This window comes from Mercurialis annua, linkage group LG2 (assembly GCF_937616625.2).
Source record: "Mercurialis annua linkage group LG2, ddMerAnnu1.2, whole genome shotgun sequence".
In the NCBI taxonomy this organism is placed as follows: Eukaryota; Viridiplantae; Streptophyta; class Magnoliopsida; order Malpighiales; family Euphorbiaceae; genus Mercurialis; species Mercurialis annua.
The window spans coordinates 12239108-12311196 of NC_065571.1; the positions used below are offsets into that span (position 1 = coordinate 12239108).

A 72089-nucleotide genomic window follows, 5' to 3' on the forward strand; every position below is an offset into this window, starting at 1 on the left:
AAGTCTATTTAGTTATTCACGAGGAACTAACCAAATTCGAATCTTGAATTTATAAATAAGTATTTTAAGATTTGATGCTTTAATCGGGTTGTAATCAAAGTACGACCACATGGTGTAATTGATATAACCTCTACAACTACGATTATGAAGATCAATATGGAAACCATAAAAATTCAAGCGAGAAAGATATCAAGAACTACTTCTTAATTAAGTTCAATCTGAAAATTGAGATAAAAAAACCCGAACTTGTTGTTTGTTGATAAAAATGTGTGTAACTTCAATACAATAAAGAGAGAATTAGCTAATTACCTATATTAGAAAAATATTAGCATTTGATAACCTTAAAATTCTAACTTGATTTACATACCCCAAGCATGCCAGCTACTTATGTTTTTACTCCGCGCTTTATTTTTTATACTCCACTTATACCTAATATGTTTTATCCATGGTTTCTTCTTCTTCTTCTTCTTCTTCTTCTTCTTCTTCTTCTTCTTCTTCTTCTTCTTCTTCTTCTTCTTCTTCTTCTTCTTCTTCTTCTTCTCATCTTCATCTCATTTAAAGTGAAAAAAACAATAACAAACCAACAATTAAATTCAAAATCTTCAATTCATAACAATTCAACAAATTGATTTTTCTAATTCTATCATTACTTTTTAAAAATTTATTGTGACTTTCAAATTTAATTTCGATCCGCTCGAATTTTTAATTCGTAATCAAATAGTTTCAAATTTCACTTCAAATTCAAATCTAACGATCATAACTTTCTCCAAAAACAAAGAAAACTGTAAATTATTAATTTATTTGTTCTCATTAAAAATCTATTAAAAACGGTTTCAAACAGTTTCAAATACAGTTTCAATTGCAGTTTCAAACCGTTTACAAAAATTTCAAACAGTTTAATACAGTTTCTAAAAAACGCTTTTAAATAGTTTAAAAAATAACAGTTTCAAAAAACAGTTTCAAACCGTTTACAAAGGTTTCGAACAGTATAAAACAGTTTCAAACCATTTACATAGGTCTCAAACAGTCTAAAAAGTTTCTAAAAAACACTTTCAAACAGTTTAAAAAATAGGAGTGTTTTGTACAAATTCCTCTACAATAAATGGCTCAGCTACTTATAGTCATAAGAGTCATAACTAAGCTAACAGTCCATAAGATGTTAACATTTTTATTTTGAAATAAACATAAAAAAGTCCTAATCTAATTTAGCTATCAGCAAGTCTTCATACTCGGATATGGCCTTCTAAAATATTCCCCTTGGGCTTGTGGCTGTTTCTTCTTGGACTAACATGTCTCCTTGAAATTCTCCTAGACAGGACCTGTTTTTAGGCCAGTGCAAACAAGAGTATATGCTAAATATAAAAAAAGATATTAGAATTTTCTTCAAACGGAAAAGAGGACAATATTAGTACTCATAGGTACACTTAAAAGTCAAAATTTCTAATTCGGATAAAATTAACGATTTTAAAAGGTTAGGATATAATTAATAGTAAACGCAGAGGTGATACATATTTTAAACATTTGACTATTATTTAATAGTTTAATATCCATAAGAGAATACCAAATTTATTATGACTTATGCAATGTATAAGCGATGAGCATCAATCTGCTAAGTCGTGGGTTTAATTCCTCCTTTAAGCCCTTCTCCCTCCTCAATTACGAAAAAAGTATTTATGTTATTATTGTAATTTATACTTCAGATTTTATTTTTTAATGGGTATAAAGTCTTTAAGTTATTTTATTAACTGTTTCAACTACAGTAAAAAATATATTAATACTTCTCAGTTTTATTATTTCTTTAGTGTTTTGTGAAAGATTGTGATCCCTTGATATTTGCTAGAAATTTTTGTAACAAAAGATATAGTTCAGTGACCATTTTGTAACAAAAGTTTGCTTAGTGCCCTTTCTGTAGTTTGAAAAAAGCCTGGTGACCTGTAGAGTTTAATATCCATCGTTTCTAACATAATTGTCTTTGATAATCCGCAAGTATACGAGGTAAAATCACGAATTCAGATTCAATACTATATAAAATGGTTTATATTTGATTAATTTACGTTTATCCTGCTAAACCGTCAAATTCTTCAATGTTTTAAACATTTTAAAAGCGGATTTGAATGGGTTATTATTGATTTGGCGAGTGATCGCATAGCCTATGCTATGCAGTCGTAGAACGGTCATTTGAAGCGGGTTTAGGCATTTCGCCTTAAATTCGAACGGTTTGTCTAAAATTGATTTAAACGGACTTTAAACCATACACGAGAACGTTTAAATGATTAAAAGAGCAATGCAATGAAAAATAATCGGTTTAGTAAAATATTTCGACGTTTTAATCAAATTATGGATTGTTTAAAACGATTAAAAAAAGGGCTAATCTCTTTTTAATACTAAAGTTTTGTGGGTTTTGTCAGTTAGCCAAACTTTTTAAAATCGTCAGGATTAGCCATTTTGGGATATTTAGAACCTTTTCTAGCCATTTCTTTTTTGAATTTAACCCTACGTTACATGTAAAATTAGTCTATTTCACTTGTCTGACTACCGTATACTTGTGATAAATCTCCTAACACTAATCTATATGTGTATACCTAGATATAGATGACCTTTTAGTATTGATTATTTCTCATAATTCCTAGGCTGGCTATTTTTTTGGAATAATTGAGACTTTGGTCGCCTACGAATTTGCTTGGATTCGGTCTGATCACGTGACAATTAATATGTATTTCTAGTGGCTATCTCTATCTAATCTTTGTTTTATGAGATGTTATAAACTTCCCTGACTCTCCCTCTAGTAAGGTTTGATCTTCCTTCTGATTTTTCTGACATTCCTCTTCCCCAGGCTTTTCCAAATAAGCTTTTAGTTTAGTGGCGTAGGCATAGGCTGAAGCCAAATCTTCCGACCATTGAAGATGTTAATCTAACTTCTAGTGTCTACTATAGAGAGTGGGTTTACCTACAAGACAATGATCTTTCCATTTTCGAAAAGTGTAATCAATGTGATATTTTAGACCGACTTAGTTTTATCAAAAATGGACCGTTCTGATTAAACCTATAGGTCAATCCATCCCTACGTATATCATGAGTTGCTTTGCTTTGCCTATTTTCTTTTGCACTGAAATGTAAAGTGTTTTTACTAAATTGGTGGAGTGGATCGGAAGATAGATGGAAAATCTCGTGGTTTAGCTTGTGGCCAATATATGGCTAAAAAAGATGTGTGTCTTGGATTCAGTGACTTTAGACCTTTTATCTTGGCGATGCTTGCGAGACAAGCTTGAAAATTGGTTCATAACTTGAAATCCCTTTGTGCGAAGGTTCTCCAGGAAAATTATTTTCCAAATTCTGATTTCCTACATGCTAGGTTTCAATAAGGGTCTAGTTTTAATTTGTAGAGTATTTTGAAGGGAAAAAGAGTGTTAGAGGGGGGGGGGGGGGTCTTGCTTGGAGAATTGTAAACGACCATTCACTTGACGTCAGAAGAGATAATTGGTTTATTACGGCTGATTATATGAAACCGGTGGGGCAGACTCAAAATTCCAGAGGACTGTATGGTTGCTTTTTTGTGATAAGAATTCGGCTAGTGTGGAAAAGCTTAATTAGGTTTTTCTCTGATGAGAGTTTATTACACTATAAAAAATCCTATTAGTAATAGGCTACCTCTGGATAAATTGTTATGGCGTCCGAAGAAAAAAGGTTTCTAGTGAGTCAAATCCGGGTATTATCAAGCTCGTAAATTGGTGGATAGAGGTAGAGCAACCCGTTTCGGTGATTCGACAACATAGAACTTATGGAGTTAGTTTGGTGGTGTTCGGTGTAACCAAATGTCAAACATGTTCTATGTCGTATTAGTCAGGAGTCTTTGGCCTCTAATTCCAATCTTTCGAAGAGAATGCAAACGTTGCCAAAAACGTGTCAGAGATGTAGTCTTAGCAACGAGACCGATGCTCATGCCCTTAAAGAGTGCGAGGAGGTTCACAGATTTTTGTTATTGTGTCCGTTGAGTCTGTGTGTTGATTTTTTACCGAGTACTAATCTAGTTGATTGCATGGCATCTATGTTTAGGTCTTTAAAGTCAAAAGACATCCAACTATTTGGTTAAGTTTTTGGACCATCTAGAACAATTAAAATAATATCGTACTAATTAAGAATTTATTGATTTCAAATTTTAGATGCATGTGTTCTAATTAAGAATTAATTGATTTTGAATTTTTTGTTCCAGGAAATTCTAGATTTGTAGCTAATCTAACCCTAAATCGTTGCTATATCAGGTATTCAATTTTCTTTGTTGCTTTGTATACATTTTTAGGGTTTATCATTGAATTATTGTTTAAAACAGTTTTGAAACATAAACCAATTTTGTATTAATATTTAAAAAGATTTGAATCTTAATTTATTTAACTGTTTCTCGCACTTTTCAATTTCATCCATATGTTTTGTTATCTCATTTTCTGCTTTGTCTCAGCAAATCCTTATGTATTGCACCTGCAGCTTCATTTTTGTATTAATGATCAAATTTCTTGTGTTAATTGAACTCTAATAATACATCATCATGATGCATATGGGATTGCGGTTGCTTCTTTGCCCACTTAGTTCTAACATTGTGATTCGATCTGCATGGTGAGGGCTTTTGTTTGATCCATAAATGTGTTCTTATGTTTTTGTTTCATTAAAGTAGTTTCTTGCTGATGTACCTATAATTGATTTTTCAATTCCTGGAACTTATTGTAAGCAGTATCAAGTAGTTACCTCTAGCCTTGAGTTTAATCTCTTAGTCATATGCAATTAGCAATCTTTTTTTAAATCATTTAATTCTTAATTAGAACATATTTTTATTTAGTGCAAGATATCAGTGCATATGCGTTAGAAGATAGTCCAAGGTCCATATCAATCATTCCGTGATGGATTTTTTATGGGAGGCATGTCTCAGGTATGTTCATTAACTTCATGCACAAAAAGTTGATTCTATAGATTCTTTTGCTGGTACTTATTTTCTTGCGTCGTCGGGCATTGAACCAGGATTTCCTGGGTGATGATTTTAAAAGACTTTCAAGCAAGCATGACTCTACAATTACACACACTCTCAGTTGTTATATATTAGTAGCATTATGTTGTTAGGGACATTGATCGAGTGTATTATCCTGTTCTTTTTTGGGGGGTCCTGCAATTGGATCTAATTTTCTCCAAATCAATTTTCTTTTGCCACTGTTTTTCTTGTTGCTTAATTTCTGTTTATCATGATTGTGAATTCAATTATATCGCAGCTCATAACGTTGTAACCGGAAAAGCACCCGTAACTGACGATGAAGAGCAGCAGAAATTCGACACGTATAACCACATGACTAGAAAGACGGGCTAGAAATGCCAGTCAGCAGAAGGTCCATCACGGCCTCATATAATTCAGGAGCAGAGCGGCCGATTTCACACCATGACATAGACAAAAGAAGGTCTAGTTTAAAGACTCAATGATTTTAATTCTCTTTTTTATTTTGTTTTGATATGCTCTGTTTATGATGCTTGTACAGAAAAGAAGTGAGCTCTTCACAATCTTATGAAATATCGACTGTTGATTAATAACTGTTGAAAGTATTTACTATTATATTTTTTTGGTTTCTGGTTGCAGGGTGCTGCTCGTAGCTCGGTTTTGAACTTGGTAAACTATGGAAGTAAGCAGCTTTAATTTTTTTGACTTCATTGAAGCTTGTTTACTTATGTTTTCCTTTGTATATATTAAGGTGATTGATTTTGTTATTTACTAGAATGTTTTGTGCTTCCTCTGATAGTCATAATTGGATCTGTAGTTCACAAACATAGAACGCAGAAGATGACGGAAAATAACACAGAGATTATTTTATCCAATGAACGATCCTTGAAGCCTAGAAGATAGTTTGCTTCTTTTTCAGTTAATTACTGTATTATGAGTTTCAATTGATTGATTATAGGAATGTTTTAAGTAAAATTAATCAATTTAATTATTCAGCAGTAAATGTGTGGTTCTTTGGCTTAATGCAGGTCCGGGATGTTTTACCTATATTTTTTTTTGAATTTTTTTGACAGTAGGGGCGGTTTGGACCGCCCCTCCGTTTTTCAAAAGTTCCGGACAGTAGGGGCAGTTTGAACTGCCCCTTCATTTTTAAGAATTTGTTATTGTAGGGGCGGTTTGAACCGCCCCTACATTTCCGCCCCAAAAAAAACCATATGCTAAAACCGCCCGCACAGTGTAGTGGCGCCGGGATAAACGGCGGTTTAGGGGCGGGCTATAAAATGCTGTTACTGCTTGTAGGGGCGGTTATAACCGCCCCTACTGAACAAAAAAACCGCCCCTATATGTAAATTTTGTTGTAGTGCGTTTTTGAAAAAGGTCGCCTTCTTCTTTGTTGTTTTGTCATATTTCAGCTACGATTTGTGTTGATGATTCCTCGATCCAGGCGCAAACGACGGCTGTTGGAGTTGATGATCGGTCTTGGAAGCCTCCTCCCTCAAAGTGGTGAAAGTGAACACTTATGTGGTTCTCTATGGAAAAAAAGTACTCGGTCGCTGGGGCTGTTTGCAAAGACCATACAAGTGTTATGATTAAAAGCGGAGTGGCTGGCCTGAAATGTATGATTAACGTTGCGATTGCTGAAGCTATGGCAGTATTAGTTGGGTTGAAGCTAGCTGATGTATTAAATTGTGTTGAAATGATTATTGTATCGATCTGACTCAGAAAGGTGATTCATAGACTTTTAAACACAGACAATGCTATCGACCATGTTCAGCTTGTGATTGATGATTTTTTCACTATCTTAATTGATTGTTCAATTTGTTTTCATTATGTTAGAAGAACTTGTAATCATGTTGCTCATGTCATTGCTAATTGTGGCATGTTTATTGGGAGAGATTGCTCAAACGGGGAATTTTTTTTCGGTCTATAAACTTGTTAATTTGATTTCTTGATTAATAATAGGCAATTAAAAAAGGAAAAATTATTGCACTCAATTGTTGCGCCATGTCATTCGTGTAACAAACTAATGGTGCCCTAGTCATGTGGAAAAACTAATAATAAAAAAATTAAATAATCTATACTACATATAAAAGCACGGATGGGGGGGGGGGGGACAGGCAAATTTACTGAATAATCCTTTTCAGTTTACTACTAAATAAAGGTTTTATAGTCATTAACTAATTAGTTATTTAATTAATCACTATTGTAATTAAAGTCCTAATTAAAATAGGTAGCTAAATTATCTCCAATTTAGTTTTTATTTTTAGTTTTAGTATGTAAAAAACAACTAAATTGTCTCCAAATTAGTAGGAATACTTATCTTTTTGTTTGATTGAACTACAAAATTAAAATACTATATTTGATCAATATATTATTATTTAAATTTATATCTTATTATTTTAAAGATATTATTAATAAAATTAAGTTAATTATTTAATATGTTCATTGACGAGTTATGTTACGGGCCACGTGCATAACACGTAAGCACGGATGGAGGTAGGCATATTTACATTAATGTCTTTTTTACTTTATAAAATATAATTATTAATTAAAAAAATATTGAGATAATTATTAGAGTCAATTAGAGTTAGAATAAAATACTTATAATCTATGTCAAAATAATTTTTTGGAGTAATAGGATTTTTATCCACTGCAAACTACAAGACTTTAACAACGAATTCCAATTTGATTTGAGTAAGAACATTCAAAACTCTAACAAAATTGCCTTTTTAATCACCTATAAACACACTTCATATTCGTATATGACATTGACAGTACCAGTTTTTCTTTTTATAATGACACTGTTAATGTTAGATTATATGAAATGATAGCAAATGTGGTTTTTATGTATGAATCATGAATGTATGGCTAACTTCCTTATATATTCAATTAGTTCAGTATGCTAATAGTTTTTTAATGAAAAATAAACTACACGCAGAATATAAATTTAAGAAAAAAATAATATATATAATTGAGTAAAATGGAATAATATTTTTATAAATATAAAAACGTGCTTATGCAATAAATATTAAAATCAACAGAATATACATTTATTATTATTACTTTATTTATTAGTAATGGTTACTCAATATAATTAATAGTCTTAATCCAATTTATAAAAATATATTCTAATACAATTTCCAACTAATTTAATATTGATTATAAATAAAAAGATATTAATATAATTATAATAAAATTAATTAATACATAAATTAACAAGTCACATTACGCGCCACGTGCGTAGCACGTAATGTAAAACTAGTAATATAAAAAATTTCTATCGCAAATGTTTATTAGCTTGTTGTAATTATAACATAAAACAACCAATGCATGGGATAAACACTCTTAAAAAAATAAACAGCCCCGCATTGAGTATAATATGGTTTATAGTCTATACGGATAAGATTTGGAATTAAATTTTACAGTCGTCAATCCGTTAAATCACTTTAAAATTTAATTTTACAAAGTGAAAATCTACTAAGATACTTCAAAATCCATTATTATACAATTTACATTGCGATGATATAGTAAATCAATTAGAAGCATTGTAATGATTATAATTTTTAAAGTCTAATATTAAATTTGACAAAAAAATTTAAATTAATAAACTTATGAAAAGTTAAAACCGGATGGATGCAATTAATCCCTACATAAACTTTAGGCTACATTTATTTAATTTGCTTATGGCATTCCTGTTTTTGAACTGAATATGCAAATTAAAGAAAAGGTCAACATTTTAGATTGACCTTAAAAAGGAATAAAGTCAACTTCTTAAATTCTCATTACCAAAACAGAGCTTCAAGGTTTCCCGATGGATTTAACAGATCGAACGTTGCAAGAATTTCCTGCTAATTTTCCAGCAAATAAAAAAATATTGTTGAAAATAAAAATATACTTATATTTTTTTAACTACATAATAATTACAAAACAGCCTTCTACAGCTGCATTAATATATCTAAAAAGAAATTAAAAGAGCACTACAATTTAAGCCATCGACATGTTCGAAAGTCGACTAGGCGTTGGCCGGAAATTCCACCACCGGAGGCTCATTTTCCGATGAGGCGGTGTCAATGCCCTTCTTAAAATTTCTTTACTAGCTTGATGCTTCCTCATTTTATCATTAGGAACAACATAACCGTGTTTGCTACACCTTACAGAACCCGGCTTATTCGAGCATGTACAAATTGATCGTGCTCTAGCCGAAGAAGAAGAAGAAGAAGAAAGAGGAGCTAAATTATAATAATGAATTCTACGAACCCGATTACCCATATTGTTGGATTTTCCGATTCCGGTATCGCTGATCGGAAACGGTAGCCTTTCTCTAGTTTGCTTCTGAGGTAAGGTTTGCATATTTTGTGTGTTTGGTGATAGATTGTTGAGAAGAGATGTGAGTGAGTTTGAGGCTTTTATTGTGTTGATTGGAAAAAACTATTGAGGCATATATTTATTGACTAAATAAATATGTTAGGTTTCGGAAGACTTTTTCTCTAATAAATAGAATTTTCGAAAAACGAGTGTTTGGCTACTTTACTTATAATTTGACCATTTCAATGCTTGGTATTGGCTGGCAGGAAGTGCATAAGAAAATGGTTAGAATGTGGTTTTGGTGAGAAATTAAGAATAGCCTTTGTTTTTTAAAATTTGTTTGATTTGGTTTTGGTGAGAATATAATAGATTTCACACTGTAATTTCAGATTATTTTGTTTAAAACAGAAAAATTATTTTACACATATTTAATCACGTGAAGATGCATATTTTGACCAAGAAACGACTTGGAATGTTAATAATATTAGTTTTTCTCATTTTAGTTTACTCTTTTTATTTAATAACTTAAATTAAAAAAGAAATCTATTTTTCTCATTGTAGTTAATTAAGTTACCATTTGTATCAACTCAGTTTATAATTTGAAAACTAAAACTCATAACTTTTTTTTTATCCTTACCAAACTGTAGTTAATTTGTATAAATGTATAATTTATATATTATTACTTTTTGTTTCTTATTTATTTTTTATTTCTATCAAGCAAACATTAAATATATATGCAGCGAAAATTATGTAATGCTTATTCGAGACAGATATAATAATAAAAAGATACTTCCTAATTATAAAATTATATGCTTGTGATTTCAGTTAACAGTTGTACTAATTGACTTATTTATTTTTATATTATGTGTTACATATTTTTTTTGTTTTGTTATATGTTAATCATGTATATCCCCTGAAAATTCTACTGGGAAATCAAAAACTAAAAACAGATATATAAATTTTCTTGTTACAATAATGATCATAGAAAACAACTTATATCCTACTTTTTTACATAGTGAGATTAACACATATCATATGGATTAGTTGTAACTTGTAGCAATTGGTATTGGAATTATTGTTAATCTCATAATTAGTTAAATTGTACTGTAAATTCATTTGTCATAAATAAAATTAATTCTAAAAATAATTAAAAATAAATCCTGAAATTAATAAATTTTACATACACTAAATATAATATTTTCATTCATAGACTAATTCTACATAATTTATTTGAACCAAACCCACTTTAAAATAGAGAGATATTAATTCTCAAATTGGAATGTAAACAAGTTAATTATAATTAGTTACGAATAATAAAAGGCTTAATCCTATAAAAATATCTCATTATTTCAATACTTTTTGTTTATATTTCAAATTTTCAAAATGATCAATTTTATTCTATTTTTTAATTTGTAGTTTCAATTCTACTCATCATTTCAAATTAGTGATTTTCTGTTTAAAAAATATTAAAATATATACTTCGTATTTGATGTATAATCCCAAATTTTAGTATTTTTTTTAAAAACATTAAAATTTATTTAGACTACATGTCAAATATTAATGACATATTTAAATTTTTCAGAGTAAAAAAAATCCAATTTTAAAAAATAAATATAATTAAAATTGGACATTAATAATATGTCAAAATTGACACTTTGAAAAGTTTGAAATGTAGCAGAAAGATATTATATTTTGAGATAACTAGGCCATAATAAAATAAAAATAACATAAATAAGAAGTTTGTTTATTAATTGCATGACTAATCTTCAGTTTTTCCTTCAAAAATAGGATTATATAATATTTGCATAATAGAAGCAGAAAATAAGCCTAGTTGGATATGACCTATGCATTGTAAAATACTATGTAAATTCCATGATTGATTATTGAAGCTTATTTATAAAGCTATAAGCAAGATAAATTGTTAATAAAAGAAAATTAAAATGTTATAGCTGGACAGGCCCACATGAACTAGCCCAACTACTTTCCAACTCTTTTCTTCTGTAACCCAAAAATCCTAAATTAATTTGATTCTAAAGCATGATCAATGATCAACTTAATAATATACTTTGCCTTAATTTGAAAAAAGAAAATTAATTATTAGTGGGTCATGGCCTAAATCTTCGACTATAAACTTAGTGATTGCCAACCCTATGTCTATCAAATGCCACAACTAGGATTTATAAGGCAACTTTTTAATTTTGAAGAAGAAAAAAAAAGTTGTACCAACTGTCAATTTTGTGTGTAGGAGCCAGAAATTAATTAGATGCTAATTATCCTATCCTAAATTGATTTCCAATAGTTCAATTATGGGATTAAGGATTGTTTAGAAAATTAGTTGGTAGATATGTGTCAACCAATTTAATCACAATCATTTTGGTTCATTGTAGCTTACCTTAACCGGATTTCTTGTTTATTGATCTGAAAATTTTGGAAGATATCACAATTGGGTCCATAGCTCAGTGGTAGAGCATTTGACTGCAGATCAAGAGGTCACCGGTTCGAACCCGGTTGGGCCCTTTTTTTGATTTCCTTTTTTCAGCAAATTGGAAAAGTATATACAATTTTATTTTTTTTGCTTTAGTGTTTGTAAAATCAGAATAGTTTTGAACTTCAAATAAAGTTTAAGCCATCTGCAATATGAAAATTTAGGCCTTCACAGTCTAATTTATCCATTTATGTTTTTGTAATTTAAATTACGGATTTATAATGATTAATTAAAAATTAAAAATTATATTTTAAATATTAGAAATTATAAAAAACTTAATTATGCAAATGAGAGCTAAATTGATATTATTATGCTTCCCTCTAACTTATTTTATGAAATATACCGTTTGAATAAATGATCAATTCACCTCATCAGTTTGGCACGAAACTTCAAATAAAAAAAAGTTAGACAAAAAAAATTCTATAGCTTTGTTTGTCAGTTCAGTTTAATTTCACGTTTATGCTCCTGTTTGCTAAGGACGTGCGAATACAACTCAAATATTCATTAGTAAACAGTACAGACAAAGATCTAATGAAGAAAAGGGTTGAGTACCCCCATCAAAATAAACTAATTGACAAAGTATAACTCCAACAATTCTCTCAAAAAAATGTAGATTGATTCTAAAAAAAATTAAAAATTAAAAAATTTATAAACAAATTAAGAAAGTTTAGATTAACTCTCAAATGCAAAAAGAGTTAAGATCGACTCTTGGATAAATAAAAAGAAAGACGAAATGCCGAATAAACAAAATCATAAAAAGAAGGCTTATAATCAACCACCGTCTTTAATCAGAAAACCCCCTAAATTTCGATTTCACAATCACAAATGTCCTTTTCAAAAATGACTAAAATACCCCTAAAATAATCTAATCAAATCAAACTCAATAAAATCAAATCTAAAATTACCTAATCAAATCTAAAACTATGTAATCAAATCTAAAACCATCTAACCAAACCTAAAATCAAAACCAACCCGTCCGCTGCCATTTTTTTTCGATCAATGTTATTCTGGCGGAGTTGGAGTAGCTCCTCCTCTTCCTCGGAGCAGATCTGCTCCTTGCCTTGTCTACGTCTAAGAAGACGAAGTTTCCTCGTCTGAAAAGACAAAGGTCGTATTCTTAGACGATCAAGTTCTCCGTCTTCTCAGACAAGAAAATGACCCCAACAATTCCCTTGAAATAATCCAGATTGATTCTAAAAATAAATTTAAGGTTTAAAATAACCTTAGCAGAAAATCAAGAGAGTTTAGATTAATTCTCAACGCAAAAACGAGTTTAGATTAACTCTTTGATAAACAAAAAGGAAGGCGAAATGCCCAATAAACAAAATTATAAAAGGAAGGCGAAACGCCAAAAACGAATAAAGGAAGGCAAAACGCCAATAAAATCATAAAAAGAAGGTAAACCGTCCAAAAACAAACAAAAAAAAGCGGGAATGCCTAAAAAGCAAACAAGTCATAACAGGGAGAAATCATACAAGGCGAAAATGCTCAAAAACTAATAAATCATAAAAGGAAGTTTTTACGCCAAAAAACAAACGAATCATAACGGAAGAAATTATAAAAGGCAACTCGCCCAAGAGGAACATATCTTAATAAAGAAAAAGGCGACTGGCCGAAGAGGAACAAATGTTAATAAAGAAAAAGACAACTCACCTAAAAGGAACAAATCTTAATTAAGGAAAAGGCGAATCGTCCAAAAGGAACAAATCTAACAAAGGAAGGCCATCCACCCAAAAATAATCAAAATTCAGGGAAATTCAAACTGAATGATAATTCATAAATAATTCTTCCTTAAACTCAATGCAGACTTATGCATCAGAAAGCTAATCGGATGATCACCGTCCAATTAGCCATCTATATTGTTTTGCAGGTTTAACTACCGTCGAGATGTCCATATCCATAAAAAATGAATATTAAAGTGAATTTCTAAATATATCCAAATGGGGTTATTTTAATTACAAGATGAACGATGTTCAAGCGAAAAATATCTTTATTTCTATAGTTAATCTTGAGTGATAATCAAGTTTGATATATCTTATTGCCTTAAGTAGCTTAAGTGAAGTTGCATTATGAATTTTCTTTTGATAGATAGTTTGAGTGAAGTCCAAATTTACATTTTTGTGTGTTGACCAAGAAAATACTCTTGATTGTGATCCAAGGATATATCGATATGGAAGATCCATGAGTGTTCATAAAAACTTATGAAACCTTCAAAAACAGTCAAATCTCTTTAGTTCGTGTCTACACCGATTTAGAAACGAATTTGAGCATCTGCACTGGTCCATCACTAGTGTAGAAAGCCTTTAAAATTCCTTCTTCTACCTAGGACTACTTTGACTCAGCCTGAAGTCGAGGGCCGGCTCAGCATCTGTCTTGCGTATTTCGATTGATTTGGATTGGGTGTACTTTCCAAGCTGACCTGTTTGATTAGGAACTCCTTTAGCTGTCTTTAGGCATGAAGCAAATCACTTTAATTTGGATATCTTTGCAATTAAGCTCTATTTTATTCATTAACATTCTAAAAATTTTAAGTATTTATATTTTATATTAAAAAAAACAAAAAGAGTAAAGCCCTCCATTTTATGCAACAAGACACTAAAATATACTATATAAATGGTATAAATTAACGTCAAATATATGTTTCTTCTTCAGTTAGCGAGGATCTGAAGCATACAAAGGTTTTATCATTGATGAAAATAGGTAGAAGAAAATAGTATGATGTTGTTATTAATGAGTTGTTCAATTAATGTGAATGATGTGGCTCTAATAAGAAATAGGCCCAATGATAAAAAAATGTCAAACTTTTAATGAAAATTTCATAAAAGTCCAAGCCTTTTAATTTTATCTAATTTGTCCTGAAACGCAATTTTAGTTCAATTATGTCCAACTACACAATTTTACTTATGTGGCGCTGATGTGTGACATGCCACAACGACGCCATATGAGAAAAATCACGTAGTTGAACATTATTGAAATAAAATCATGTGTTTCAGGACAAATTAGATAAAATTGAAAGGTTTGGACTTTTATGAACTTTTTTTCAAAGGTTTGGCCTTTTTTGGTCAGTTGGCCTAAGAAATATTAAGCTTTCTAATGGTAGATAAGAAAATGTTTGATTTAGGGATTTATCAAAAGACGAGGTGTATTAATTAAGAGCTCTTATAAAACTATATTAAATGACTCAGAGTTTAAAGTGTGGAATTAGAACAATGGTCTTTAGAAGGGAATTTGGACGTGACACACTACCCCAAAAGTCAATGATGTGGTTTGGAGGGCTTATAGAAAGGTTTTTCCAACAAGAACTCAGTTGCGTAGTAGGCAAGTTAATATTAAGGTATTGTGATAACTTTGTGAATTAGAAGAAAGACTACAAGGCACATTATTATTAACTACAGAACTATTTAACAATGTTTACTTTCTTCTCTAGTAGGTGTGACGGTTCAAGTTGATGGAACGTTTGCCAATTGGTTGATAAGAATTGGAGTATGAATGCCAGCTAAGCATTTCAAGCATGATTAAATGATAGTTTGAAGTATCTGGAAGCATCAAAATAAGTTGGCGTAGGATGATAAATATGAGTCTTTTTAATCTATCGTTAACGACAATACTAGGGGTTGCTATCTGTCAATATTATGATCAATCAGAATGATGGTGCAGTAGTATGGAGGAATACTAAGCAAGGTTGGCTTAAGATCAATGTAAATGGAGATTATTTGAGAGTGATATATCTGGTGGTTATGGTTGGCTAGTTAGGGACGATGTCGGTTTCTTTCGTGTTTGTATAACCGGTGTTATTACTGTAATAACCCATAAATTTTTAAAGTATTAGATCGTGCCACACGTCCTAAATTGCAAAAATTTAGGTCAAGTAGGTCGGAATTGGAAATTGAGTTGAGAATAGTCGAAATAAGTTTGTTAAGTCGATCGCGAAATAATAATCTTATATGGTAATTATTATTCGTTAAAGCGGGTATTAGCGGGACTAAGGAAAGATTAAGAAAAATAAAATAAAATAAAGTGTAGGTCCCGAGCTAATAATTTTTTATGCTGTCGTCCGTAAAATATTTTTAAGAATTTATTGGTAAAGTTTCGTATAATTCCGATACTATTTTAAAATTGGACATGGACGTTAATTAAGGAATTGAATTAAAGTACGAGATTGAGCTGTTTGAGCCTAAATGTACTTTATCCATTATATATTACTTCATCATCAACTTCATTTTGAAGTTTCAGAAGCTAAATATCATCAGTTCATCGTTAAACTTCGGTGATTCATCGTTTTCCCGTTTCTCGACCAAATTCAACAGTTCTTGTGGCAAAATGATCCTAGAACGAAAGGCTATCAAGGTAAGCTAGTCGGTTTGCTGTTTGTTTGGTTGTATTTGATGGGTTTTTTTTTTATAAAAAAAGATTAGGGTTCGGCGAGATCGTGTCGAGATTACATTTTTGATTCGTTTTTAAGCGTTTTTCTTAAGCTTTTGAAGCATTTAAGTATTGTTTTATTATCAAATATGCTCGGGAGAATGTTAAGCATGTCGGGAATGGATCGTGACGTGTTTTAGTGCAGCTAAGGGCTGCTGCCCCGACCTCACGTCGTGCCAGCCTTGGGCGCGACGCGAGGGTGTGCGTTGCGACGCGAAGGCTTCTTTCGCGGCGCGACACACCTTGACACGATTTTTCAAGGCTTGGCATGACGTACCAAGGCCATACCCGGACTCCCTAGGTCGTTTTTGACCCCTTCCGATGCACAGAACTTGGGCGTAGTGTTTCGCGAATAAATAGGAACATTTGGACTTCGTTTTAGCAAAGAAATGGACGTATGTCGTATCGTTTGACGGCGAGGTTTGAATGTATAGTTCAATGTCAAAGAATTAGGTTTAGTTATAAACCAAAAGTCTATATCGAGGTGGTATGGTCATATCAATAAGCAAAGATTGAATGAAATGAAATTAGACATGGTTAGAACTATATGAGTTACGTATAAGTTTTTCTCATGTTTAGAACGTCTTTAGAATTAGATTTTTACTCGATTTATGTTTGCTTGTTTCCTAAATCCGGCAAGGAAACCAGCTACCGGATCAAGACATGAGGACCCTTGAAAGATCGACTTATTTGGCGCTTACGTATAGGAATATAGAAATAGCGGTCGCTGTGAGTTACACTTTACTTTTGTGTATTATTACGCAATAACTACTTTTGGTATTATAAGTATGATATTAAACTACATCGCATCCTATAGTATTTTATCGATATAAATGAATCAGTGTATTGTATTATCGATTATATAGACTGTGAAAACTACTATATGATCCGGGAAAAACGAGCTACCTATTGGGCGTCAATAGGCTGTGTGATCACTAGTGTTTGAGTAAGTCATAGATAAAAGTTGTATTGATCGTTTATCAGAGTACTCTTATTGATTGTGAATGCGATGCGAGGTCAGTTTGGTTGAACTATCTCGCGGCCTGTATCCAGTGAGTCGCCATGGTTGAATTATCCCGGGACTCCGCTATATTGTTGGACATAAGATGGTATGAGGCATAGTGGTTGAACTATTCTGATGCCCGACCAGATGGTGGTTGACATGGTTGAACTATCCCGTAACCTGCATCCAGATTAAAAGTTTGTATTCATTACAAATACTAGGAATTGTCAAGTTAAGATTGTTTACGAGATCAGGGTTTCGATCAGATCAAGTACTCGAACTATAATATATGTTTTATTATAAATGTAATGTTAATTTATATAATACCTAGTAATGTGTTAACTCACTCAGTATATTCCCGTATACTGACCCCTGACAGTTTTTCCTCTCAGGTGAATAATCTTTCGACGTGACAGACTTCTACCCTTGCTTCAGAAGTCTGTTTAGAAGTATATACAAGGGAGGTTTCTATCGATAGCGCTGCAGTAGTCTAGTCCTAGATGTTTATGTGATTTTGTCAAACGCTTTTATGTATCATTATACTCCGATATGTTGTAAACTAGAATAGTTTAAATGCGTTTTAAACCGTTTGCTTTGATGTGCGAATTAGGGCAACGCTTGATGTGGCATTGTATTGTAAGACCCTAGTTTCTATGTATAGTTTCCAGAATGAGAATAGATGTTTGACATCATATTGTTTAAAAGCTTTTCTGAAAACGCTGGCATGATTGCTATTTGATTTGTGTTGCGAAAATTTTATAGTGGTTTTAGGCTTACTACGGGTTTCAGAGCTATCACTTATATTTTTTAACGCTGGTCGCAGCTCGATATTTTGGGTCCTGACAATTACGCACTGGATAGATGAGCCAGTTTTGGCCTAGTTCTAGGTCAAGTTTGACCGGGCCGGTTTCAGTCCATTTCTTCCTACTCCATCACCTTTGGTCACACTTCATGAAAAATTTGAAATTTTATTGTTTTCTGGTTCAATGCTTTTTGAGTTGTCATCTCCAAAAGCCACCACAATAAAGATATACTTAGATGAAGGCCAAGGATGAATGGTAGGATGACAGTGATGAGTCAATTAATGAAGGACGTGACAGGTATTTGGTAATAGTTAAAATATTTAATAACATTATGTTTTAGAAAAATGAGATTTATTTCTCTTTAGAGAAAGATTTTTAGAATTTTTGTAAAGAGATAAAGAAGGCTCTCGCTTAAACCTCGAGGCACAAGTGAGTTAGTAAGATAATTTTCTAATTTAAGTTAGCTTGCGTATTCGAACCCTATTCATATATGCTACCGTTTGAAACTTTGGATCAGAGTTTTCCTTTCCGTAAGGAACCTATCCGGATTGAGTGTGAATTAGTCTAAATGTGAAAAGTTTAAAGGTATCGTCTCATAGTTAAGACCCGTTCATGAAACCTCATGGAATTACCAAAAAAAAAGGTTTTCGCTTGGACTGAAAAAAAAAAACAAATCGGTCAAACCAAATCAATTCAACTGAATCAAACTAAAAATTGTGGTTTGAATAGTTATTGGTTTGATTATGGTTTGAAAAATCAAAAATGAAAATTTTGATTTCGTTCACCGTTTCAAAAATTACAAACACACACACATATATATATATATATATAACTCACTTGTTATTATTAGGTCAAACTATCTTTTATTCTAAACTTTTACATAATTACAATCAAATTAATTAATTTTTATAATTATATTACATTAAAAAGGTTTTTTCAATTATGCCTAAATTTTGAATCTTATTTTTAAAATCCAAATTTTTGCGTCTTTTTCAATTGCGTCAAAATTTTATAGTAATTTTTTTTAGAAGTTAGAAAACTTTTAAAATTTGATCGTAATCGATAAAAGATATATAAATTCAAATTTATCAAAAAAAATTAAAATTTTAGATACAATTAAAAATAGCTTTTCAAATTGGACATATTTGTAAAAATTAAAAAAGTTGATTGTAATGGATAAAAAACGCAAAAAATTAAATTTAAAAAATAATTATGCCTTACTATTATTGTGTTGGAAATTTCAAAATGCATCATCTACTTTCTTAATAACTCTACTTTATATTAGACTGTAAATAGAGTAATAAGTTTTATGATCTTCTTTTAATTCATACTTCTTTCTTTACAATTTTTCTTTTTACTTCTTTTATCTAAAATTCTTACTTTTTTTCTAGGTTTAATTACATAAAAATCCCACCTTTTAATTTCTTTTTTCATTTATGTCTTGATTTAAAAAAAAATTCAATTATACCCTATTTTCTCTACTCGAAACACTAAATTGACCTCTTTTCATTTAAAAAAAAAGATTAAAATAGTCTTTTATTTTTAGCATATATTCTAATTAGACATTAATATTATTGATTGTATAAAAATATCTTCTTCATTTAAAAAAATTCAACTAATAATAATTGTATAATTTTTATTAATTAGTTATCAATAAATTTTTTTAAATCAAAAACCGAAAAAAATTACATAAATTTTTTTATTCATATTTTTTTTTTCAATTCTCTCCTTAAAGAAAGAGCACGAGCTGGTCCTTCTTTCATAGAAGGAAGAAGCAGCAGATCTACTCCTTCCTTCCATGGAAGAAGGAGCTTGAGCAACTCCTCCTTCTTCCATGAAAGGAAGGAGCAGCTCAAGTAGCTCCTCTTTTCATCGAAAGAGAGTTTCCATTGAAAGAGAAGCTCGAGAACGGAAAAATATTATAAAAAAATTCAGTAGCGGATTCGTAAATCGAACGAGTACGGTGGTAGATTGGAAATATTAATTTAAATAATTTAATTTTTAGTAAAATTTCTAAAAACAATTAACCATTGGAACTTATTTGAACAATTTTAAAGTTGAAGAATTTATTAGTATTTTTTAAATAAGAAAAAATATCGTATACCATTTCTATTTAGTTGCTATTAACATTTACATCTTTAAATTATTTAAATCAATTGTACTCTTGGTCGTGGTAGAGGTGAAACATGAAAATCCAAAATAGGATACAATTGAACTTTTTTAGGTCAGGACATAAATACAAAAACGTTACTAATTTTAGTGTTATTTGAAAATAATTAACTTTGACTATTATTCTTCATATTTATACTTGTTATTAATTATTAATTATTCGAATGATAGTTTAAATTGATTTAAAAAAAATTAATGATCAAACCAAATCAAACTATATTTGTTGGTTTGCTATCTATTTGTCTATTTGGTTTGGTTTTAATTTGGCAAAATAGCATATCAATATAATTATTTTGGATTAATATTAATACTAAAGAAGTCAACCAAAATATATTATTTTGAATTAAAATATATGGTATAAAATTATATTTGTCTATAATTTGTAATTGTTAGAGTGAAAGATTTATTTTATTTTTGCGCACTACTAAGCAATATGGGAGTGGATAAAATGATCCGAAAAAATGTGTGATTTTTTTATCCATTTTCGGTAAAGATGACTCTTTTGATATTTTATGATAAGTTGAGGAAGTGAACTGATATTTTGTTCTATGTAATTTACTACAGAACACATGTATGTATACATGACCTCCTTTTGGGAAAAGAAAAATTAAAAAAGATAAAGGGATTATATATAGTTGACACTTAATATTATTTATTGGCTTAATGAAAGCAGCCTCCATAAAATGAGTGGGATGGGGATAATATCACATTTTATCAAATTTCGATTTTGCATTCCAAAATTAAGCACTAATGATAATAAATTTTTTGGCAAAGTTGTTTTGTACGTTTTCCTTAAAAAGGAATGAAAATTAAAGGTGAATTTAATTTGTGTGGTTTTAAGATAATGATTCCTTTTGATAATAGCTATATATATAATGATTTTATTTTTTTCATAGAATAAAATAAAAATATGGAGTGATATGTAGTTTATCATAATTTTTAAAGGTAAATTAAATAAATTATTTAAATTAAAATAAATTTTATTTGAAAATATTATAGTATAATATTATATTAAAAATTAATTTTAAAAAATAATTAATAACTATTTACTTATATACTCTGTATTTGTCCATGTATATTAATATTATGGTCCTATATAGTCAGCAAAGAGAGAAAATCCATTAGTGAGGTAGCCTCTTGTTGTCAATTTGTGTATGTGACCCTTGCTAGGTCATAGTCATTTTAGAATATACTTACTATGTCTTTTCAATCAAAATATGTGTAAGAAAATGACACCCATGCACCCCTCAAATATCTCTTCGGTATATTTTTGGAGTTAATATCTAAGATATGTAATTTATAGATTAAATCAAGGTTATGTTTTGATAATATTTAATGTATTTAAAGAGGTTGGAGAGAATAACATAAATATGATCTATTTTTTTTCATATTACAAGGACATGGAGAGCATATAAATATACAATTTATGAATTTGAATATAATTGAATTTGATTCAAAAATCTTATTAGATGTTGTTAATGAAATTATTTATCCTCTCTAGTTAAACGATGTTTACTTGTTTTCTATCTAAAAGAAGTGTTCTTTATTTTAGCCAGGAACATGAATGATATTTTTATTTAACTTGCAAGTACTAAGGCTTATATTTTATATTTTTTATAACCACAGTTTTTCTTCACCACAAGTGAGGATTTTTGTACAACCGGTAACCAGGACAAAGAAACCAGTTTTACTAAAGCTGTTATCAACGAGGTGAGAAACTAGTTATCAAGAAAAAAAAAAGTAACTAGGTACCGTCTATGTTTATAAAAAGTTATAATTGAATATTCGGTGGTAGTGTTCATTTTAATTCTTTTTAACTATAAAAATAAAAAGATGATAAATTGAATGTCATATTATAAAGAATTAAAATGTTAATTTGTATATGAATTGTAAGAAAATCAACTTCTAAATAAATCCTTTTTAGGGGTGTATATGCTTTCTCTAGAAGCACATTGTGCACTTAAAAAATAGATATGAAAATTCTAGTGTTCAAATACAACAAAAAAATGATGCAATTCCCCTTATAGATACTATTCACGAGTATCTTTCAATAAAGATATATATGTATTTTTCCAATTAAAACCAAATGTCTCATCACGAATTCTTTATTGTTTTCAAAAATTTTAATTTATTTATTTTGATACATCTTTCTCTTAAAATTGAAAACAAACATTAATAATAATCCAGCAATGTTTTGTTTGATGTTTTCTACTAAACACGTATTTGTTTTTTAATAGTTGAAAAAAGAGAGAGTTTTTGAAAAAAATCGAACTTACCATCTAGCTGATTGATGCCTAGCGCTTATACAATTTAAAGTATAACGTATTAAATTGAATTAAGTATTCAAAAGATGAAAGAAACTGCAATTGTTATTGTTTTTTTTTTATTTATTTAACTATAGTTTAATAAAAAAAATTAAACATAATGGCGCCATTTGTAATGAGGGATTTTGGAGAAGCAAAATTCATGAATTTTGCATAATTTATGTTTTTACTAAAAATCATCATTTAGTGCAAAAAAATATCACAAAATTCATGGATTGTAATATTCTCTTGTTTTTCAAATCCATCATTTAATTCTCGACCTTCTAAATAAAAAAGTTAAAATCCATAATTTATAATGGATGATAGATAATATTACAATTTAAGTATTCTAAATCTCTTCCTATAAATTCATGTATTTTGTATTATATTCAAACGGTAAGACATCATCAATCTATTGATTCTAATTTCTACGGAATTAAGGTGATCCATTTAGTAAAATTTATAGATTTTAAAAATCCTCAATTCAGGCAGTACCATTTATTATTTAATAACATATTATATTATGAATTATTATAAATTATTTAAATATAAGAGAAGTAAATTATTTATCTTTTTTAAAATTATATTTACAAAATACCGTAATTTTTTTTGAAAAGTTCATTTCCTACTTGATCACTTAGATATTTTTAAATTATTTTTAATTTTTATTTACAAAAATATTAAATTTAATCACATACAAACCAAAACAATAAAAATACACCACCATTGTCCAGTGACCAGCCGATCGCTACTGTCAACAACAATAATAAACATGTGATACATTCATTATTGACTAATGGACTGTTACATATTAATATTTTTTTATGGACTGTTATATATTAATATTTTTTTAAAGTGTAACTTAGGTGTATCTTAAGTGATTTTTAGTGTTCTCTCACTACAAAAAATACTTGAATTAGCAGCAATTTTTTTTTCTGTTAATAGTCCTAAAATTGTTACTATTAACATATAGCAACCAAAAATAATTGTGGCATGTTGCTGCTAATAAAACGCTGCTTAAATAATTGGTAATAAAATTTGCCGTAAAATACTGCCATAACTTAACTAATGGCAGCAATTTTCAAAAATAATGCTGCAAAATATTTTTTAGCAGCAAAAAAAAAATTAGCTGTAAAAGTATTTGTAGCCAAAAACAGAATTTCTTGTAGTGTCTAGTATTTATTTTGGTAATTTTTCATAGTATTTCTGTAAATGTATTTTAAGTATGTTAAGTATTTCAAGAAATTACTTTTAATTTCAATATTTTTATACCTTTTCAGGTAGTTATGTAAATATACCTTTAATAATTAACAAATTTCGGAATTTTACTGTTTATTTAGTATATCAAATAAGAAGAATTTATTATTTATAATTATGGTAAAATTGATAAATATATTATGTATAGATAATTGTGTAGTTTGTTCCAATAATTTTATAATTGTGGCCGTTTAATATGATTATTATTCATAAAAAAACGAAACATTTAATTGATAAAATAATACAATTTAATATATTTAGTTATTTTTGATGGTAACCCCATATTTAGAGAAAAATTTTCATAAATATTTCGATAATAACAGATATCTATCATAAATTCTAATATTTAAATTTACTTTACATATCAAATATAAAAAGAAAAATGTATAACCCGCATCATCAAATTTATTTAAGTTGGATTTTGGAATTGTTAGGTCTATTTAATAGTAATGGGAAAACAGAATTGAGGTTAGTAAACTTCATTTTCTGATCAAAAAACTTATTCCCTATATTCCGCCTTATGATATCATCTTCATAATTTTATTTTCTCTATTTAATTCCAAAATATATTGTCAATTTTGTCCTATAGCTAGATTATACATAATTTCTAGTTCATACAACAATTTAATTTCATTTGTATTATATATCATTTTTAGACTTTAGTTCTCATACGTATAAATTCAGCTACTGTGGATCATAGACAAATAGTTGTTGATTAAATCATAAACTAAGTAGATAAAACATGTATTACAGTGATTGAGAAAGAATTGCTACTTTAGTTTATTAAATATGTAAAAAATAAATTTAGTACATTAATATATTATTAAATTTTACAACATCTCTTTACTTAATATACACACGTGCATTAATAATAAACACACGTGTACTAACTATATGCTACAAAAGTTTTTTATTCCTTTTGATAATTGAGCAGGATGATTCCAACATAAAAATGTTATTAAATAATTGGTAATAAGGTCCCATCTCAAATAATATATAGTATGACGGAATTTGTTTTTTCATTATTATTTATTATATACTAGCTAATGGTTCTATATCGATAAATATCATTCGATCAGTTTGCTTATAATAATGGTATTTTTTGCATTGATATCTATTATGCTTATTTATGATAGGATTAATCATTCATAAAATATCGATATATTTAAGCATCTGAATATATCGCATCTTTTTTTCATTTCTATCTATATCTAATAAATTTAAGATCGTCAATATTTTTTAAATTTTTAATTTTTAATTTCAAATGCGCTATTTTTTTTAAATTGGAGTGTTTTAACCGAAAAAAAGTTTTAAATATGTCCTTTATATATAACACACAGTCTTAGTTTGTAGTAATTTTTTAAAGGGTTAATGTCAAAAAAATCATGAACTTTACACGTTTTCTCATTTTAATCACGCAGTTTAAACATTTTCATGCACGAACTCCCACTTTTTCTCAAATTGATGCATGGTGATTAGATGACACTCATTTATTGGTGTATAATGACCTTCACCTTATTGAATTGCACCAATAAAACCATGACACCTCAGCATCATGCATGAATTTGAGAAAAAGTGATAGTTCCCGTATGCAAATGAGAAAATTTAAACTACATGATTAAAATGAGAAAACGTGTAAAGTTGATGAATTTTTATGACATTAATCCTTTTTAAATACAAAAGGTCTATTTAGATAAGTGTGTCGAATTTAAAGGACACATTCAAACTTTTTTAGAGTAAAAAAATTCTAATTTGAAAAAATGAGTAACTTAGAACTAAAAATTAGAAAATACTGTATGGTTTAATTGACAGATTTAAGAGTTTGAGATATAAAAAAAATGTTGAAAATATGGTATTTTTGAATGGTTAGATCATTTTAATATAATAAACTTATAGAACAATATTCATCTTTCTAGGGTTTATGCAGTCAGCATGGAGAAAAAGAAACAAACTTAAAATTGCCAGAAAATGCAAATCAAGAAACTACAATACAACTAGCTAGAAAAGTTTATAGATTAATTTAATTAAATTGATCCATGTACAATAATTAATCAATATTAGTATCTTGAATTAAGAAATTAATATACACAGAATATACAATGTCAAAATAACTTCAAAAATCAAATACATATCATTTATAATAAACTTTTATTTTTCTACATGATCAGAAGGTGATCTAAATTCTTGTATATGCATCTCTAATTATAACAATATTTCTATAATAATGTTATAAAACTATAAATATATCAACTCTATATCTAAGAGAGTTTTAATGGCCTCACCTGAAATTTGCAGCTACATGTAATTAATCAACCATCGGAGACGAAGCCACTGAAGATAACTCTTTAATGCCTATAATCTCTATGTATATGAACAAGTATTTATATATTTATATAAATATTAGCTGATGACGATCCATTCTAAGTCTGGTCGTAATTGTTTACACCGGTCCAAAAGATTCGAGTGACTGATTAATATAAATATCCACCAATATATAGTTGTTGTATATGCATGTATATATTTTATCATCTCCTCCTCCGGAAAATGAATCAAGAATACCAATTCAAGCCGGAAAGTTGGTACGGTGGCCTGAAAATTCCATCTCCGATTGACCCTAACATTTGTTGCTGCTGCTGCTGTTGTTGTTGGTGCAATGAATGAGAAGTTTGTGGAAGTTGGCTGAGCAGAGAGACCATTGAACCGTTATTTCCGTGATCGTGATCGCTTCTTCCGGCACCGTTATCGTATCTCTTATTGCTGGATGACGGACCGGCGCCGGTGTCCACGTCGTCGTTCCAGTACAGAGACGGGAGTGTTCTTTTTAGGGGTAACATGGAGATGGAGCTATTATTGCTCATACCGTCCGAACTGTTTAGTAATCCTTCGAACAGATTGGTGTCGTTTTCAACCATTAATGATCCGTAATTTGCAGTTTTTAGAAACTGTAGTCTTGCATTCTGTTGGCTGCCGATTGTTAAAGAGGGCGGTATCGACCCGAGTAGATCGTCGATTCCGTCGTCTTTTTCGTGATCGATTGGCCGATGGGTGTTGTTTTTCTTGTATATTCTACATAGCACCCAGTCATCAAGCTGCAAAAATTTGAACAAATTTCATAAAAGTAATGAGTGATCAAGAAGAAGAATTGAAAAAAGTATCATTTCATCCTTTAATTTCCGTCGAAATTTCTGAAAAAATATTTTTAACTTTTTAAACAGTTGAATCCACAACTTGTTCAATTTGGGTCCCTTGAGCTGTAGAATAGATTCGATTGTGCGTATCTCTCAAACCAACAACTTAGGAGTGAAATTATCAAAATTGAACAAATAGTGGACTTAATTGTCAAATAATACTAAAATGAATTTTATTGAAATTTTAACCCATGTTGAAGGAGTAAATTGATCATTTGGCCGAAGAAAAATATATAAGAACAAAGAGGAAAGAAAGAAGTACTAATTAGCAAATGAAAAAGAATCAATAAAGTATCATTTCATCCTTTAACTTATATCAAAATATCAAAAAAATCATTTTCAACTTTTTAAAGAAATTTAAAGCTATAACTTGTTCAATTTGGGTCTCTTGAACAGTAGCATTGATTAAATGGCGCATATCTCTCAAACCAGCTACTTAGGACTGAAATGATCCAAATTGGACAAATAGAGGGCTTAATTGTCGAACAAAAACTAAAAACAAATTTTGTTGAGATTTTGATCAAAACCGAGGTGTTGAATTGATCATTTGTCACAAAAAGAATATATAAGAACAAAGAAGAATGAAAGAAGTAATTGGCAAATAAAAAAGAATCAATAAAGTATAATTTCACCCTTTAACTTAGATCAAAATCTCAAAAAATCATTTCAACTTTTTCTTTTATATAATCAAATCCACAACTTATCCAATTTGAGTCATTTCAACCCATGAACTTCACACTGATTCAACCGTGCGCATCTCAAACCAACAACTCAGGATTGAAATGACCCAAATTAAACAAACTTGGGTTTAATTGTTAGAAAATACTAAAATCAATTTTTATTAAGATTTTGATCCAAAATAAGGGATAAATTGAAGCTTTGTCAGAAAAAGAAGAAGTAATTAGTAAATAATTACCCTTAAGGAGTTTTTCTTGTTACCCAAGTCACATCCAGGAGGCTTGTTACTAACTTTATTATCTGCTAAACGATACTCATGCATGATCCAATTTGTTTTGATTCCTTTAGGCGGTTTACCTCCATAAAAAACAAGTGCTTTTTTCACACCAACTTTTTGAGTACCACCCGAGGTTAACACAGGCTTATCAGTCCCGGTTGCCTTCCAATACCCTGAAGTTGCCGCTCTGTTCGGCCTCACTCCGTTCGGGTATTTCCGATCCCTCGGGCTGAAAAAATACCATTCTTGCTCGCCGAAAGTCGCCTTCGCTGAAAAAAAAACCCAAAAATAACCAACAAAGAATTAATTTTTAATCAATAAAATAAATTTAAATCTGAAAAAAAAAACAATAATATTTTATCTTGATTCCGAATATGATAATCTCTAATTCGCGCACACGCAGACACACATACATACGTACATACGTACACGAACCTGGTAATTCCCATGGATCAAACTTGTATAGATCAACTTCTGCTATAATTGATACTGGTAAAGGAGCAGAGGCTGCCTTTTTCTTGAGGTAATGAACTACTAATTCTTCGTCTGTAGGATGAAACCGGAACCCGGGAGGAAGATTCGGCTGTTGCGAACCCGATGATGAATCAGTACTCTCCATGTTAATTTTGTGTAGAATCAGAAAAATTTGGAATTGGGTTTTGGAGATTTATCAGAGAAGAGCATGTTACAAAGTTTTTTTTTTTTTTTGGTTGAAGAGGTAGTTCAAATGTTGCATAGAGTTGGCAATAACCATTTCTCTTAAATGGGCATATGGGGTGGGACAAAATTCTAAGGAATAATATTCTACTACAGTTTGATCACCAATTAAAATCCAGCATGCCTATAGAGATAAGGGTATATGAGTAATTTGCTAACTTATGATTTACTTAATGATATATTACCTTTAAAATTAGGGTAATCTTTTTTAAACCATCCCTATAACTTTATAATACTTTTTATTTCAATAACTTAAATCAGTTTTCAAGGAATTTCAATTATCATTTTTTGACTTTTATTTTCAGATATTTAGATATTAGATACCCAAAATATCTTTATATTAAGAGAAAATATTATAAAATATAAAATTAGTAACCTTTTTTTGAGAATCTTATAATTTTTTCTTACTTAATTCACCATTCTATTTAAGCTTAATTACCAAAAATATTTAATCTTTCAACTTTTCTTTTAAATTGTTATTTTTTGAAAATGTCTATTTTGATCTAATTTCAATAAGTATATTTTAATCGTAGTCAATTACTTTTATATTTCTATTGAAAAAATGGAAATTAAAAAATAAATAATAGTTTTTAAATAAATATATCAAGTTGGTAATTATTAAAATGTATTTATAAATTGACGTTTTTAAAAAGTTTGAATAATAAATAATAAAATCAAAAAGCCAAGGAATTTATGAGTGATGAAGCCTATTAAACCTAAATTCATGAAAATTTGGATGGAGACATGCAATGGTTAGTGAAGAAGAGATAAAAGAGTTAAGGATTGATGTATAGCTGATAATGACATGTAAAATCTGGGAAATTAGACCGTTGATTGGCTGACACGTGTAAGTGGAAAACCTTGTAAGGGGTGACACGTAGGAAAGGAGGATTTGAGAGTAGGAACCACCACCCACACAAGGCAAACAAAAAGATATAAGTGTAGGGTGTGAACAAACTTTACGCTTCAGATGTCATGCTTTTGTTATGCAAATCCCACCATTCTAAAGCCTTTTGTTATGCAATTAGCCTCGTTTTTGCCCTAATTTTATGTTGCTAGTCGGGATGGAGAATGAAAATGTATTTAGTTAGGGTTTCGAATTCGATTGAGTATTTAGTGATCTTATTCTTATCATCCTAACGGTTTCTATCTGATTCGGACCGAATTAACCACAATGGTGGATCCAAATATCGAACGATACCGGTACGAAAAGAAATTTACCAATGTACTAAAACAAATATATAATTATGCTTATATTTCTCTTAAGAGCTATTAAAAACATATTACTAATAAAAAAATAAGAAGAAGGATAAGTTACATTTTAAAATTTGCGTCTCTGTAAATCACGCGTTTGAGTATGTAAATTAGGAATTATTTGACATAAATTAAAAGTATTTGGGATTTAATTGACTAAAAAAGTTAAATATGACCTATTTGATTCCGACACACAAATTTTAGGATTTAAATGAGTAACAAAAAGTGATTTATTTAATTTTGGACACAAATTCAGAGCCGGATTGACCCTTTGCGCAAAATATTAATCACCTTCTCTTTTTTACCTTTTTTTCACTTATATGTACTATATCAAATCGATTTATTATGTCAGCGATTGAATGTTTCTTGTTTTAATTAGTATTTATAAATTTTAAAAGATATATATAACTAAGTTATCTGTTTTTTAGTCATTAGTGTGATAAAAAGAGAAATAAAAGTATAGTTAGTGTTAGAAAACAAAACTGATGAATACGCATGACTCAAACGAAGTAGTCATTAGAAAAATCGGTCACTAGATTCAAAACCAGACCCATATCCAAAAGGATACAGACAGATATAAAACAACCCTAGATGAGTCCTAATATAATACAAAGGTTATATAGATGACTCTGAGTCAAATACTAAGTCGAAACCCAATATATTTAGTTCCAACCCAAGGTATAAACCCTAATTCATTCTCTTTACTTGATAACATCATCTTCTACAATAAGATCGCTAACTAAGACATCCGAGTATGGTCAGACTGAACTGGTCCAGCTCATTCTAACCATCATTCTGATCGCAGGTTCATCAAAAAGACATGATCCAACCGCACCAGAACTATCATTTGGCGCCGTTTGTGAAATGATTATTCGTTTTGAAAAAAATACAATTTTGGTTTTGGAAGAAGGACGACCCTGAACGTGAAAATCAAAGAAGACTTATCGACTTTCGGGCACATAGCAACTTTGAGTACATAGCGACTTCTGCGTTAGGCATTCCAAATTGTTCTACCCAAACATCAAATGTGTCATAAGGAGTACGTCTACTTCCTTTCTCCCATGAAGTGGTCATATAAAATATGGAAGGATTCTAGAATCATCTAGCATATATTACTCACAATCTTCCACTCTGAACATGACGCGAGAGGAATGGAAACGAATGAACATATCTCTTTAATCATGAAAATAGTAGAAGGATGAAGAATCACAGTGTAATACCCTAAATAATTAAGTCGTGCCACGTGTCAGGAATTCTGATAAATTAAGTTAAGAAGAATTTAATTTAATTATATCGGGAAATTGGAATAATTTTATTAAGCTAATTAGCGGGATTAAAGGAAATAACTTCGGAAATTAATATAAAATAAATTATAAATCCCGTAATGGAATTTATTTCGCTAAAGTCCGCGAAATGATTTATAGTATCTATGGTAAAAGTCTCGAGTCAATCGGAGACCTTTTAAAATTTGGACGCGGATAGGTTTTGGGCTAAATTGTAACTTTTGGAAAAAGTTCAAGGACCAAAATGTCAATTAGCCAATTAAGCTTCGAGAATAGTAATTAAAAGATTATTGTCGGAAAATAATAATAATTGGGTTAGTATTATTTATTGGATATAAATAATACGTAAGTAATTGAGTTGAAGTGAATAATTAACCATTTGGTTAAAATAGAAAGTTTAAAAGAGAAATGGTTTAAGTTAAAGAAATGAAGGATTAAAGTGGTACATTTGCTAATTATATATAAGAAATGAGATAAGGAAAGGAATGATACAGAAGCTATCAGTAACCATCAGATTCATTTCTTTCGTTCTTCGCCGTTCTCACCGTTTTCATCGTACGATCTCCGTTTCTCGTCCGTTTTCGACGTTCTATAGCTCGAAACCATCGTATTTCAACGGGTAATCACGGTAAGCACCTCGTTTTTCCGTTTATTTGAGTTTATTGGATGGGTTTTTGATTTGAAAATTAGGTTACGGCGAAACCGTATCGCGATTACGTATTTGATTCGTTTTATACGTTTTTATTGTGTTTTTGGATAGATTAGGATGCTATATGGATGTTGGATGAGTTCGGGATTGATTTAGCACGTCGGAATGGCCATTTTCAGCGGCCGGAGTCGTGCCCACGAAGGTGCACGACGTGCTCAAGGTTAGAGCACGACGTGCCCTGAGGAGGTGCACGACGTGCACCTCCCAAATTCGAAGGTGCACGACGTGCACTAGGGGGGTGCACGACGTGCACCACCCTTCTTTTGAAGGGGAATGACTCCAAAAACCTAATTTTACGATCCCCTAACCCGATATCGACTCCCGGACTCCGAAAATGCAAGATTCGGACGTTAAATGAGTAAAATATGACTAGTTGTTTGGAATGAGATAGTTTATGGATATCAATTGGTTTTATTAAGAAAACCTATATTCTCTATTAAGGATTGAACCGAGAAGTATTAAGAAAGGAAAGAAGTATGATTCGTTTATCGGAAAAGATTACGTTTGAAGCACGACGGTTAAAGAGTGTGGCGTGTCGTGTCTCGAGTCTAGAATCAATCCTTGAATAGGATTCTGATATGAGTTATGACTTGAAATTGTTTTAGATCCGGCGAGGCAAGAGGCAGCGGGACAAAGAGCTCGGGAAGCTTGACGTGTCTAAGCCCCAAAGTGTTTTTGGATAAGCGTGTTCTGTGAGTACACTTTAATTACTTGCTAATATTCATAAAGTCGCGTATTTTCATATACAGACGACTATATGAATACTTATATGTTTAAAAGTATGTTTGAAAAAGTATACGAATGCTTAAAGAACTGGGGAAGGGTAAAAACAATGTGTTATGAACTTAAAGGTTTGGTAATATACATGTATCAAATAAGATACGTATAAGAGCATATAGTACATCCCTATATGTACTATATTCACAAATATCGAATAATATACGAGTATCGAACCAAATATGCACGAGAAAAGTATAGTACATTCCTATATGTACTATTATTCATATATTTATAAAGAAACATAGTACGTTCCCATACGTACTTTTAAATATAATGAATACCCATACGTGCGTGTGTTATAGATGTATGTTTGTAGATTGTGATGTGCATGTCATGGTCCATAAAGGATCAATATAACAGAACAAGAATTGTACTATGGTACAACCAAATATAAGAACTGAGATGCAAGGTTGAACTTGAATGAATTATCCCGAGACCTGTATCTCACCCATTCTCGATAATAGTCCTTGGGACTCCTATGAAGATAAAATTAATCATAATATATCGAGAATCAATTTGAGATAAGAGAAATAATTAAGATATGATATAAGACACATCGGTTGGCGTGGCTATCGATGTCAGGTGATCAGGAATACATCAGTTGGCTTTGCTATCGATGTCAGGTATGTAAAACACATCGGTTGGCTTTGCTATCGATGTCAGATAGATGAAACACATCGGTTGGCTTTGCTATCGATGTCAGATAGATGAAACACATCGGTTGGCTTTGCTATCAATGTCAGAAAGATAAAGTCAGAGAAACTTAATGAGAAGAACAAAGATAATCGAAAATCATAACAATAAACAAAATATGACAAGTATGTACGTAGTATAAACGTACATGAGATATAGGAATGAGGCAAAGGTATCAAGTACGTCTATAACATAAACGTTTAGTTTATGACACGTACGTGATCATGGAAATATGAATGAACATACGAAGTATGTTTGGAAGTAATATTATATGAAGTATGATCCAAAAAGAATATTTTCTACATAAAGAAGTTTTCAAACGTTTTCACCCTTTATGTAATATTACTTGTAATTATGTGTATTCACTCAGTTTTATACTGACCCCGTTGTTACTCCGATTTTTGCAGGTTGAGTTAGGTACGATTTGGAGAATGAAGCTTCCGAAGTTTTAATTCTCGGAAGTAGTACGAGTCATGAGACCAGGTTCTCATTCTAGCAAGTCCGCAGTAGTTTAGAGTAGACAGACTCTATTTTGTAAAACGCTTTAACTCTGATGTATATTTCAAACAGGGGTCGTGCGTATTTTGATATTATTGTGATATATAAAATATGATTTAATTTGCGAAAAATTTATAGTAGTTTTAGGCTTGCTACGGGTTTTGGAGCTACCACTCCCATTCCCTAGCGCCGGTTGCGACTCATGATTTTGGGTCGTGACACATAGATGCAGATGTCAGGAGGATGAACAATCCTAGACACAGATGTACAAGTATTCATAAATAGCAATGCTTCAAGGACGAACAATCAAAGATGCAAATGTAGTGTAGAAACACTAGGAGTGAAAATGATACTAAACGCAGATGTAGAGTAGAAATACTAGGAGGAAAAATGATCCCGGACGTAGATGTATAGTTGAAACGCCAAGAGGACGAACAATCCTAGATGTAGATGTACAATAGAAACTTTAGGAGGAAAAACGATCCCAAACACAAACATATAGTAGAAACGGTAGGATGACAAACAATCTCAATTGCAGATGTACATTAGAAACGCTGCAAGGATGAAGATCCTAGATACAAATGCACAGTAAAATCACTAAGATGACGAACGATCCTAAATACAGATGTAAAATAGAACACTAAGAGGACACCCAGATGGAGATGTATAGCAGAAACACTGAACGAACGATCGTAGGTGAAGATGTACAGTAGAAACAAAAGGGAGGATATGCGATCCTAGATGCAGATGTACAGTAAAAAAAGTATGAGGATGAATGATCCCAGTAACAGTCACACCTACAACCCTAAAAAGTATAATTGCCACCGCTTTTCCATGGGATGGTGATGAAAAGTGCCAGCGAATTTCAAGACCACTTAGTCAGACTCGTATAAGAATCAGGCCATAACAAAAACAAAACCACTAAACCCCCTAAAGAGAGGAGCTTCATTGCCACCTGGAAAAGAAAGAATATTACTATTGCCTAGAAGGATGGAGGTGCACCTTTATGAAAGGAGCATACTGCACCACTACCAGTGAGACATAAAAAAAAAACTTTAATAGGAAGAAAGAGGATTATATTTTTTATCGCAGGCGAAGAAAAAGCACCTTCTTTAAGGAAACAGGAGTTCCGCGTCAATATAGATGATAACAACAAAGAAATAAATATGGAATAGGAAAAAGAAGCGGAAAGCCACTCATTAAATAAAATAAAGGAGGATGAAATAGAAGATTATACATCCACCTAAAAGGAAAGAAAGATTTCCACCTTTATCGCAGAAGGAAAAAGATGGGCGATCACAGAAGGAGAATACCGCAGCACAACCAGTAAAGAATAAAGGAGCTCTAAAAAGAAGAGAGCAAACCACACCATAGGCTCTATTTGTAGAGGGATACTCACCCAAAGAGAACATAAGATCTGCGTCATATGGGGGAAAAGAGCATAAGGCGAGATAAGAAAGCATAAAGCCATTCGTCGAATTAAAAAAAGGAGGAGGAGGTAAAAAACGAAATTCAAGACTCCATTAAATAGGAGATTCAATTAGTAAGGCTCTCCTCCATTTTAAATTACCAACTTTTGATTCTTTTAATAATATAGGAGATCCAAAGTGGTGCTTTCCAAATTTGGAGCAATCATGGTGTTGCTATAAAAGCAAATACCGCAAGTTTCATAATATACAAACATAACACTGACCGATGTTGGGACCCAAACAGAGAAACAGAGCAACTAATCCAAACATGAGTTTTAAAGGAGTTTATCAATACTTATAGAGCAATAGAGAAAAGAAAATCAAAACCCGTATAAAAAAGGATCCCAACAAGATAAAGGTGATTAAATGAGCAACCGTACAATAGTTCCCATAAGTAGAAGTTCTTAAAGAAAAAGGAATTAATCTATAAATAGAAAATTAAAACCATACCATAAGTCATTTTAATAGAATATATATGGACACTACTCCAACATAAACATATTAATGTGTACCAAACAACTAAGGTTGATTATGTAATTTAAAAGCTATGTATGATTGAAATAAGGCATTGATAAAGGGAATAAAATCTCTTCCATCAGACTTTCAACCATAAACTTCCTTATCAAGAACATCCTCAGTATTAGGTGCAGTCTTCAATATCAGAAGGAACTGGAATAGAATCACCGGTAGTAGAAAAGGTCTATAAACAATACCAGCTTCGAAAGGGTTAAACTACCGTCAGTAATAGCAATTGAAGTAGTGGAACTAGTAGAAGAAGACCTAGATAAAAGGGACGGAGATGCACACCCTTTAACAGCTTCATGCAAAGGATCTTCCCCTTTAATGACAGCCACAAAAGACCGGATTAGGAGGCGACCGCTTCTTGGTAGTAGTCCTTGCTACCACTCTCCGGTAAAGAGCCTTGAGATTTATGGAACGGAAGTTCCCTATGTCATAGTCGGGATAATCCAGACGCACTGTCTTGGCCACGATAGTGTAAAATTCAGTAAGGTAGCCACTAATGTAGGCATTGCAAACAACGCATCCTGAGGATCAAACAACTATTGATCATAATTCTCCATCTTGGCCAACTTTCGTTGCAGCCATAGAAGTGACACACCCTGAACAAGCTGTCAAAACAAAAGAGGTCAGAGATATAAAAAAGAAAATAATAACAAACATATTGTAAACACCTCTTTTGTTTACAGGTAGAAAAAGTGATAAGGTTCTGAAGCGTTCGATGATTATTTTTAGAGACACCCGTTCAGGTGACGAGATAATGACTCGCTTGTTAGAATTCAAGTGGACTAGATTAATGTGCAGCGGCAAACTTGAAGGGCTGAAGCGTAATTGTCGCAAATAACCTATAAAAAGCCCAAGTGATTGTGATCTAAGTCTAAAAAATTGGAGTAATTATAATGCCTTAGACGTTTATGGGCCTATTTGCAGGTTTGAGTGACTAAATTGCCCAAAACCAAATCCTAGTGTCCCTGAAAGCCCTTTTTAACACTTTGGAGGACCAAAACAGTCCTTTTCACCTTTTGCATGGCACACAATGATAAATATGAAAATTATATTTAGTTAATTAAAATAGAGTTTTAACCTAATCTATATACATAACCCTAACTTTAACACTACAAACTTCTATTAAACCCCTAATCAAGGGTGGAACGCATAATTACAATTAAAACCCTAATCAAGGGTGGAACGCATAACAAAAGACAACCCCTAGATCAAGGCACACCCTGACCAAATATTTAAAGCCACCAAACACTAAATTTTTATTGGGTTTTTTCAGTTCATAACGCAGCGGAATTTCAAAAATTTATCTAAAAACCAAAACCAAGATCCATGTAATTCGAATTAACAGAATAAGTACTTACTTGTATGTCGAATTCAACAACAATGTAGGAAGGAAGGAGGTGGTTCACTTTGGTGATACCTGGCCTCGGATCAGAAACGCCTCCAAAAGAACGCGTCCTCTACGAGTATCCACACGAACAGACCTTAGCCAAAACTAGTGCTTGTGTGCTAGCACTATTGCTTCACAAGCAATTTCGAATTTTAGTGATTTAGTGAATAATGAATTTCGTGATTCTCAAACCAATTGCTTAATGTGTATTTATAATGATACAATAACACTAGGATTTGAGACAAATTCGAATTTCAATCTCATTGCAATTCTTACAAGTTTATGTTTATCAAAAACTCATTTTTGATAATCATCCATATATATTAATTATTTATTATCTTCAAAAATAATAAATTAAGGAAAACACTTATCCTTAATTTCGAATTAATATATATTTATTAATATATTACGAACTATATATATATATATATATATATATATATATATATATATATATATATATAATAATAATAATTAATCACTTAATCACATTGGGCTTGTACAACCCATAACTGTTTTGGGCCTATTCTTAGTGTGCGACCCAGTAGCTTCATATAACGTTGGCAGTAGGCCCGAAATCCCTATTTCAGCCCACAAGTCATAAGTGGCCTCTAGCAAGACATTATGACTACCCAAGTTAAATGAATATCGACAATCCGATTTAACCATTTACAATAATATTTTAATCCCTTTGTCACTCGATATCCAGATTGAATATAAGGCATAGTCCTGTCATCCTTATAATATTCAATCATTAGTTTCTTGACTCTAAGTAGACTGAAAATGATAACTCCTTATCAATTAGCATGGCCATGCATTTCCTTCAGTCTATCTTCTTCAAGGGGCCCATAGATATCTTACTCAAATAAATGAGGGACAAATTCCTTCTCAGTCACTCACATTTCTCACATAGTTACTTTCATATCCAATGACAATCTATTCCATTATCCTGTTAAAGATAATGTAAGACTGTATCAAAATATGAAATAGTTATGTAGAAATTCATGATGATTTCAAGGTCAAAGGATTATACTAATAGAACTGTAATGAGAATTACTTATGACAGTGATCTATGTAGTATTCTCACAGTGGGTCATCCAGTGCCTTATTTCTCAAATAGCACCTATGATTTGACTTAATATCTCATATACATGATTAGTAAAATATAATCATCAGTCAACATCATACTAGTCTCAATGTTCTATTAAGACTAGGGATAGATGGTATATAATTCTTTTATTAAACCTAAGGGTTCTACTATCAAGTCACATACTTGATGACCTTAGAAAGAATTAACCATTCAAGTATTTTAATCATTAATATAAAATGATAAAAACTGCCAATCAATAAATAATAAAATGATAAAGTCAAAACATGGTCAAACATGATTGACCTAGTGCATATCACTAACAATTTTAACAATCAATCGAGCTTTTACGCTTCAGATTTTCAAAGATCTTCTGCTACACATCGATCTACACTGGATTCTACATCTGGATATCTAGAAATTGGCCACCGGGAATCAGAACGATATTTTTAAAGACCCAATTTTAGTTCCTGTTATTTTTATCGTTAAATATTCATGTTATTCTGATTCTCTAGGATGCATACTTAGTTTTTTTTTTACGTTCTTGATATCAATTGTCATATCTACCACAATTTTCACTCTAAATGCATATTGTTAAACATGTTATTTTTGTATATATGAATTTCTAGCAACCTATGTATGCGTTTTTGCGGCTAATGATCACTCATGCCCCCTGACCTTTGCCCCTACCTTTACTAAACATCCTATACTTTCAAAACGCTCATTAAACCCCCTATACCTTTAAAACTGTCACTAAACCCCCCGACTTTTATGGCGGCTTCATCCACGGCTCTTTTGCCAACAAAAAAATAAAAATCGCGGCGCCACCATCGATTTAATCGTTTTGAACTCCTTTTTCTCGTCATGTGGCTCTGTCCTCTTTCTGTTTGCCCTGTCCTTCCCTCAGAGTGTCTCAGACACATGTCAGTTGACTTTTGAAATTCAAAATAGAAAAACTCTCTCTTCTTTTCGATTCTTTTCGTCTTCAACACCAGTGTCTTAATCGATGTACATAATAAGAGGCAAATTAATTACAAAAGAATGTAAATCATTACTTTGAACTTTCATTTCGTGTTAATTTTGCTTGATAACTAAACTAATCTAGTGTTAATTTTAAATATAAGTGTCATTTCATATAAATAAGGCTATGGAAATGAAAAAAAAAATAGATTAATAATTTAAATGCTTGCACTAGTCAAAAACAAAAGAAAGATACCTATCAAATCCACAAATTCCAAATTGATTTGTCCCCAAAAATTAAAACTGATTTGATTTTAGTCATTAGATATGTGCCAAAAGGTGAAGTTCAAAAAATGAGAAGGATTTAGATGTAAAGCTGGCGAATGAGCTCTCGTTACATGGTCTTTTCTTTTAAAATTAATATATAAAGAATAATGTCTTCATATGTTTCAATGTCTAAGAATTTCATAGAGAAAGGGACGGTGTTTGATAACCTAATTATTATATTTTTTATTGTTTAAAATTAAACAATTTCAGTTTTAATTTTATTAAATAATATTTGATACTAATTCAGTTAAGTTATAGATTATTTAAAATATCAAATTTTAAATGTTAAATTAAAAATTCAACTGAAAAAATTAAATTATAATTTTGTTTATTTTTTATTAATGGATTTTATTAAAACATCATAATTCAATACTTTATTTTATTATAAACCTCTTTTTAATTTTTCTATCCTTTATCAAGGTGATGTTTTGTTACACTGTTTCAGTTTCTTTTTATGAATTTCTTGTGTTTTTTGATAATTTTAATTTGTGTGAGTTGCATCTGATTTAATCTAGATTTTTTTTTATGAATGTAGAATTTAAAAGTTATAAGAAGTGGCAAGAAAACCCTAACACAAAAGTTTACGCACAAAAAGTGGCACACACGAAATTGCACACTAGAGGTTACGGCTTTGAAAAGGGAAATTACAACCGACGAAACAAAATACACTCTGAATTTTTATAGAAATCAAAAATGTATCTAGTACTATAGACCCACTTATAAGCACTATACTCTCAACCTTAATCTAGATTATCTAGTGTTTATTTAACCTTCAGTTGTAACTTTTTGATGAATCGAAATTGTAGATATATATCATTGGAGAATTTTTTTTTTCTACGAACATGTTAATGATGAAAATATTGAAAGTGCAAATAGTGTTTATGAATTCTTAACACTTAAATTTTTTGCATTTTGCATTATGGAAATTTCATTTATAATTCTGTTTTTTTATTTTTATTTTGAGTCAAGTCAAATCAATTATTAGGCTCACTTTGAATTTTTTTTAAATATTTTGTAACAATTGATTGATATTGTATTTGATGATTATATCAATTATAATATATCCTAACTATGGTAGCTTTTATACTTAATATAGATTAAAAAGATTAAATGTAATATAGTACTAGTATGTTTTATAATAAGTTGAAAATTTAATGATTCATAAAATTTAATACACGAGGAATGGACATAGAGTGAAGATGGATAGGCTGAGGTTGAGAGTATAGTGCTTATAAGTGGGTTTGACCAACAAGTAGTGGCACTAGAGATGCCCATACTATGAAACAAAACATCAATCAAAACTTTCTAACGATCATAAATTCTAATTTCTCATAAGCAAATTTAAAGTGATGGGCAGTCAGTGCCAAATATTTATTTCATGGTAGAAACTATACTAGCTAAGTGGGCTCCATTATTGCTGGTTGCTACATCGACCGAATGGACCCATTTGATGTCACTTGCTTGTATTCCATTAATTTCTTATCAAAATTTATCCTACAAATTATAATCCCACTAGTCGTAAACCCGCGCATTAGCGCGGAATCTACTTAATATATATATATATATATATATATATATATATATTTGTATATATATAATAAATTTATACGAATAATGTCAAAATGGTAATATTTCATAATCTATGAACTAATAAAATAAATTTCAACAAAGTTGTATGCTAATAATATTTTGTAATTAACTATTTCAAATTACTCAATATGACATATTCACTGTATTTTATATTTTATTTTTTTGTATTGAAATTTTTCTTTATCTCTTTAATGTGATTCTTCTCTTTTCTTGCAAGTTTGTCAGCAACTACTTATTATAATAAAATATGGATAGGACATTGTAATTTCAGTAATGTGAAAATATTCTTTTCGCATATGTTAATAAATTGATGTTTCTTTTTATTATAAAATATGTGATTGATAACTATATATTATGAAGTACTTGCACTCATTTTTCTACAAAACTATGAATACATCAATAATATATATGAGCATATTTGTTTTTAAATCTTTTATATTTAATTTAATTACATGTAAAATCATGACATGTATACGAAACTGCAGTTTCATTACGTCCTTTTAAAGTTGGAAGGTTCATTCACTTCCAAATTTAATTTTGTAATTCTATCATGTTTCAACATTCGTGATGTAATTACAATCTCATATAAAGAACTTAAAGAATTGTAACTTAATGTAAATGTCATGAATTGATTTGCAATTGATCTGCAAAATAAAATAATATATCTCATACGTATGCAACTCTAGTGCCTAAATCATCTAAAAAATATTTGGATTTTAAAACGATGAGAGAATTGTGAAAATCAAAATTGATGGTGAATTAAATTTTTAGTTTTAAAAAGACGTGAAAAAATTATAATTAATTTCATGAAAGAGCCATGAATTTATTTGTGACTAACTTTTTATAATATCATATCATATTGAGTTTTTGTCCTGGTAAGAATTTTCATAGCAAATACAATGCAAAAGTCTTTCCAAGCATCAGCAGAAACATATTTAAAATTTCCACCATAATCCTAAATTTGCTTTTCATGGCCATAATTTGAGTTCGAAAAAATGAAAGTATAAAAAAATTATATAATTAATAAATTAAAAAGTTTATATATGAAAGTGTAAACTAAAATATTAATTTTTATTTAAATTAAATTAATTGAACACTTTACACATATTAATAAACTTATCTAAATTTGAATTAAAAAATAAAATTAAATAAATAATGTAATCACGTGTTTTTGACCCTTCTATTAATTATAGAAAATTTTGGATTTAATAACAATAAAACATTTGAGTGTCTCGGGTTTCTTTGAACTATTTTAAGCCACCCATTTTTAAGAAAATGTACCATCAACTTCAATTTTAATCTTTTATTAGATCAGTAAAACTTTTTCAATGCTAATTCAATATCTTCATCATTTAATAATATGTACAAAATACAATAATATATTACAATTCGTTCAATCATTCAAAGGCATATTAAAGCCCCAATAGATTGTAGAACAATTAAACATACCTTCTATTTGCCGTTTATGAATAGTTTCTCCTCTATAAAATAAATAAATTAACTTGATGCACGGTTTGGAATCTGGAGACTGCACGGCTTGGAATTGAAAGGAAATTAAAAATAAATAAAATAGGTAGTTTATATAGATTAGGATATTGATATAGATTAGAACTCATAACAAAACTTCAATTAAATAATTAAATTAAATTAAGTATTTTAAAAAAAGTGGAGACTATGAGAATGCTCTATTTGGTGAGAATCAATGAGAGCTCTCCGTTGGTCCTCTCAATTATATTATATATAGATTTTAAGCCACCCATTTTTAAGAAAATGTACCATCAACTTCAATTTTAATCTTTTATTAGATCAGTAAAACTTTTTCAATGCTAATTCAATATCTTCATCATTTAATAATATGTACAAAATACAATAATATATTACAATTCGTTCAATCATTCAAAGGCATATTAAAGCCCCAATAGATTGTAGAACAATTAAACATACCTTCTATTTGCCGTTTATGAATAGTTTCTCCTCTATAAAATAAATAAATTAACATGATGCTCGGTTTGGAATCTGGAGACTGCACGGCTTGGAATTGAAAGGAAATTAAAAATAAATAAAATAGGTAGTTTATATAGATTAGGATATTGATATAGATTAGAACTCATAACAAAACTTCAATTAAATAATTAAATTAAATTAAGTATTTTAAAAAAAGTGGAGACTATGAGAATGCTCTATTTGGTGAGAATCAATGAGAGCTCTCCGTTGGTCCTCTCAATTATATTATATATAGATTTTAAGCCACCCATTTTTAAGAAAATGTACCATCAACTTCAATTTTAATCTTTTATTAGATCAGTAAAACTTTTTCAATGCTAATTCAATATCTTCATCATTTAAATATGTACAAAATACAATAATATATTACAATTCGTTCAATCATTCAAAGGCATATTAAAGCCCCAATAGATTGTAGAACAATTAAACATACCTTCTATTTGCCGTTTATGAATAGTTTCTCCTCTATAAAATAAATAAATTAACATGATGCACGGTTTGGAATCTGGAGACTGCACGGCTTGGAATTGAAAGGAAATTAAAAATAAATAAAATAGGTAGTTTATATAGATTAGGATATTGATATAGATTAGAACTCATAACAAAACTTCAATTAAATAATTAAATTAAATTAAGTATTTTAAAAAAAGTGGAGACTATGAGAATGCTCTATTTGGTGAGAATCAATGAGAGCTCTCCGTTGGTCCTCTCAATTATATTATATATATAGATAGGTAGTTTATATAGATTAGGATATTGATATAGATTAGAACTCATAACAAAACTTCAATTAAATAATTAAATTAAATAAAATAGGTAGTTTATATAGATTAGGATATTGATATAGATTAGAACTCATAACAAAACTTCAATTAAATAATTAAATTAAATTAAGTATTTTAAAAAAAGTGGAGACTATGAGAATGCTCTATTTGGTGAGAATCAATGAGAGCTCTCCGTTGGTCCTCTCAATTATATTATATATAGATAATATCTCACAAATTTCCTCTTTTTTGTCATTTTTTTTAAAATTGACGCTTATTGGAGAAATTGATCTCACAATTTCTATATAATTTTTTCTGATTGCGATGCCATTTAAATTATAATTCATTAGTATAATATCTCACATGTTAATTTCAAATTCTTATGTCTTCTACTTTGATTAGGATGAACACCATAAGAAATTCTACATCGCTCAAGAAACAATGATCTAGCTAAATGGCATATAAAAAGGGTAATAAGATCATTTTGTTATGGGTACGTTTTTCATCTTTACTTTTCCATTATCTCAGTTACATTATTACCCCTACTGACTTAAACATCAGAATGGATCTTGGGACTAAAAACCCAAATTCATCTGCTAACTTATTTGCAGATTTGCCGTCCGGATCCTAGACCAGCGACATCTAGAGATTTCTCAGGGAACCGTACGTGAGACTTCCGCATCATACTATACAGTTGGAGTTTTTAGGAGTCTTCGCATAAAATCGTATTTTTCTTTCAAACCTTGATACGCATCCATCATTTGACGCCTTCTATAAGAATGATTAGTTTCTACACAAATAAAATTTCTCGGATCTTAAGACAACAAGAAAATAAAGACAAAACCACACACATACCAAAAGGCCACCTCCAAACACGAGATACAACCCGAGTTACCCTCACCAAAATGCATAACACTAGAAAAGAAGGAAGCAACAACTAGGAAGAGGCTGAGGAAAAAGAATGGCATGGGTTCTGGGATACGACTCGAATGAGGACGATTATCTAAGCTCGTAACAGTGGGAAACATGGCGATAGAAGACCTATCCCTAATGGGCGAGGAAGCGTTCGTAATTGAAGGAGAAGCGGCAGGGAAAATCATCAAAAGAATGCTCGTAGACCCAGGCAGAGCGGTAGATGTCTTGACTCAGGACGCAAATATTAAAGTAATAGGCAGGACAAACATACGTTCTTTGGTAACGACATAGGTCAAGCTAAGGCTAGGAAGGGAACATGAGAGAAAAAAAGAAGTCATTTCCACCTTCCATATGATAGACTTGAGGCTTCCATACCAAGCAATCTTGGGATGACCATTTACATACGTCTCGTAGGAGGTTATAGAGATTAAACACCAATGGGTGATATTCCATGAGTTAGGAAAGACGATGACAATCAATGAAGATTTAGAGGAGGAAGAACTCTGTAATGCCCTTGTTGCAGCTAAACTGGTACTAATGAAAGAGATACTCAACATACCAAGTGAGGAACCTACCTCCGAACATGTGGGAGAAGCGGATCCGGTGGAAATATGTCACAATCCAAAATCTCGAGTCGAGACTGGCGCTAGAAAATAGGAGTGGTAGCTCCGAAACCCGTAGTAAACCTAAAACTACTATTAATTTTTTGCGTTTCAAAACTCTATATCATATAAAATACATTTTCAGAAAATCCCGTTAAAACTTCTCTTTTGTTTAACATAAACACATTTCTGAAAACTGGTATTGTGACAATGGAAACCAAGGCGTAACTTACTTGTCTCATAACATAAACCTCCCGATTTCGAACGCAATACCAAAACCTTTACAATAACATAAACCAACATAAAACAATGAAATACTGGTAAGTTATTTGTCTTTTATTAAATATCGCAGTTTTTTAAAACATATACATATACAACAATTCATATCAGAGTTTATAAAAATAAAGTGAACTACTGAAAAAAAGAAGAAGAAGACAAACTTCCCGATACCCCCTACTGGAGCTCTAGAGATACAGTTGGCATTGCTCAAATCGACTTCCATAATTATGGATGGAAGTCTGACCATATCGTAACTCTATAAATCTGAAAGGGAAATTGTCGACGGGGTCATTTGAAACTGAGTTAGTTTACATTTACTAATGAACATAGTAAAATAAAATATTGCTATAGAAAACTATATAATACTAATAGTCAGATACTAGATCTAGATGAAATCCTAATCCTCGACTTCCATATACAAACCATACCGTACAGACAATCCTCAAATCGTCTAATGAGTCTAGACTGTAGTCTCAGACTTCAGTTATGACAGTATCTGGACCGTGAACTATGTTATCATCACCTCAGATCTGCACTAGGTTCGAGAAAATACATCACCTTTTTAATATTAGTCTCGTTTTGCGTACTACGCACGTGGCTCGTAATGTGACTCGTCAATTCATGTATTATTATTTTAAAACAAAATTAAAAAAATCAATTTAATTTTTTTTGTAGGTTTACACATAACTAACAAAGATTTGGACAATATTAATTGCGTTGCTAGTGTAGTCAAATCAAAAGATTGATATTCCTATTAATTTGGAAAATTAGCTATTTTTTCTATACTCAGTTAGTATTCCTCTGTCATGATACAATTTTATTTTAACTAAAACTCTAATTATAATAATTTTTTAGTAATTAATTAAACAATTAATTTGTTAATGACTATAAATCCGTTATTTAATATTAAAAAGGTATTCCGTAAATTTGCTTGTCCCCCCCATTTGTGCTTTTATATATACTATAGATAATTATTTGTTTTACTCTAAAACATATTTATATTACAATTATACTTATTTTTTATTATTATTTTACTCTAATCATATTTTTTTTACTCTAATCATGTTATTAGACCACCTATCACTTTTTTATTTTTTTCTCTCTCCTTCTCTCGCTTTATCTTTTTCTCTTTCTTCTTCTTCTTCTTCTTTTTCTTCTCTATGCTATTTTTCTTCGCTCTTTTTTTTTTCTTCTTTATTTCTTCTCCATTTTTTTTTCTTCGTCGTTGTTTCATTGCTCCACTGTCATTTCACCGTCGCTCCGCCGTTCTTTCATGTTTAATTTTGCGATTTTTTCTTAATTCGTGTTGATAAATACGATTTATTTTATTTTTCAGATTTAAATAAATTACTCTTGATTTTTTTTCAACTTTAGATCTAAAAATCTCCAAAAAAAAAAACAATTTTCTGCATAAAAAACAGCATCTGATTATCATATGAGTATCACTGCATTGTCATACCATTATCATAACACTGTAAAGAAAAATATTTTATAAGAAAAATAGCGTCTGATTATCATATGAGTATCACTGTATTATCATATAGTTATCATAACATTGCAGAAAAGAAAGATTTTCAGCAGAAAATAATGTTTGATTATCATATTGTTACCATAATATTATCATGTTGTTATCATAATATTATCATATGATACCGAAATGATAATATTTATGGTACCTAAATGACAATGTTATGATAATATATATGATAATGTTGTGATAAAACAGTGTCTGATTATCATTTCAGTATCACTATATTATCATGTCATTATCATAACTGCAGTATGATAACTAGATGATAATGAAGTATGATAAGGTTATGATAATTGTATGGTAACTTACAAAATAAATAAATTATAGAAGTATTTATGATAAGCAGATGATAACGGAGTAAAATCATAATATTTTAATACTCATAGTAAAAATATAAATCTGAAAAAAACATGAGGTATTTTTTGTAATTTTTTCTTATTGAGGTAAAAAGTGCACATATTTTTATTTTTGGAGTAAATACCTAAATTTTCCAAATAAAAAACTAGCAAATTTTTAGTGTTTGAACTTTTTAGAAAAGGACAAAATAATGTCTTAATGAAAATTTATATCAAACTGATAAGTGAACTTGTTAATTAATTACAAGTTAATTGTTGCAGCCGGTTTATATCAGAAAAATATACACTAAACGGTTTATATCAGAAAAATGTACACTAAATCAGAAATTGTTGCACTAAATCAGAAAAATGTACACTAAAATGTACACTAAATGGTTTATATCAAAAAAATGTACACTAAATCAGAAAAATTGTTGCATCCGGTTTTCTGTGGGGTTAATAATGTCGTATGACATGGATGAAATATACACTAAACGGCGTTTTTACCTGCTACCAAAATGAAAACTGCTATAATAACTAATTTATAATTATTTAGTAAGTTCGAACCACTACAAGAAACTTGATTTTTGGAAACGTGAGTTGTCGTTGTGAAAACCTAAAATATGGTTGTTAAAATTTTTTAACAACGACAAATGTGGTTGTGCGTGTTGGCGTAATGTAATGTTTTTTATAACGACTTTTTTAAATAATGGTCGTTGCTATAGGTTTTACAAAATCTATAATTGGTTGTTAAAAGTTATTAGTAACTATAAAAAGTCGTTGTCAAAACATTATAATATTAATTATTATTTAAATATGTTATATAATTTTAGAATTTTTTTATTTTTATAATTTAAAATACAATTATTATTAAAATTTAATATTTTTTACTTTTTGATTGATATATTACAACAAAAATAAAAATTATTTTTTAAGTGAAGGGTGGATTTGTTTTATAGTGAGAATGCATCATTCTCATTTCACTTATTTTCAATGTGGGATTTTCACTATTCCTTCTTTCTTTTAGCAACGAAATTATTTGTCGTTGTGAAATGATAATATTTAAAAACGACAAATATTAAATCGTTGGTAAAGCAAATAATTTACAATGACATGATTAGTCGTTGTAAAAAATTTATCTTTAAAAACGATATAAATTAAGTCGTTGCTAAAAGTATAACTTTTAATAACGATTTTATTAGGCGTTGTAAAATAATTATATTTAGAAACGACATTAAAATAATCGTTATAATAGGTATATGTATTGTAACGATTTTAATGGTCGTTGTAATAGACCGTTGCTAAAACTCACTTTTCTTGTAGTGGACATTATATTGATATAAAATTTTGTGAAAACATCATGTTGTCATTTTAAAAGAAATTAGACACCAAAATTTTATTAACCCCACAGAAAAGAAAATAGATCTAGTACTAGGACAGGTCACTTATACATAGAATCATGGACATGGTCACAATGGTCATCATAATTCTTTTTGTCATTTCAACTTCTGGTAAGTAAGGGACAACATTTGAACAAATCCAAATACTTTGAAGTCTATGTTCTCCACATTAAAAATTTATGTTGCATCTGGGACATCTAGAGGATATAACTGAAAAGAAAACTGCATTTTGTGACGGTGAGATCCGTCACAAATTGATACTTTTTGCCGTTATTAAAAACATCGCAACTATTTTGTGATGAAAGTGCAAATCTGTCGCAAATTGGAACAGATTTATAACAGCAAATTTCGTCATAAATTCTTTTGATGATAAACCCGTAAAAGCGTTGCATTTTTTAAAATGTACTCATCTCGTTCCATTTTGAGATATTCTATTTAGGAAGCGATTTTTAAATTATTTTTCTATTAAATTTTTCTTTTTATTCGGATTGTGATTTTCTCAAATTCATTTGAATTTGAATGGGATGTTCATGATCTACACCGTTCATTATAAAATGAACGATGTAGATTAATTTTATTAAAATTGTACTTTTTTTATGTGCACCGTTCATTTTATAATAAACAGTTTAGATCGTGAGTATGACCCTTTCAATCAAAATGAACTTGAGGGAATTCCAATCCTTTTAATTTATCTTAAAAGAATTCAATAAACAATTCCTCTATTATTCATAGGGATAAAACATAAAAGATAATGAAATGATAAAAATAATAAATATCTTTTTATTTTAAGTGTAAAAGAAAACGAAACTTTTAAAATGTGAGAGAGAGTATTGTATAATTTGACAATCCCTCTTTGTATTATTTACTATAGAATAATAGCATGTCATTTTCATAATTTCATAAACCTCTTAATAGGTCACCAATTTGCATTCATGAGCCCTCTAACTTTGAAAATCTTTCAACTCTATTTTAACTAGCTTTAGTAATCAGTATTTACTATATAATAAATTTAGTAGTCGCAAAAAGAACGTATGCTTTTTTATAATTAATTATTTATATAAAATTTTGAAAGAAATATTTCAATTTGGATACTATTTTTTAAAAAATATTTTACTATATATCTCTTTTTTTTTTAAATTTCAAATTTTAGAATAATATCTTTTTTAAAAATATCACTCTCTCCATTCCGTAAAAGTATTACATATGATAGCTATCTATATAATATTTTCATGATAGGCCATCTAGTGCATCATTTCACAAATAACATCTATAATTTAACTTAATAACTCATATTCATGACTAGTAAAATATAACCATCAGTCAACAAATAACATCATTTCACAAATAATTTGAATATAACTCATATTCATCATTTCACAAATAACATCTTACTACCTATAATATTCTATTAAGACTAAAGATAGTTTAAATATAATTTTTTATCAAACATAAGAGAACTATCAGGTTATATGGTTGATGAATTTAGAAATAATTAACCATTCAAATAATTTAATATAATATAAAATGATAATAAAAATGTCTACTTATTAATAATAAAAAAATAAAATCAATAATATTTGATCAAATATAATTAACCTATTACATATCACTAACGGTGGTTCCATGTTCTCTCACTTCTCCTTTAAATGTTGAGCCCTCCCGCCATTTGAGACAATGTTAATTTTTCTTCATCACTTTCAATAATGAGTGCCTCCCTATTTCTTTTGGGTTGAGCTTTGGATGCTATTTTCGAATAGTGGTAAGGAAACACTTTTTGTGAGAGAGAATGGAGGATTTGAGAAAAAGTGAGAAATTTGGATATAATTTTTAGGCTTAATCACCAAAAAAAACCTCACTATTTAGCCCCTTTTCAAATGCACCTTGACGTTGTAATTCTGTCAGCTGCACCCTAATTCGCACCTTTGGTTTTCAATTCCACCCTTAAGTACTAAATTGGTCTCTTTTCCATTTGAAAAAAGTTAAAATAAGTCATCCATTTTTAACTTTTTGTATGAAAAAGAGTTCAAACGAGTACTTTATAAGGGTTTTTATGAATTTTTCCCGAGTGAAAAAGAGTCCAATTTGATTTTGAGGGTGGAATTGAAACCCAAAGGTGCGAATTAGGGTGCAGCTGACAAAATTACAATGTCAGGGTGCAACTGAAAAGGGGCTAAAAGGTCAGGGTTTTTTTGGTGATTAAGCCTAATTTTTAAAGAAATAGGTAGATTAGGTGTTATAGATGTAAAATTTGGTGTTAATTTAATGAAAGATTGAAAGAAATTGATTGGTAATGGAATTTTTTTTCTCTTATGGTTTTCGAAAGAAAGGGGTAAATTTTAAGCGACAGTGAAGAGAAAATGACGTTCTTTTCTTCAAGCACATTTTTCTTAAACGACGTTCTTTTCTTGAAGCACATTTTTCAATAATGAAGAGTAATTTTTTAATGGACCCTTTAAATTTAAAAAGTATAGCTATTTTTACTGTTTAAATTATTAATGTTTAACATTCAAAAAAATAAATAATTGAGACAAAAATGTTAAGAGATAAGATATTTATAGTATTTTTCTTTAAATTTGAATAGTCAAATTAAATATTTATTTTATTTTTAAAAAATAGAGAGTCTATCAAAGCATTAATTTACACTTATACTTTTAATAATATATAGTTCAAATGTATGAAAAATCCATTATAAATGTTCTTAAAGAGTGAAGTTTAAAATTAAATATTTAAAAATATTTTAACTTTTGACTAGAGTTTGACTTTTTTAATTTTGATTAAGACCCTAGAATCGGGTAATTGATTCTAGGGGTTACTGTACTTTTCAAAAATTGCAAAATGCTGACCGAACTTCAAAACATAACAAAATGGTTACTAAACTTTCAAATATGTGATTTTGGAAGGTTTTTAAGTGTTTTACGGTCAAATTATACATATATAGTAATCAAATTTTGATTATTTATGATAAATAATACCTTATATTTCATATATACATACAATCAACAAAAAATCGACTCGAAATATTTTTCTTCGGTGATAAAAAATTCTTCAATCTTAACATAATCAAATAGTACAGTAACTAAAATGTTATGTTTTGAAGTTCGGTCACCATTTGCAATTTTTGAAAAGTACAGTGATCTTCAAAATCAATTATCTTTTAGTTATAGATGGAAGAGTTAAAACTTATAAACTATCGTCATTTCATTCTTAGTGAGAACTCTAAGGTCTTTATAATTGCAAGAAATTTTTTTATAAGTAATTATCGGATCTTGTTTGTAGTTGGTGATTTTATAGTTATTGTTATTTTGGTTGGGGCTTTATATCATTTTGGCTTGGTGGTATCTATTGTAATAAAAGTTTTGGCGCTTCAAACATCAATAAGTATTACTCATAGGATGTGATGATCTAATGTTTTAATAAAGTAGTCATATTTTAATAAATACTAGCAATTTCTTTTCAATTACTGACAGAGATAATGCCGAACCAAAAAAAGAAGACATCGTTTAATCTAATTTTTCAGTTTTTGGAAATTAGATTTAAATATATGTTTGTAAATGTAATTGGGTAACCCATTTGATGGTTATAAAAATCCTTGTTGTTGATTGTCTTTACAGTACTCATGCTCACTCAAAATTGTTGAGGAGCAATTGATCAATGTATTTTTCACTTTTTATTTAATGAAAATTTAGCCTCTACAAAAAAATAAAATGAAATATGGATGGATTAATTAGATACAAAATCACAAACTTTACACGAATTTTTAAAAATAATTCGACTTTTAAACGTGTCAATTTGGGGCATCACCTTTCATTTCTTTTCAAAAACAACATGGGCACATTTTTAGGTAAAATTTCGCTGACTTGGATACCCGATATATCTGCCACGTGTCCTGCCACATCAGCAAAAACGCCACTAAAAATTGCGGATGTTGTTTTTGAAAAAAAAAACGAAAGGTAGTGCCCTGAATTGACACGTTTTAAAAGCCGAATTATTTTTGAAAATTCGGATAAAAATGGTGATTTTATATAGGCCAAATGTCGTAAAAAGGCCAAACCTTTCATAAAAGTTTCACAAAAGTCCTGACCTTTCAATTTTGTCAATTTTGGCCAAAAACATATTATTTGATTTCAATTGTGGCCAACTCTCAATTTGATTTCAATTTTGCCTATGTGACGCCTACGTGGCATGCACATATATTGAAAGGTCAGGATTTTTGTGAAACCAAATAATTCATTTTTGGCCAAAATCGACAAAATTGAAAGGTCAGGATTTTTGTGAAATCAAATAATCAGTTTTTGGATAAAATCGACAAAATTGAAAGGTCAGGACTTTTGTGAAACTTCAAGTGAAAGATTTGACCTTTTTACGACATTTGACCTTTTTTATATAATTAACTCAACATAGATATGTAATTGCGAGCTCAAATTCATCTATTTGCATAAAATCAACACACCCTCTAGCCATTTATACAATGGGGAGTTCAATTTCATCGAAAGCTCTTTTGGAGCATTTAAGATAGTAATCGGATTAAAAGGAACAATCGAAGATGAAGTAATTTCTTTTGATTATGCAAACATCTGGAATTTCGATGCTATCTTTGCTCATCTTACTTGACAAGATGGATACCCTTTTCTTCATAATTGAGCAAACTTTTGACAAACATATAAAAATTAGGCATCTTAACATATTATTTTTTCCATCTTTAGATCATAAATAATTAGGTTCAATGTTTTCTACATTACAATTTATCCAATTATGTCATCTTTGTTTTCTCTCATAATTCTTTGATACCAAACAAGTTTAAACGATAAGTCCCAAAAATTATGCCACAAGATAGGCCTAATTTCTTCATATTTTTTACAGATGTTTTTTTTTTGTTAATTAAAAGAGAAATATATTAACTCACAAAAGCCGAAGCGATATTTTCGGTAATATAAAGCCATACATAATTAGGAACATCCTCCATAAATAGGGCTAAAAACAATTTGTGTTTAATAAATTACAATATTTGCATACGGATATTTAACTCCCTGAATCATTAGATTTACCTTAAGTTATAAAAATGATCATTAAACTTCATTTTATTAAAAAATGGTCATTGAAATAAATCTTTTGTTATAAAGGGGTGCCACCTATATAAAACGTACTGTTTTCACGATAAAGTTATTACAAAAATAACACTAAATTTTTTATAAATTACAAAAAAAATATAAAATTATACTTTTTGTTATAAAAAAGTTACTGAAATATGTCATTTTTAATAATTTTGTTTTATCATGTAAGCACAATGTTTTTTATTTGAGTCACAACCTTTTGTAATAAAAGGTTTAGTTTAATGATTATTTTATAACAAAATAAAGTTTGGTAATTATTTTGTAATTTAAAATAACCTAGTGATCGACAAAACTTGATATCCATTTTTATACTTTTACAGAACGGTTACATTTTCTGTAATCAAATTTTATTTTTAGCAAGAAGAACATGTTATTTAATGAATGCAAGCAAAAAATACTTTCATGACTGGTGAAATTATGCGTGCCTTTTGCCATGTCATCCAAAAATGGTAAGCGACTTAATATCACTTAAACAAGGTTTCAGGTTCGAGTCTTATGAATGTAGAAAATTTTCATTGACAGACTCACTCACCATGTCAGGTGCACGATGTGGGTCAGATCCAGATTAATCAGTGTGAAATTCTGGAAATCGGATGGCAACAAAAAAAAAAATTGTGCGTGCCTTTTGCCATGTCATCCAAAAGTTAAAATATGATAAATATTATCTTCATTGTCCAAATAAATTTAAATTCACCGGATATCATTTACTTAAATGATTGATTATGACATTCGTGTCACATTATTCTTTCAAGAAGCTAATGAGATGTTTAACATTATATTTTTTTTTAATTTTATCATTAAATATCATAGTACTGTAAATATTTTATTGATCTGCTGCATGTGGTGTAATTGTTGTATTAAATAATTATTCTTACTTATGTGCCATTGTTGGTAAAATTATAGCTACGTCGCCAAAATTTAAGACTTGAAGCTCGGTATTATGTAAAATACCTATAATTTGATAACCGTAAATGTTTTTAACCCTCCATTAAACATTTTTTAACAAATATTTATGCGTGATCTTATTCGTGTCTCAGCGGGAGGTGCGTCGGTCCCCTTTCGCCGCCGAATTAGCCCATATAGGCGATTCTTAGCACAAAAATCGGAACACTGAAAGACGATCAGAGATACACTAGATCGGTTACCCGAGAGTTACACTAGATCGGTTACCCGAGAGTTACACTAGTTCACTAACTTTCGGGAATCTTGTCTCATCCTTTGCATACGCCGTTTTTGAGTCTTGCTCAAATGAGGTTGTTCCTCTGTTGGCCGAAACATTCTTCTGAACACCGTGACTCCTTATTCCCTTTTGGGTTCATGCTTCTTCCATTCTCTCGTTGGAGCCTTTGGTTTAAATGTCTTAGGATTGGCTCGACACACATTGTGTTCCGCTTTGAAACAGGTCTTGCATGAAGGGCATTGGACTTCAGATATTCGCTCAAACACGCTCTTATTGGACGTCTCTTTCTTGAGGCGCGGTTTCCACACCTGTTTCTCTTCTACCCGAAACTTTGGTTTCTTCGGGTCCCATTTTTCCAACACACGTCCGCTCCCCAATGCTCGCTCGAAATTTGGCCGAATCGTATTAATGGTAATACATTTCGCTTCGGCCTCCTTTTTGGTTGGAAATAAAAGTTTGCCTTCGGTTATTGCTTTTTGAATCACATTTCGGAAGATAACACAGTTATTTGTGCTATGTCTCCAAGAGTTGTGATATTTGCGATACTCTTTTCCAACCCTTTGGTCTGCTGGAGGAATTACGTGACCTTCTCCCAGAATTATCTGATCGTCTTTGAGCAAAGCATCAAATATTTCATCCGCCTTTGTTAGGTCGAAGGAATAATCTTTCTGAATGGCGGCGCTTTTATTCTTCTTCTGAAATCCTGGCTTTCTCAAAGCCGAGCACTCTTGTGGTTTTTTCGCTAGGAATTCAGCCATGCAAACATCTTCATCGGACTCGCAATCGCTATCGTCTGTGACGACGGCCACATCGAGTTGATCTCTATAGTAAGTTCCTTTTGACGAACCTCTCCTCTGTTCTTTCTCCACCAAGAGTCTTTCATAGCTGGTCACTCGATTAGTGAGCTCAAACAAATCTCTGAAACGATGTCCCTCGAAATGTTCCCTCATTGCGAAGTCCATTCCTTTGATCACCATGGGAACGCAATCCGACTCGGCAATGCTGGTTTGGCAGCGGGTTCTCAAATTGCGGAACCTTGATATGTATTTTTCCATGGATTCGTTTGGCAGTTGAGAAATGCGAGCTAGATCGGCCAACGTGACATCGGGTGGGGCTCGATAAAACTCTTCATGGAATTTCTCCTCGAGATCTTTCCATGTGCCGATCGAACCTGGCGTTAGATGTGAATACCAAGTGAACGCCATTTTTGTTAGTGAACTAGCGAATAGCCTCAACTTCCAAAAATCATGTGCTCCCGTTTCTCCACATTGCGCGGAAAACCTGGCAATGTGTTCGACTGTCGATTGCCCTTTTTCCTCTCCAGAAAAAAGACTAAATTCTGGGACCTTATATCCTCTTGGGAAGGGATATAATTTGTCGATCCAATCAGGGTATTGCTTAACATATGATGGCCGAGGTATCGGCCTGCAATCAACGCCCAATCTTTCCAGTTCATCTAAAAGTTGGGCTCGATCATATACTCCATCCTCCCCCTTTGCTGATATGTAGGAAGAGTTTTCCTTCACGGGGTTCTGCAAATTTATCAGAGGCTCGCTTGCCGCTTCTTTACCAGGTCTCTGTGAAACATGTTCACTTGCGAGACTTGTTTCAATATCGTCTCGTGACAAGATCTTCACCGATCCATAATGCATTCCCGATCTAGCCGACGACTGGGTTGGATCAGCCTGTGGATTTTGTGAATTGGCTCGGATCGGCGGTTGAATGAGATCGACCCTTCGGTTGGTCGTCTCCGCAATGTGTTGTCCAGTCATGATTTTGGCCATACTTTCTATTGCGTTTGACATGGATTTGACATCTGCTCTGATCTCTCGCTGCAAGACTGCATGATCGGTCATCATTGTCTTGATCACCGACGCCATTTGATTCATAACTCCGTCGAACATGAGCCGATTTTCTCCAGCAATTTCATTTCGCATAGAGGTAAAATCGGCATGTGTGAGAGACGGACGACTTGGTGGTAGGTCTCGTGAATAATCGGCCGAATCATCTTCTTGTCTCGAAGAAGGATCTTTGGCCGAATTTTCAGATACGGTCTCTGGCGAGATCGTAGTTTTTTGAGTGATCGCGGTCGTTTTATCTTTGGCCATTATTTCTTCAATATCTGAATCGTAATTGCCGATCAACCGTTTTCTCTCTTGTAACTCTCGGGTAACCGATCTAGTGTATCTCTGATCGTCTTTCAGTGTTCCGATTTTTGCACAGGGCTTTGAAGTTGTATTTGTTTGATTGATTTGAGTTGTGTAGAATACAAACCTAAAGCTAGCTATTTATAGGGGACAAACCCTAAAATAGAAAACCTAGTCTAGTGAGATACAATCTCTTATTTAGATAAATACTAAACTAAATAATATAGATAATACCTAAAAATAAGATAATAACTAAAAAAGATAAATATTAAGCTAAGATAAGAACAAAATGATAACTGATGGCTTTTGGGCTCAAAACCCGAATTAGCCCATATAAGCTCTTTTTGGGCCAGTGTAAACAATGCCCCCCACGTCTTTTTATCAGAATGTCAAGAAAGATGAAGAGACATATTTATATCGCATGTCATACGTGATCGGTCGTTTAGACCGAAAAGATTAAGTCTGTCCTTCTAGCCGATTATAACAGTACAAATTAAGCGGCCAAATATTCCAATTATTGGGTTTAATTGTTGTGAGCATAATCTTGTTGAACGATCAGCCAAACAAGAGTGTTTTGTGTAAAGATCGACATCTTTAATTAAGATTGTTGTGAGCATAATCTTGTTGATCGATCGGCGGCCGATCATTGGTTGTTCACACTTGTGATAAAAAGCAATGATCGGCCAAATAAGAGTGTTTTGTGCAAAGATCGACATCTTTAATTAAGATTGTTGTGAGTATAATCTTGTCGATCGATCGGCGGCCGATCATTGGTTGTTCACACTTGTGATAAAACGCAATGATCGGCCAAACAAGAGTGTTTCGTGCAAAGATCGACATCTTTACTTAAGATTGATGTGAGCAAAATCTTGTTACTAGCTGTTTTGAACAAGAAAATTAAACAAACTTCGGCAAAATATGTCGATCAAAAAAGCAAAAATAGATGTTTATGCCGATCCACATGCCATAAAATAAGCCCAAACATGCCGATCTCGTCGAGAAATAAAAATGTCTCACTAAAAATTACGTCTCTTCATCTTACTTGACATTCAGCTAAAAAGACGTGGGGGGCATTGTTTACACCAGCCCAAAAATAGACTTTAAGACGATGGGCTGTCAGTTAGAATGGAGCATAGCGGGCTGAATTGGGATTGGGCCCATAATAGCCATTTTTATTATTGTTTTTTTTTTTTTTTTTGAAATTTTTGTTTGATTGGAATATTTGGCCGCTTAATTTGTATTGTTATAATCGGCTAGAAGGACAGACTTAATCTTTTCGGTCTAAACGACCGATCACGTATGACATGCGATATAAATACGTCTCTTCATCTTTCTTGACATTCTGATAAAAAGACGTGGGGGGCATTGTTTACACTGGCCCAAAAAGAGTTTATATGGGCTAATTCGGGTTTTGAGCCCAAAAGCCATCAGTTATCATTTTGTTCTTATCTTAGCTTAATATTTATCTTTTTTAGTTATTATCTTATTTTTAGGTATTATCTATATTATTTAGTTTAGTATTTATCTAAATAAGAGATTGTATCTCACTAGACTAGATTTTCTATTTTAGGGTTTGTCCCCTATAAATAGCTAGCTTTAGGTTTGTATACTACACAACTCAAATCAATCAAACAAATACAACTTCAAAGCCCTGTGCTTTTCTATCCTCAACCCCCGCGGTTGTTAACTTAGGAGTAGGAGTAGTTCAAACAATAATCTCGCCTGGGTTTCTTAACCTCCAGATTAATGTTTTAATTTAGATAAATCAAACCCTGTTCAACTTTTCGGACCGAACCGGTTAAAGCATCGATCCACACAGTACCCATCTATAAATTCAAAGATTCGAGTTTGGAAATATTTTCATGCGAACAATATGTTATCTCAAACTTGATACATTTGTTTAGTCATCAGTTTGGTACATTACACCAAATTCTGCAACTAAAATCTAAACTTTCATAAGGCTTGATTAAAAGCACGTGCAAAAACCTTAGCCCTACCTCAATTCTCATCATCAATTACATGTCTATCTATTTAGTTTACTGTATTGCATCATTTTCTCACAAACTATTACGTTTCTTACATGTAAGCTTTTAAAAAATTGGATAAAGTATCTTGAATATCAAGATTCTTCAATGATCTGCTTCACACTTTACTAATTAGCTTTAATTCAACAGATGCTACTAGTTTACAGCTTTTACTTTTTTCTTAATCTGCCATTAAACATTGGGCGAAATTAAGTGGATATTTAGTTTAACAAATCTGGTGATGAGGACTCACTCTTCCGATCCGAACTCCACGATCACTATCAAATTCCGAGATATGGACCTCCCACAAACCTACATATCTAACAATTATGTGCTATAATGGCTAACAGTCCATTTCCAATCACCCAATTTATCAGACAAGCACTATAAGAAATACTGAAATTAGCAGCAAATATATTTACTGCTAATAGTGCTAAAATTGTTACTATTAATATATAGTAATAAAAAATATTGTAGCATGTTAGGGATCTATCCGGCTCGAGTGAGAATTAGTCTGAATGTGAAAGGTTTAAAAGTACCGTCTCACAGTTGGGACTCGTTTAGAACACCTCATGTACCATGTACTAAAAAAAATGTTGTTATAACTTAACTAATGGCAGCAACTTTTGAAATTATTGCTGTAAAATGCCGTTTAGCAGCAACAAAAAAATTAGCTGCAAAATTATTATTACCAAATAAAGAATTTCTTGCAATGAGGGCGTAGCAAGAGTTTGAACATCTGGCCGCGGCGCCCGAATAGCTTAGATGTAGACCACTAAATCAAACTCGTGCGCCTAGTCTAGCAAATTCTATTAGCAGTCTGCATAAAAAATAATAATTAAGAAATAGTTTTTGTTTCTAGACCTACCTCTTAATTGGTGTTTGGTGAGATTTTAAACATTTTTTACTTTACTTTCTCTGTCTACCGTAGATTCTATCAGCTCCATTTTATTAAGGGTTTTACTACGCTCCTCTAAATTATCTCCTAGCCCTTTTAATCAAAACATAATAATTTTTCTTCTAAACCTCATTCGAATACTGAAACTAAAATGGTTGATTATGATTCCAATTTATCGAATAACGAGTATCTAAATTCCGAAAAAATACCCGCGATATTTTGCGTTTAATTTTTTTCGAATTGTTTCTCATGGAGACATTTTTAGGATCTGTCTCTCCCTAAGGGGAGATATTTCCGTATTTCGAACTGAAGGAAAGACAGATCCTATAAACGCCTCTATGAAAAAAATCGAAAAAAATTAAAAATTTAAACGAAAACTTATCAGGGGATTTTCGCCTCTTTTTCGGTTAGATTCCTATATTGTCACTCGAAATTTTTGTTATTTGTTTTTCGTGTTATTAGAATGTGAATTGAGAGGACTTAAATATGAATCTTGGAATTAGGATAAGGTAAAAGGATATTTAAGTAAAATAGAGGCCGGTACCTAGTAATTTAGGGGGCAGTTTTAGTATTCCACTTTATTAATTATATATTAATATTTAGGAGCACAGGTATTACCATTTATTTTCTTATTTGCATAATTATTGCCCGTTTGGTTCCGGATATAGACTTCTTTCTGTAGATATATTCTTCTAGTAGTGTTTTGTGAATTTGATAATTTTTTAAAAAAAATTAGTTATTTAAAGTTTTCTTAATTTTAAAAAGTAAGAGAAATCAAAAATTAAGAAAACTAAGTTTTGAAAGATTAATAAAAATAGAAAAAATACAACTCGGTTGATTAAATTATTAAATATCATAAAAATATAATTTATATGTATGTCAAAAATGAATTTAAGGACTCAACTAAATTTTATTTTATTAAATTAATCATGTAATATAGCCAATAACATAGTCAGAAATTAAAATTAAAAGGGATAAAAAAAAATTCTTTCATAAAATAGATAAAAATTAGAATTTATTAGAATTAAGAGGTTAATATATAATATTTAATAACATGAAAAATTAAACTTGATTTTATTTCAAATTTCTAAAAGAAAAATCGAGGGGATAAATGCCCCCCCTATCCATTATGTGACTATGCCATTAAACATAGGTGAGTAAAAAATATGAACCAAAAAATTAAAATGTTAAGGTCAAAGAATTAAAAAAAGTTCAATTTTTTCATGAAAATTTTACAAAAATCTATTTTTTTTAATTGTATTCGATTTTTTCTGCAACGCAAGATTTCGTTCTTCAATTATATCCAACTATACAATTGTAGTTTGACATTATTAAAACGAAATCATTTATTGCAGGACAAATTGGATAAAATTGAAAGATTTAAGTTTTTGTAAAATTTTCTTCAAAGAGTTGGCCTTTTTTCGTCATTTGGCCAAATGTTAATGAAAGTGCAATTGGAAAGATAACATTGCTTGATCCTGAAAAGTGGGATTAAAGTTATCCACGAAACTACGTTTTTAGAACGAATTATTATTTATGTCAAAAATAAATTTAAAAATTCAAACTAAATTTAATTTTATTAAATAAATTATTTAACATAGCCAGTAATGTAGTCAGAAATCAAAACTAAAAAGAGAAAAACACAATATCTTTTTCATAAAATAGATGAAAATTATAATATATTAAAATTACGGGGGTTAATATATTATATTTTTAACATGAAAAACTGAAATTGTTGTTACTTCGAATTTCTGAAAATGGCTCAATCCATCGGCATATTCCTACATTTTTTTTTTCACATAGGGTCCCTGCTCTAATATACCTCATCATTAAATACATGCACTTTTCACTTTTATCATCTCAGGATTAAATTCTGACATTATATTTAAGTAATAGTCCTAGTCACCAAAGTGACTTAACTTTTAAAGACTATTTAAAAAATTTAAATATATCAGTTATTTATAGTCAAAGAATGACACTAAAAAATAATTATTAATTATAAATATAGGAGGTTATCTAAATATGAATCATTTTTATAATTACTAAAAATAAAAAGAAATTTACTAACATATTTGGTAAATATGGATGTATAGCCAAAGATAACCTATATACATGTTTATTTGAATATGCTTGATTACTTGGTTATTTCTGTTTAAATATTATAGTTTGATGTTATATATATTTAAGCATCACTCAAATGTCAACTTAAATATGTTGATTATTGTTATTTGTTTGAATCCGATAAAAAGAACTCAAAATATTAAATAGCTGAAAATGTATTAATGTTTACAGTTATGGACAATATTTTTACTTTGGGAAATGGATTGATCAAGTTCAACAGATTGAACTTTTCCGGCTGAAACGAGCAGACTCATTACCAATTAGACGTAATGGATTTAGACCTAACTTTGTTTATTGATGAAAACCATACTATAGCTACTGAGGCTAGTTCTGAAGATGGAAAGTCTCTTTATGAGGCTAAGGAAAGATTAAATCGATTGACATTGAACTTGATAAGAATGACAGTGGCATAAAATGTTAAGTCATAGATTCCTAAGACAAACTTTGCCAAGGATTTTATAAACAAAATCAAGAAGTATTCGCAATCAGACATTACTGATAAGTCTATTATGAGAACTCTAATGAGTGAGCTGACAATAGATGAATTTGATTGGTCAAAATCAATTCATGATCATGTAACCTAAATGACCAACTTAGCCACCAAACCTAAGGGAACGAAAATGGATGTGAGTGAGTCCTTCCTCATACAATTCATTATCCACTCTCTTCCTCCTTGGACAGTTCTAAGTAAACTATAATACACTTAAAAAGAATTGGAACTTACACAAAATTAAGGCCATGCTAATTCGGAAAAATAAAAATTAAGGAAATTGAAGGATCACACCATCCAATTTTCTATTTATAATGAGGCTAGCAGCAATAAAGAAAAGCCATAAAAGAAATAGAAAGGCAAGGACAAGTCTCATCTGAAAGTGAATGAGGGTCAAATTCAAAAGGGAAAGATGTATTTCTTTTATAAGATACTTGTACACTTCATAAAGACATGTCATTAACGAAATGTTTGGTTTGAAAAGAAAGGTAAATATTTTGTTTTTGTATGAGAATCTAATTTAATTGAAGTGCCTAATAATACTTGGTGGTTAGATACTTGTGCCACTACTAATGTGTCACATATAATGCAGGGATTCCTTTCAATCCAGATTTTAAAAGAAATTGAGAAGTTCCTTTATACGGTAACATAATGAAGGCGCAAATAAAAGGAATAGGAACGTATAGATTGATTTTAGACACCGGTTGTGATCTAGATCTTGAAAAGTGTCTCTATGTTCCTATATTATCATAAATTTATTTTCTATTTTAAAGTTGAATGGATGTAATTTTTATTTTAAGATTGGTGATAGTTATTTTTCTATGTACAAGCATCAGTACTACAATGGTCGTGGTACATTAATAGATGGTTTATATCGTGTCAATCTTGATGTTAATTTTACTGAATCTTTGTTTTATATTGATCATAATATTGGTAGTAAATGTAGCGCATATAATGAATATTTTGCTTTTTTGTGGCATCCAATATTTGGTCTTATATCTAGAGAAAGGTTAATGAGGTTGAAGAAAAATAAAATTTCACCCCAACTAGATTTTAGTGATTGATATGTGTGTGTCTGTTTGTGTATCTATTATCTCACGATATAAACTCCAAATCAGTTAAGAATATATTTGGGAAAAGTAAACAATGATAGTACATATAACGCGATTCTAAAAATATGGTATATTTAACAAAATTACTAAAGATATTGGTAGATATAAATATTTTGCCTAATAAATATTAAGACTATAAATTAAATTAATTAATCAAATAATAATTTATATACATATTCTATGATATGTTTAAATTTGAAATATAAATTATTTTTATCCATATAATGAAAGTAATAAATAATAAATATAAAATAATATATTTTGAATGATATTCAACTAATAAGGTATATTCATATTGTTTTATGATATTATATTGAAAATATGAGTTATTTTATCCATATAATAAAAACAATATAATAATATTTTAATTTAATAGAAAATTAAAATTAAGTATAGAATATTATTGAATTGGTAAATATAACTAATTTTGTTAAGACCATACTTAAATAAATATATAGTTAATATTAACTAAAAAATATATTTTTTTAAAATTTTAAAGTATTTATTTTTTTGATAATTAATATTAAATTATTTATATGGCATCGTATATATTATTTTAAATATTAAAAAATGACATATTCTAATAGTTCAATTATACTTAATTATTTTATAAGTTTATCATTGATGTAATTTTATAGAAAAACTTATGATATTAATTTTTTTGTTAAAATATATTTAGCCTTATTGTAAGTTTATTGTTAGATTAGATTTTATATCTTAAAATTTTATTTTAAACATAAAAAAGTATTAATTGCATTGTATCATCATCTGAAATTATTACCTAACTAATTTATGTACTTTTAAAAATATTTAGTCATTAAACAAATTCAAGGACTTGATGTTAATAAAATAAAAGTTCGAGAATCCTATTTTGACAAAAATAAAAATATAGAAAGTGAACACGATAGATATATAAAATTAATTTTTACTCTCACTAATGGCACGTGCAATATACACATTAATGGAAGGATTTGTTATTAACAAAATCAAAGTGTGTGGACTCAATCTGTACAAATTAAGGTCTAGGAACCATATATTATTTTTTTTCACAAAGTGCATGAATTATTGTATGAATTTAGCCAATTGTATATCTCATTTTACAAATCATTGCTAGTTATTATTATAAGGGTTAACCTATCCTAAAATTTATATACTATTTATTTTTTATTTACTTCGTCCCTAAACGATTTTTTTTTTGGCTAATTACCAAAAAAGCAAGAAAACCATTCATCACAAGCTGCTACAAGCTCAGCAAAACGAGCAACAACAAAACTGCAAAGGAAAACAACAGAACATAAACAAAGAACATAAACTTAAATACAAGCTATAATATTCTTAAAGCAATCTTCAACTCTTGTCCTCTTGACTCTAAAAATCATGCCATTCCTGGCTTTTCAGATGTAATAAACTGCAGCAGAGAACGTTTTCCTCCTCCTACACGCTTCCATAGATCTACCACTAGCTCTTTTGGAGAAGAAAGAAACTTCTCTGTTCTAGGATAAACAAACTCTTCTGATACTTAGGTTATCCAGCACTTGCCTCCAAATGTCCCTTGAAAAACTACAATAAAAAAATAGATGCCATATATTCTCCTTGTGCACATTGCAAAGGCTGCAGACATCATCATTGATTACTTTTCACTTTTATAACTTGTCTTTCGTAGACAGTCTATTATGAATAGCCATCCAGGCAATGAAGGCAAACCTGGGGATACTACCATGCTAAACAAGCTTCCACCAATGTACTCTGTTGTTCTTGGGAACAAGCCTCTTCTAAACACTTCCAATGGTAAATCTACCATCAGGTCTAGCTCTACTAATCACCTAATCATTCACATCACAACAAACTTTACAATTCTCTTTAATGTATTCATAGGCAGCATTTGTAATCTCATCCATGGGATCTGGCAGGCACCATCTATCATTTTTCCACAACTTACTGATTTTGGTAGCTCTTTTAATATCAGACCCTTTAATGTCTATACCATGAAATCTCTCCTCCACAAACTGGCCATTCACCCAGGGATCACCCTAAAAGAAAAAGTTATCCCCATTACCTAGCTTATATTCAAACACAGAAGCAATGAAGGGTCTAATTTTCAGCATGTTCCTCCAGCTCCAAGAGCAGTCCAAGGGCTTAGATATACCCCATAAACTAGACAGCCTAAGCGTATTAATGATGACCCACTTAGCCCATAGAAAGGGTTTAAAGGATAAAATATTCCACACATTCTTAGCCACAGCCGCAAAATTCCACATAAACACAGCTTTAACACCTAAACCACCTCATTTTTTACTAGAACAGACAGTACTGCATCTGACAGGACTACCCCTATTATCATTATTACCATGCCACAAATATGTTCTACACTTTTCCTTTACCCCATTAATAACAGACTTAGGCAAAATGAACACTGAACACCAGTAAACATGCATACTAAGGAGCACAGAGTTAATTAATTGGCGTCTACCTGCATAGGAAAGGTACTTGGCATACCATGAAGATATTATGACTGCAATTCTATTAATCAGCTTATTACACATGCTTTTGGAAAGTTTAGAAGTCATGAAGGGTAAACCTGAGTATTTAACAGGAAGGTTACCCTCTTTAAATCCTATCCTATTCTGAATATCATCTTTCACAACCCAATTTGGGCCAACTTTTGGAGAGATTTGGAAACAGACCTGAAGTATTAGAGAACTATGAAAGAGCTATCTTGAGAATAGATACTGAATGAGAATCACCATTACTGAACAGGAATAAGTCATCTGCAAAGGCCAAGTGACAGAGATTAATTTTCTTGCAGCTCTTGTGATGGATGAAACCAGAACCTTCTTTGGTGCACAACTTCAAACTTCTGGACCGATTGTCCATGCATAAAACAAAAAAAAGAGGGGAGATAGGGTCCTCCTGTCTTATGTCTCTAGCACTATGAAAAAAACTACTCCCTCCGTCCTAATAGAGTTGTCCACTTTGAGAAAAATTTTTGCCCTAAAATTCTTGTCCACTTTCAAAAAGTAACTAACTTTTACACTCAATTTTCCTATATTACCCCTATTTAAAATCCACTAATGAATAAAGTGAAAGTAAATTGCAAGTGGACCTTATAGTAAATAGGGGTATTATAAGAAAAGTAAGCAAAATTTTACAAAACCTATAAACAATAATTGCTTTTCTTAAACTGTGTGATAAAAGTAAAGTGGACAACTCTATTGGGATGGAGGGAGTATAACTTTCCCCATTCACTTGAATAGAAAACATGGCACTCCTAATGCAACTAATCACCAACTTGATAAACTTGTTGTCAAAATTAAACCCCAGTAAGACTTCCTCAGTGAAATCCCATTCTACAGTGTCATATGTTTTTTGGAGGCCAACTTTCATGGCACAAGAGCTTCCCTTCTATTTGTGATAATTTCTCACTAACTCATGGGCCAATAAAATGTTGTCAGATATGCTTCTCTTAGGGACAAAAGCTGATTGACTCTTAAAGAATATTCTGTCCAAAATATTGCTCAACCTTTCCGCTAAAATCTTGGATATAACTTTATACAGCACATTGCAGCAAGCAATTGGTCTGTAGTCACCTATTGTATCAGGGCCATCTTTCTTAGGGATTAATGTGATCATAGTAGAGTTGGCTTGCTTTAGTATTTTACCAGTGAAGAAAAACTCCTTAACGGTTTCTTAGATGTCCCTGTCAACTATACTCCAACTCTTCCTAAAGAAGCCACTACCAAAGCCATCAGGTCCAGGGGCTTTATCGACATCAATATGAAATAAGGCTCTTTTAATCTCATCAACATAAACCCTCTCACACAACATCTCATTCTCCTCAATATTGACTCTTAAACCTTCTGCAAAAGTAATACTCCCTCCGTCCCAATAGAGTTGTCCACTTTAAGAAATATTTTTGTCTCAAAACTCTTGTCCACTTTAAGAAATATTTTTGTCCCAAAACTCTTGTCCACTTTTAAAAAGTAACAATTTTTACACTAAACTTTTCCATATTACGCCTATTTAAAATCCACTAATGAGTAAATTAAAAGTAAATTGCAAATGGACCCTACATTAAATAAGTGTATGATAAGAAAAATAAGGAAAAAATTACAAAATCCATAAATAATGATTGTTTTTCTTAAACTGTGTGATAAAGGTAAAATGGACAATTCTATTGGGACGGAGGGAATAGGATTAACATTTTTTTCTATTCTGCATTCTGCCTCCAAAGAACATTTTATAGTGCTTTAGAATCTTTTCCCTAAGCTGCTCAGACTCATCAACATTTATCCCATTCCCATTTAATCTCACAATTCTTTTTCTAGCAACTCTTTGCTTCATACATCCATGAAAGAAGTTGTTTCTGTCCCCCAACGTAATCCATTTCATTATGGACTTTTGTCTCAGCATGCTTTCCTCCCAGTAAATAAATTTAAAGAAATATTTATTAACTGCTCTTTCCTCCTCCATCAACTCAATACTATGAGGGTTAACCTGAAAATTCATCTGGAGCTTAATAAGAAGCTCTCTAATTTTGACAATTCTGATAGAAATATTACTGAATTCTTTCTTATTAAGATTTTTAAGCTCAATTTTGGCATTTTTAATCTACTGATAGACTATGTACATATAGCACCCTCCACTATCCTCAACCCAGCCTATTTTGACTATTTCCATAAATCTTGGTGATCACACAAAACATTGAAAAATTTAAAACCATTCACGATTCTCACCCTATTTAACTACATCTTGACCACTATGGGAGTATAATCAGAAACACTTGGTGCTTGGACATCACTATAAGAATTTCTCCACTCCTCTAACCAAACATCATTGACAAAACACCAATTAATAGTTCTCCAAATTCAATAAGCCCCAAATTGGTTACTAGTCTAAGTGAATTTATTCCCAACTTTCTTTAACGCACTCACATTTGCAGCATTGATCCATTTTTTAAATTGATCATCAGCCTGCTCATCAATCTCATTACCTCCAACTCTACACCCATTACTCATCACAGAGTTAAAATCACCTAAGATAATCCAATTAACATTTATCACTTTACTCATATTATTCAGCTGACTCGACAATTTAACTCTCTCAGCTGTAATGTAGGAACCATGAACAAAAGTAACCCAGCAATTCATAACATCACTCTCAATTTTTGTAATGAATAAACTTATTATGAACAACAATATCTTTAACTTTGATTTTATTCATATCAAACAAAACTCACACTTTACCCATATTAGAGCAAGAGTGATTATTGATTGACTCCAAACCATTAATTTTATTCTTCAAACTACTCCAAACATTCTCCCATTTATTAAAACTGACTCTGATTTCAGTAATACCAATAATACTTAAACTGTTCCTATTGATAAAAGCAACCATTTCAAATTGCTTGGTTGAATTGTTAGTCCCCTTCATATTCCATACTCCTATCATCTATCAATATCTAGTAGTCTGGAGTTTAGTCTCGCCTTACTCCCTCTCGTACTAGTACTCATACTCCATTTATGATCTTTATCCTTATTAATGTCATTTGGTTCAATCACTAGAGAACTAAAAGAGTTGATGATCTTAGTACTTTTACCATGATTAGGAACAATATCCTTCTCATTGTTTTTCAACTTCTCAATAACAGTTGGAGCTTCCATACTGGTGTTAATGATTCTCTCTTCCATAGGCTCAATCTTATCAATTGCATTATCAACATCTTCAACCTCAATGACATCTAACTTCTCAAGAGCTTTTCTAGTATCCTTATTCACCTTGCACATACTCTTTGAATATCTCATTCTACAACATTTCTCACAGATCAATGGCTTCCACTCATATACAATTTTCTATTTGAAGGATACACCATTTTCGTCACATAATTCAACCACATTTGGAAAAGAACCCATTGCTTCCATCTCAACAAGGACTCTTGCAAATCCTAATTTTGATCTACTAATTGTACACTGATCACAATAAAGTGGTTACCACAAACACTTCCTATTTTGCTCAATATTTTTAGAGACCAGAACTCACAAGAAAGTCCTCGTAATTGTAACCACACTGTCACCAATATAATCTTATTTGGATCCATGGACATTCTGGGTTGCTAATTCTTCAACGGTAATGGCTTCTGATCAAAGGTATAAGGGCCAGACCCCAAAACCTTGTTTCAATCCTCCTCTAATTGGAACTCGAATAGGAACATCGGTGAGTTGATTCTGATAACATTCAACAAACCAAATTTTGACCATCTATTTCTCACAAACGCATTAATTCTCTCATATTTAGGAAACGTCCCATACACACATCCCACAGCAGCATTCCTCCATCTATGCTCTTCCTTGACAATATCTTTAGAACTAAAGCTAACGAATCTTGTCCCATCCCTAATCGAATGAGGGATGAATTTCAACTCACTATAATCACTTCTCTATCGATTATCAAATAGGTTACTCCATTTCTTTTTGGGGTATTTAGCCTCCTCCATCTTCTTAGATTCATCACATTCAGGATTCTTCTCAATAATCTCTTCTGAACTTTCAAAATCAATAGATCCACTCTCTACCAGCTTATTGATTTCATCACCAATAATCACAAAACTTTCCTCCTCAATTCTAGTATCAGTTATCTCAGCCTCATCAATTGGGTCATCAATTTTCTTCACTTCATCAATCTTCTTAGTCACATGAGTAGCAGTCATCTTCCTCTTGCGTTTTCTCGCCATACCGACAACAGTGAAGAACTAGGAAGCCCTAAATCTCAGGTGTTGAGAAAGAAACGAGAAGAGAGAAAAATTACTCTTATTATATTATTATTTCATAATTGTCCCTAAACAATTTTTTTTTACTTGGTCCTTTTATTTTCAAAAATTAATATGAAGGCTTTCTATTTCTTTACTTTTTTTGAGAGAGAATTGTATTTCTTTACTTAGTCTTTGTACTATCAAAATAGTTTTACTTGACCCTTAAGAGTGCACCACACTTCCGCACTTTTGTAAACAAAAGGACTTCATAAAATAATTTTTGAAAATACAAGGACTAAGTAAAAAAAAATAGAAAGTACAAGCAATTTAGGATAGATTTTTTCTTATTTAAATTATTTGTTACTATAGAATATTTTATAAAGGGTTAATGTTGAAAAAAATCACGAATTTTACAAGTTTTTCATTTTAATCAGTCTAAATTTTGTCATTTTCATGCACGGACTATTATTTTTTAAAACTTATATACGGCGCTGAGGTGACACTCATTCATTGGTGTAAAATGACATCCACCTCAGCGAATCACACCAATGGAGCCGTGACACCTCAACACCGTGTATGGATTTGAAAAAAAATTGTAGTTTGTGCATGAAAATGACAAAATTTAAACTGCGTGATTAAAATGAAAAAACATGTAAAGTTCGTGATTTTTTTTTTTGACAGTATTCATTTTATAAAAATATTTTTTCAAATATGGACTGATTTATTATAAGAATAAAATAATGAATCGTGTCTGATTTTTATTAATTAGACATATTTTTTGTTTGCTATTTGATTATAATTATTAGAGCTCGTGAAATTGGCGGATAGAACTGTCAAATTATTTTATTTAGATATTTTTTTTTAGATATTTCTTTCGGGTTAGTTATAATTGTGGATAGATTAAACTATTTTACATTTATCAAAAGAACACTTTGAATGTGAAAAAAAGAATCATGAATCCAGATTAGTGGGTGATTGGACCTATGGAATGGCTTTGTTTATCTAGATTAATGCATATAATCGAAGATATTCATATAGAACAAGTTGTTGGTAATCTGTAGCTAGAGTCATAATCTTTGATTTTGAAAAAGCTAATATAGTTTTTGTTTGTTTTTCACAAAAGGTAAAATTTGCAATTTAATAATTCATTGACATTGATACCGAAGGCCCTAAAATATCAAGTAATGGAAATCTATGATAATGAAAGATCCCTTTTTTTCAAACAGAAAAATAAAAAGAAAAAAATAAAAAGAAGTAATTTCATACATTTGCATATACAGAATAAAGGAT

The 72089-nt window shown here is 30.6% G+C and overlaps 2 protein-coding genes, 1 long non-coding RNA gene and 1 other non-coding gene across 4 annotated transcripts; 2 read left to right on the top strand and 2 right to left on the bottom strand.

Annotated features, from left to right (window-relative positions):
* The first annotated feature begins 4407 nt into the window (after positions 1 to 4407).
* On the top strand, positions 4408 to 5431 carry LOC126670518 (uncharacterized). The gene is made up of 3 exons (XR_007638746.2): positions 4408 to 4608; positions 4829 to 4918; positions 5008 to 5431. It is a non-coding gene; the product is annotated as an uncharacterized LOC126670518 (long non-coding RNA).
* Positions 5432 to 8730: 3299 nt separating this feature from the next.
* LOC126669726 (uncharacterized) lies at positions 8731 to 9434 on the bottom strand. Its single transcript, XM_050363272.2, has one exon. It carries the CDS (start codon positions 9320 to 9322, stop codon positions 8957 to 8959), a length of 366 nt encoding a protein of 121 aa, XP_050219229.1. The 5' UTR covers positions 9323 to 9434; the 3' UTR covers positions 8731 to 8956.
* Positions 9435 to 11722: 2288 nt separating this feature from the next.
* TRNAC-GCA (transfer RNA cysteine (anticodon GCA)) lies at positions 11723 to 11794 on the top strand. Its single transcript has one exon. It is a non-coding gene; the product is annotated as a tRNA-Cys (tRNA).
* Positions 11795 to 25766: 13972 nt separating this feature from the next.
* LOC126666821 (NAC transcription factor 56) lies at positions 25767 to 28656 on the bottom strand. Its single transcript, XM_050359694.2, has 3 exons — positions 28298 to 28656; positions 27824 to 28131; positions 25767 to 26808 (listed from the first exon to the last, which is right to left on the bottom strand). Exons 1-3 carry the CDS (start codon positions 28479 to 28481, stop codon positions 26269 to 26271), a joined length of 1032 nt encoding a protein of 343 aa, XP_050215651.1. The 5' UTR covers positions 28482 to 28656; the 3' UTR covers positions 25767 to 26268.
* Positions 28657 to 72089: the final 43433 nt, after the last annotated feature.

Excerpts from the sequence above, each read along its gene's own strand:
- LOC126669726 (XM_050363272.2), bottom strand. The coding sequence starts at position 9,322 with ATGCAAACCTTACCTCAGAAGCAAACTAGAGAAAGGCTACCGTTTCCG.
- LOC126666821 (XM_050359694.2), bottom strand. The coding sequence starts at position 28,481 with ATGGAGAGTACTGATTCATCATCGGGTTCGCAACAGCCGAATCTTCCT. Across the intron at positions 28,132-28,297 it reads TGATCCATGGGAATTACCAG|CGAAGGCGACTTTCGGCGAG; the intron begins GTTCGTGTACGT and ends TTTTTTTTTCAG. Across the intron at positions 26,809-27,823 it reads ACAAGAAAAACTCCTTAAGG|CTTGATGACTGGGTGCTATG; the intron begins GTAATTATTTAC and ends AAATTTTTGCAG.